Raw genomic sequence first — 72089 nt, forward strand, 5'->3', positions numbered from 1 at the left:
GTGAAAAGGAAAAACCAGACGCCGTCGGACCACGATTGCTTGGGCGGGAAGCATTTTGGGTTGAATTCACGGATACTTCTGGTCATCAAATTTATTTGTTTTGTTCCAAAATGAGCGCCGGAAAATCGTCAAGTTGTAGGGACTACCTGCGGACTACGTTCAGTGCGTCTTCAAGTTCAAACGGCCGCCTGATCGTTCGAACTGTCGTCTGTTCTTTCAAACATTTCTGCTTGTCGTCTGCTCTTATAGAGGACACCGGCCCGTAGACCAAACGTGGGCCTGGTACTCCCGATAAGAAGTAAGTGCAGGCCTCAAAAGACTAAGTTTGAAGGTTGGTAAGCAGGCTGGGACGTAAACAGTAGATACAAGATGTTGATCATTGTTACCAGTGGCCATCACCGACTTGTTATGCCTGATTCACTTGGTTAGATTCTGCTTGCGATTTTCAGTATCGACGTCGACATCTCAGCTACAGTTCACAGTTTTGCAGTCTGAGCGACGTCGTTACTGAAAATTGCGAGCGAAATCTCATAATGTGAATCAGGCTTTAACGTACATTCTGCGGCATCCACGCGGAATGAATCGCCCCATGTCAGATGATTCACGCGAAGTTTTGCGGTGTAACGAGCCTCGGTAATCTCGCTGACGCCGCTCAAGTAGTCAGACATCGTTAGGAGGGCGTAGAATCAACAATTCCAACACCAAAAAGAGCGCGGGGACTCACACCGACGCCTACAACATCGCATTTCAATGGTTTGTTTATGGGCGACGGCGAGCTTCTTGCCCACACCCCCATCGCGCATGCGCGGCGCCGGTGGCGTCCGCTAGGGGCGCTTCGGTTTGTTTGTAAACATGAGTTGGTGTATAGTCGAAGGGTCTCCCAACCCTCAAACACCTACCCCACCCACCCCCAAACCTCCCACCCCAAAGCCCCCACCACCCCAAGCACCCAATCCTATCATTATGAAGGAGATGACAGATCTAGGAGCCCGTCTATCAAAGATGGAGCACCTCATAGAGAGATTTCTAGAGGCCTAAACAAACAAAGACAAGAGGCGGTGATTACCACTGCTTTAACACAGGACCCAATCGATGAGATGAAGCAGATGATCGCTAATCAGCAAGAGACTATCGCTAAGCAACAAGCCATGATAGAACGCATGGAAAGAGAGCTAGCCTTGCTAAGGCAGGAAACGCGTGAGCAGAGGAAGCTTAGAAGGACCGAGACTAGAACCAAACCTTACTCTACTCCAGGGCCCTCGACTCAGGGTAACACGATGGTCCCACAACTGGGTACCCCTAACGTCACTCAGGACGTACAGCAAAACCAATACGCACCACAATCGTCACCCCAGTATAACAATGGGGGGGTCAGATAAAGGTAAAGAAATTATCGTCCGGCAATGGAATTGCAGGAGCTTCAAGGGTAAACGGGGAGCTCTAGCACAGGAAGTTGCCAAGCTAGAAACCAAACCACACGTGATTACTCTCCAGGAGATAGGTAAGGAGGAGCCTAAATTAACAGGGTATCAGACCCATTGGCATCAGCAGGGAGAGAAAAGGACTGCCACTCTGGTAGCTAACCACATAACATGCAGAGAGCACAGTATCGAAAACACTAACGTGGAACATGGTATAATAGTTATAATGCAATTAAATGCAAAGGTGCAAGGGAGCTGGACAAGAATGGCGAATAAAAAAATGGCGCCTGGTCCGGGTATCGAATCTGGGACCTCTCCATTACAAGTGGAGCGCTCTACCAACTGAGCTAACCAGGGGTAAGACGTCAGTAGAGCAAACGGGTTTTATCAGCCGCGACCAGTCGAACACCAACAAGGGTGAAGCTTGCAATTTAAGGTTATAATTATAATGCAATTAAATGCAAAGGTGCAAGCAAGCTGGACAAGAATGACGACACTCCACTTGTGATGGAGAAGTCCCGGGTTCGATACCCGGACCAGGCGGATTTTTTCTGTCGCTCACCAGTCACCTAGCTGTGTTTGGAGATTTATGTTTGTCCTTTGTCCCTCTTGTTCCCCTTCTCCAGGGATTACTTTCGTCATGGTATAATAGAAATCATCACAGATGCAAGAAAAGCCCCTAGTATCTTTATTGCGAACATTTAGAGTCCACCCAGCAACAAGAAGGAAGTATTTCACAGATACCTCGAAAAGGCGATTAAGCTCTCTGAACGTAGACTGCTGGTAGTGGGCGATTTTAATGCGCCGCACCCCGAATGGGAATACCTTCAGTCTACGGCCAAGGGCCGGAGGCTACATGAAGCTATTAATAGCTTAAAACTCACCAACATAACTGATCACAACTTCCCCACTCGGGTACGCAACAGCGTGCAAAAGGACACGACACCCAATCTAGTTTTAACTCTTGGCGTAGAAGGCAGGTGGACTAACACTCAGATATGCTTGGGCAGTGACCACAACATAGTCGAGGTGCGGCTAGAAGTAGCTCTGCGGCGACGGTGCCTGGGGAACAGAAGATCACCGATTGGGAACTATTCCGAGAGAATCGAAGATGAAACGACAACGTGAGGTACATGAGTCTACAAGAGTGTACGAGCCAATTTCAGTGGGATGAGAGAAGACACACAAAAGAGATTAAGATCACGGAGGAAATTCCTGAGATTGATTCAAGATTACTGAACCTGTGGGAAGCCAGAAGAAGTCTGGTGAACAGATGGAGGAGACAGAAACTGAACAAGAAACTAAAGAAGAAAATTGGCGAAGTGACTGCGAAGGCCTTGGAGCACGCCAACTCGATATCCTGGTCAAACTAGAACCAGAAGTACGAGGCCCTGCAAGGCACACTAGGCACCGCTAAGGCATGCCGTCTGCTCAGGAACTTACTAGACCCCACAAGCAATAAGCAACAAACAAGACACTCCATCAACAAGATCATTCATGATTTCAAAGGATCCAACGAGGAACTGATCGGGAGACTGAAGACTAGATACATCGGGAGCCAAACCAATGTAGAGTACTTAGGGTACTCAGTGGAGGCGAACGAAGAGCTGGACAAGGACCTCACTATGGAAGAAGTAAAGAGAGCAGCGCAAGACTTGAAACGGAACTCGACCCCAGGCAAAGACGGAGTTAAAACCGTCTGCTCAGAAACCTGGAAGAAGAGTCATACGAAACCCTCACACGCTACTTGAACGAAATCTGGTCGAGTGGGAGGATACCCCAAGACTGGAAACATGCAGAAATTACCCCGATCCCGAAGGCAGGGAAAAAGCTTGATTTAGACAACCTTCGGCCCATATCGCTTACCTCTTGTTTAGGCAAACTAATGGAGCACGTGGTACTAAACAGGCTTCAGCCCTACTTAGAGGAAACTAATTTCTACTTGAACACCATGTTTGGCTTCAGAAAACACCTGTGTGCCCAAGATGTATTTCTGCAGCTGAAGGAAGATGTGCTACAACCAGCGAAGAGGGGAAAAGATCAAACCATCCTAGCCCTTGACATCAAAGGGGCCTTGGATCATGTTGGGCATGACCTCATCCCCCGAAACCTAGCTCGAGCCAAATGTGGATCCAGAACTTACAACTACGTGAGAGACTTTCTGCGAGAAAGAACGGGCACAATCAGCCTGGGTGGAGTTAAGTCAGAAATCTTCGGTCTACCCAACGGGGGAACTCCACAGGGGGCCGTCCTCTCCCCCACGCTATTCAACATAGCGCCGTCTCGACTCCCTGAGGAGCTGGAAAAAGTACTTTCTCCTTAAAAGGCCAAACAGAAATGCCTCATATATTGCTCTAATCAGGGAGGAAATTCGCGCCTTTCGGCAAAGGAGAGAATTTCCTCCCCCAATTCAATATGGCGGTCGGCGGGTACGAGACAGTCGACGGGCAGTGGTGCACGTATCATGTGGCTTCGCGAAAGCAAGGCACAAGGCGCGTATTCCCATTTGACGACCCCAAACATCCGTCTCCAAGCGCCGGCACCGCAACCAGCGCGATGTAGATTTTATTGAGCATACCAACTGGATGCCGTAAGTGGCCGGTTACGACGACGAGACTCTGAGACATGCGGTGGACAAACCGATGCAACCACGCCTTTATCACGCATTTCCTCACCTTTGTCATTGAGATATCCACTCGTTCGTATGCATTCAGCAGCTTCTAGCGCACGGAGGGCGCTTATCAGTCAATAGGACGCGATAACAAGCGATCGAGACGACGACACTTTCTACGGTTGTTTCCATTTTGAATGAATGGATAAATACGGAGCACTGAACGCTGTGCAACGGGCGGTGACCAGCGCCATCTAGTTTAGGTGGTATCAAATAGTACAAACCCTTTGTGTTTTCTAGCGCGAACACCAGATGGCGCTTTCACAAGCATGATCATCATCATCATCACCACCACCACCACCACCACCACCACCACCACCACCACCACCACCACCACCATCATCATCATCATCATCATCAGCATCATCATCATCATCATCATCATCATCATCGATTTGAGGAAAAAGAAAAATAGGGTCTTACAGGGCAGCAGTCTTGCGGCGCGCTACACACACACACGCCACCATCCCACACATACACATACAATCACACATAGTCATGTACATACCAGGGTTGGGCAGAAATACTCAAAAATGTATTTGGAAATACAAATACTGGGATACATTAAATTAGTAGCTAAAATACTGATACTAAGATACATCTGTGAAAATGTATCGCGATACGTATCGGAAATATATTTTAAAGAGAGGCAAAAAGTATTTGGAAATACAAATACAGAAATACATTTAGGGAGGGCAGAAATACTAATACAGAAACACTGATAGTGCAATACATTTTCCAAATTTTTTGAGACGCGAACTGAGATGAAGCTTGAAGTATGAAGTGGATGTTTTCGATCCCGAAATTACTTTCCTATAGACTTGGCACTTTGCCTTGAAGGTAGTGGTTTCGGACGATAAGGAGTCTTGAATGGGCCCCAAAAAACGTTCCATCAAGTTCTGACCGCGGTCCCTTCCATGACATCCTGTCTGTCTGACGAGGGAATACTGTCAACCTTGATCACATGATGTCACGGTGGAATGAACTAGTATTCTTTATCTGTAGGTGTGGCCTTGAACATGAAACTTTACCACGGTGCTGTATGAAAGGACAATACGTACTTTCGTTTTAGGTTACCTAGTTGAAGATCGTGCATGCAGTATCATTTGGAATTTTTGAGAATAGTGGACCACCTGAAGCATCTTGGAATACATGTCTTATCTTCTGTTACGGTTGAAAAAACGATACGATAGCATCCCAGTTCTGAAGGTCCTTACTACCGACCCTCCGCCACCGACGCACGCATTGCAGTCCTCGAGTTTTTCCTAGCATTATCCAAACAGAGACCTCGTGGATTGCGAGCTGATAATGCCGGCACAGGTGCGAGCTGTCCGAGAATCAGCGGTCTCGAGACGAGTCGCGGGAGTACATAGTCTGGGATGGCACAGCGAGGCGCACTTCTGGCCTCCTACTGGGTTTCAGATCACCAGAGCAGCGGGTCACGTTCACGTCGGCTGATGACGTACCATTGAGCCGTGGAATGTTACGGGCGCAGCCGCAGATGCATTCGAATATTGTTGAACTTCACAGCGTGAGTCTTCCTACTATTTCAAGTCAACCACCGCCAGGCTCGTGCTGCAACGGAATGTGACTCAGCTTTGCCGGCTGGGTGTACCCTGTACGCTAAGGCGAGAGAGACGGTTAGCAGCGGGCATTGGATGCCAGCAAACAATGACTCAAGAAATCCCTATAAGAACTTGCGGCAGAAGATGCTCTGACTCCACTCCTGGCACGCCACCTGGTTCGAGTCCCCGACTACGCAACACTTCTCAGAAGAGAGAAGAGGACACTTAGAAAAATAGTTTGCAGTACCAAAAGGTACCTTGGTCAGCATAGTAACAATGCCCCAGCATCTCCTTGACTCTGGTGCCCCTCAGAAGTAAAAAAGAAAAAAAGAAAAATCCGTTTGCACTTGTTTCTTTTTTTTTTCGGGGGGGTGGGGGGTGGGGGGGTATTTCTAAAAACATGTAGGGAAATACTTTTCATCTTGATTGTATCGCGATGCAAAGAAACATTCCCAATGTATTTCGGTACAGGAATACAGATACTGGTGAAAAAAATGTATCGCGATACAGAAATACATATACGAAATGTATTTCTGAAATACTATCGCGATACATTTGTATCGCGATACTGCCCAACCCTGGTACATACACTCACATACAAACACAGGCAGGTATTACAACAACAAACACTACTCGCACGACTCACACACTGACAACCCCTTCCGACCATTCGGAGTATATATTGTCAACATATTTGTAACCGCCATAACCTGTCATCAATAAATAATGTTACAAGCATGTTGCTTCGGACACACCAACATTATATTCAAGTAAAATATTTTGAGCGCCTTAAGGCATCTATCCCTTACTAAAAAGTGAAGATAAATGTAGTAATTATTTGCTGTATTCGAAAAAAAACTACCTCTCCAAACGGTACCATCCCTCATATTCGGCTTCCCCGCACAGTAGCTCACAGGTGCGCGTCCGCCGTAAACGAAAGCCCCTCTCAACACCGCCATTTCCGGATGCTGCCGTGGCGAGAAGACGACGAAGTGTTAGTAAGTGAAGCCAGCTTTTTGCTTGTCCTCAGTAAAATTAATTCTACGGACCCGGGTTCGTCCCGGGTACCGAAACAGGCGCAACGTGGCTCTTCGTGAGCGAAGCAAGATGAGCTCGAAGGAGAGCAGTTCGACGGCACTTGGTGACCGGGTTTCTCAACGGGCAGCGGAAAGCTTCCAAGAGTATAGGATCATTCTTCCTTGTCTACCTTCAGGTATGCTTGTCACTAATTCTTTATTTCTTCATGCTGATATGACCGGACGACCGTACAAAGCAACAGACTTCAAGGATGTGCTTTTTTCGATCATTGATCGGAAACAATAGGCTTGGGCTCATACCAAATGAGCCATGTTTTGATGGCAGTCTTTGCAAATGGAGCAGCCAAACTCAAGATCAAGGCATGTGAGGAGCTTCTCGTGAAACAGAAAAGATGCCTTATAATCGACCCCTGCAAGGAAGAGATAAAGCTGAAGCTTCTATGGCTTCCAATTCCTCTGCCAGACAGCGAAATCAAGAAAGTACTTGAGCCGTTTGGCACGGTCAAGGACATCAAAAGAGAGAGGTGGCGGTTTTCAGAGCTTGAAGAAACCGAAACGCTGACACGTGTGGTGACACTGGTCCTAAAAGAACACCTCACAGTGGACAAGGTACCGCAGACTCTGACCATCTTTGGGATGAACACGCTGGTGGTCATCCCTGGAATACCTCCCCTTTGTCTACGATGTAAATCCATCTGTCATATTCGCAGACAGTGTCGCACCCCACAATGCCATAACTGCTGGCGTTATGGGCACGAGAGCGAGGAATGCGTAGTTACGTATGCGTCGAAGCTTTTAGGAAAGTCATCGCGGGAAGCTGACGACAACGAACACATCATGGACGTAGAGGAGATGTGCAACAACGATGATTGCTCCACTCAAGACCCTCCTGACACGCACCGGGAGGTTATTATGTCCGATGCTGAGGTTTCAGAACATCTATCTGGAGAACAGACTCCTAACGTCGATAAGGAAGCATGCCCGGTGCAGGGGTTACAAGCAAGCCTCGACGACTACGTCCCATCTAAAAAGAGCAAGGACGCCAAAAAAAAAAAAAACGATACAGCCACCAAAAACACCAGAGACTGAGACGAAAGTGGACCGGGTATGCAAAAAACCCAAACTGACGGCAACTGAACGACATACTCTTGCCGAGTCTGGAACACCCGTTGTTGATTTGTCAGTAACACAAGAGCCACAGACATGTTGGACCTACAAGAACAAAGAGGAAAGCCTAAATTTAAAGACTGAGCGAGAACAAGTCTAGCCCGGCCGGAAACTAACCCTAAACTCGACTAGAGTAATTGGTGGCACGGCTCAGGCAACCCCATTTAGTATTTCTACCCTCAATGTCCGGGGAATCAACTCAACCAAAAACAGTACCAACTTTTTCGCCTTCTAGAGACCTATGACTGTGACATAGTAACCCTGCAAGAAACTAAAGTTTCAGAGAAAAATTCCTTGTTTTCGGCTGATAGGGTATGGATGAATTGCTAGCATATATTCCATTGTCCTGCAATTCATTATTCGGCCGGGTGTGCTATTTTGTTTAAAAAAGACCTCCAGTACAGAATGTGCAGCGTACTTGAAAGCGCAGATGCCGGTAGACATTTGGTCACTAACGTGCTTATTTACAGCCTTTCTTGGCGCATCATTGTAGTGTATGCCTACAATGATGTGAAACAGAGAATTATTTTTTAGTCAAGTGCGAATACATGCTGACACTAGGTTTAACGTAATTCTACTAGGTGATTTTAACTGTGTCTTGAATGATAGAGACAGAACACCTACTAGGAAAATTAAAGACCACAGTACAGATATCCTAAAAGCTTCTATTTGCGATTGTGACATGTTTTATTCATCGACAATAGATAGCTCCCTTAAATACTCGCACTTCCAAGGGTCATCCCACACACGCTTAGATCGAATCTATGTTTCAGGATCAGTAAGCAATTCGCTACGCAACTACAATGTGATTCCAGTCTTCTTCTCAGATCACTGCATGGTTATGGTAAACGTAGGCTCCAAAAAGAAACAAGTAAAGCATAAGTCGCAGTCATGGTCACTCTGGAAGATGAATGAAAGGTTGCTTGATAATGGGGACTTCAAAGAAAGGGTAAAGAAAATGATAGATGAACTCGCACTGACGAAAGATGGGTGGTGCCAGAAAGGGGAGTCATTTAAACTTGAAATAAGGAAAACGACCCTCGAATTTCCTCAGTCACAGGATTTTACGAGAAAGCTGAAGAAAGACGCCTGAATAGCGACATGCTATACCTACTGCAACTTGAGTGTCTCCATCCTGGGCAATACAAAAAAGAGATTAAAAACATAAAAAAACAACTTCAAGATCATGACACGACACGTTATGAAGGTGCTGCTGCAAGAACACCAACTCTGCAAGTAATTGAAGCAAAACAACCAATGGAAAAAATATTTACACGCGGAAAGGGAGTGCGCCAAAAAGAAATTAGTCTTCCTCCTACTCGAAAATGAGACGCTCCTGACTGATGAAAGGGATATCGAAGACGCTTTTGTATCTCACTACGAATACCCTTTTTTCACAAAAGTCCAGTCCTACACACCCAAGGCAAGATGAAATAATATCTGCAGTACCCACCCTGCATAGCGATGTGACCATGAGCCTAAATGGGGTCCTGACGGTTGAAGAAATTGAAACTAACATCGTTGAGATGAAAAGTCGAAAAAGTCCCGGTCCAGATGGTCTGCCGGCAAGTTTCTTTAAGAAATGGAAAAAACAACTTGCACCGGTACTTCTTCGTGTATTCAACGAATCATATGAAAAAGGTGTCTTACCGCGATCGTTCCGGAAAGCACACACAATAATTAGTCCGAAGTCGAAAGATCCAGACAATCTACAGCAGATTGGTGGCTACAGACCAATTAGCCTACTAAATTGTGACTAAAATATTCGCCCGCCTGCTCGCTGCTCTATTGCAAAGTGTGATATCCTCGGTTGTAGGAGACCACCAAACTTGCTCGATAAAAGGAAGAAATATCCAGACAAACCTTCATATTGTACGGTCTATATTAGAAATATGCGAAAGAACTTGTGAAACAGCTGCAATATCACAAATTGATCTTTCAAAAGCTTTAGACATGGTGGAGCATCCTTTCCTTTTTGCTCTTCTGAAACATATAAAAGTAGGCGAAACAATTGAGAAAGGCGTGGGACTTTGTTACAATGATATTACGACGAAGTTGGTTATGAACGGATCTCTCTCAAAGACCATTCAGGTTCAACGGTCAGTGTGTCAGGGTTGCCCCCCCCCTCCCCCCCCCTCCCCCCCCCCCCCCTCAGCATTACTCTTCGACTTGTATTTGGAACCACTCTGCAGAAACATCATAAACAACAACACGGTTCAAGGTTTTCGTCTCCGCGGTTGCGAGGTGAAAATTCTCGCATATGCAGACGATCTGGTGCTGGTGTGTTCCGATAAACCTAGCATAGTAAATGGAATGTCATGTGTTTCAGACTTCTGTGCCTCGTCCGGTGCTGCCATTAACAATGACAAAAGTTGTGGCTCCTGGTGTGGGGAGTGGGGGACAATGCCATCTAAATTTGTAGACATTACATGGTCAACAAGCAAACCTCAACTTTTAGGGGTACCTTTAAGTGTTATGGACAACCCAAAGTCTATGTGGGACAGCGTCAGAATGAGTGTTAAATCGGCTGCGCGTATGTGGAACTAGAGGTACCGTTCGATCTTTGATCGAGCTGCCGTTTGGAACATCTTTTTCTTGTCGAAACTGACGTACCTCCTCCAGGTCCTACACTGTTCAAGGACGAGGGTGAATTTGTTCAATAGGATATTTGCCACATTTATTTGGAGGTCTTCCTATGAACCGATGAGAAGATCTAATTTATTTCGTTCTATCGAAGATGGTGGTCTTGGCCTAGGTCATATTTTTGTGAGGCAATTAATTGCCAGGTGGAAGGTCTTCCAGAAACCACAACACCCATTCCTTGAAATTTGTAAGAAATTATTTTTGACAAACTGCATTGAACCTAAGAACCGATTGCAGGTCTCGCACAATATCGGAAAGTTGCGGGTTTTTTTTATAAGGAAGTAGCGGACACCTTAGATTTCCTAAAGGATAGATTTGATCAGGCCTTTCTAGAGTCATGCTCCAAAATAAGTCTAGTAAAGCAGCTATTAAGCACGTTGTTTCTTGAACCGATATATCGATTAAGCCCGTTCGACCCTCCACAAAACTGTAATATGGACCTAATGAAAATAATTAAGAGAATGCCGATTCCGCCAAAACACAAAACATTCTTTCGCTTCCATTCGCGAACTGTGCTGGTGAAGGAGTGGCTTGAGTTCAGAGGCATTGAGGAAGCATGGTCCCTGGATTGCAGACTTTACAGGACTATCGAGACATTTACACATGCTTTTGTAATATGTGTAGACGCGTTTTTCTTTTGGGATGGTTTCAAAAGGACACTGAGGAAAGATTTCGAGGTGGAAGCGAAACTTCTTCGCTATTTACATTTTTCAGAGCAACTAGATAGTGTGCTAGACACGTTTGTTGTTGTAGGGCTTTACAGTCTATGGGAACCAGAAAGGTTGACACGGAAGGAGGGGTTGCAAAGCCTTCGTGGGTTAATTTCAAGAACATAGCTATACCAGTGGGTCAACGGATGGTTAAAGTTTGTGAAGATAGGAATGGAAAGAAGTTGTATGTAATCTTAGCCGTTCCCCGGACATCATATAAAGCAATCTCTCTAGCTTGCAGCGCAAGCTATGCAGAATGGATACCTATGCCAACAGCGTAATCTGGTTGGTGAAAAGTGTACGGATGACTCAAATGCTATGCGGTCTTCAGTGACAGTATGTAAATAGTTTGTATCATATTCCAAGTGAGTGAACCATTTGTACATAGTATAGTGTTCTGTAGATAACTGTAAATAAATGTCTGTTTACAAAAAAAGACTAGGTTTGAAGGTTGGTAAGGAGGCTGGGACGTAAACAGTAGATATAAGATGTTGATCATTGTTACCAGTGGCCATCACCGACTTGTTATGCCTGATTCACTTGGATAGATTCTGCTTGCGATTTTCAGTATCGACGTCGACATCTCAGCTACGGTTCACGCTTTTGCAGTCCGAGCGACGTCGTTACTGAAAATGGCGAGCGAAATCTCATCATGTGAATCAGGCTTTAGCGTACATTCTACGGCGTCCACGCGGAATGAATCGCAGCATGTCAGATGATTCATGCGAAGTTTTGCGGTGTAACGAGCCTCGGTAATCTCGCTGACGCCGCTCAAGTAGTCAGACATCGTTAGAAGGACGTAGAATCTACAATTCCAACACCGAAAAGAGCGCGGGGACTCACACCGACGCCTACAACATCTCATTTCAATGGTTTGTTTATGGGCGACGGCGAGCTTCTTGCCCACACCCCCATCGCGCATGTGCGGCGCCGGTGGCGTCCGCTAGGGGCGCTCCGGTTTGTTTGTAAACATGAGTTGGTGTATAGTCGAAGGGTCTCCCAACCCTCAAACACCTACACCACCCACCCCAAACCTCCCACCCCAAAACCCCCACCACCCCAAGTGCCCAATCCTATCATTATGAAGGAGATGGCAGATCTAGGAGCCCGTCTATCAAAGATGGAGCACCTTATAGGGAGATTTCTAGAAGGCCTAAACAAACAAAGACAAGAGGCGGTGATTACCACTGCTCCAACACAGGACCCAATCGATGAGATGAAGCAGATGATCGCTAAGCAGCAAGAGACTATCGCTAAGCAACAAGCCATGATAGAACGGATGGAGAGAGAGCTAGCCTTGCTAAGGCAGGAAACGCGTGAGCAGAGGAAGCTTAGAAGGACCGAGACTAGAACCAAACCTTACTCTACTCCAGGGCCCTCGACTCAGGGTAACACGATGGTCCCACAACTGGGTACCCCTAACGTCACTCAGGACGTACAACAAAACCAATACACACCACAATCGTCACCCCAGTATAACAATGGGGGGTCTGATAAAGGTAAATAAATTATCGTCTGGCAATGGACTTGCAGGAGCTTCAAGGGTAAACGGGGAGCTCTAGCACAGGAAGTTGCCAAGCTAGAAACCAAACCACACGTGATTACTCTTCAGGAGATAGGTAAGGAGGAGCCTAAATTAACAGGGTATCAGACCCATTGGCATCAGCAGGGAGAGAAAAGGACTGCCACTATGGTTGCTAACCTCATAACATGCAGAGAGCACAGTATCGAAAACACCAACGTAGAACATGGTATAATAGAAATCATCACAGATGCAAGAAAAGCCCCTAGTATCTAGTCCACCCAGCAACAAGAAGGAAGTATTTCACAGATACCTCGAAAAGGCGATTAAGCTCTCTGAACGTAGACTGCTGGTAATGGGCGATTTTAATGCGCCGCACCCCGAATGGGGATACCTTCATTCTACGGCCAAGGGCCGAAGGCTACATGAAGCTATTAATAGCTTAAAACTCACCAACATAACTGATCACAACTTCCCCACTCGGGTAGGCAACAGCGTGCAAAAGGACACGACACCCAATCTAGCTTTGACTCTTGGCGTAGAAGGCAGGTGGACTAACACTCAGATATGCTTGGGCAGTGACCACAACATAGTCGAGGTGCGGCTAAAAGTAGCTCTGCCGTGACGGTGCCTGGGAAACAGAAGATCACCGATTGGGAACTATTCCGAGAGAATCGAAGATGAAACGACAACGTGAGGGACATGAGTCTACAAGAGTAGACGAGCCCACTTCAGTGGGAAGAGAGAAGACACACAAAAGAGATTAAGATCACGGAGGAAATTCTTGAGATCGATTCAAGATTAGTGAACCTGTGGGAAGCCAGAAGAAGTCTGGTGAAAAGATGGAAGAGACAGAAACTAAACAAGAAACTAAAGGAGAAAATTGGCGAAGTGACTGCGAAGGCCTTGGAGCACGCCAACTCGATATCCTGGTCAAACTGGAACCAGAAGTGCGAGGCCCTGAAAGGCTTACTAGGCACCGCTAAGGCATGCCGTCTGCTCAGGAACTTACTAGACCCCACAAGCAATAAGCAACAAACAAGACACTCCATCAACAAGATCATTCATGATTTCAAAGGATCCAACGAGGAACTGATCGGGAGACTAAAGACTAGATACATCGGGGCCAAGCCAATGTAGAGTACTTAGGGCACTCAGGGGAGGCGAACGAAGAGCTGGACAAGGACCTCACTATGGAAGAAGTAAAGAGAGCAGCGCAAGACTTGAAACGCAACTCGACCCCAGGCAAAGACGGAGTTCAAAACCGTCTGCTCAGAAACCTGGAAGATGAGTCATACGAAACCCTCACACGCTTCTTGAACGAAATCTGGTCGAGTGGGAGGATACCCCAAGACTGGAAACATGCAGAAATTACCCTGATTCCGAAGCCAGGGAAAAAGCTTGATTTAGACAACCTTCGGCCCATATCGCTTACCTCTTGTCTAGGCAAACTAATGGAGCACGTGATACTAAACAGGCTTCAGCCGTACTTAGAGGAAACTAATTTCTACTCGAACACCATGTTTGGCTTCAGAAATCACCTGTCTTCTCAAGATGTATTTCTGCAGCTGAAGGAAGATGTGCTACAACCAGCCAAGAGGGGAAAAGATCAAACCATCCTAGCCCTTGACATCAAAGGGGCCTTGGATCATGTTGGGCATGACCTCATCCTCCGAAACCTAGCTCGACCCACATGTGGATCCAGAACTTACAACTACGTCAGAGACTTTCTGCGAGAAAGAACAGGCACAATCAGCCCGGATGGAGTTAAGTCAGAGATCTTCGGTCTACCCAACCGGGGAGCTCCACAGGGGGCCGTTCTCTCCCCCACGCTATTGAACATAGCGCCGTCTCGACTCCCTCAGGAGCTGTAAAAAGTACCACACATCAAGCATAGCTTGTATGCTGATGATCTTACTATCTGGAGATCTCAGGGTCCAAAAGCAACAAGCAGGACTTTTTACAAGAAGCGCTTGAAATCACCCAAAGATATCTAGCAGCAGGGGGACTCTACTACTCGCCAGAGAAATCGGAACTCATCTCGGTACGCAGCGGGAAAAGGCGGCGCTGCTCACCCATAGCTCTAGAATTTGCGGACGGCACTCCAGTACCAACAGCGGAAAGAGTGAGAATCCTAGGAATGCAAATCCAGAAGGACGGAAACTCCGACTGCACCATACGGCAATTAGGAGAATCGATTAATCAAATAACACGTATGATAAACAGAGTCTCGAACAGAAAACGCGGACTCAAAGAAGAGGACCTCACCCGCATCGTACAAGTCTTGCTGCTTAGTAGAATCATGTATGCGACTCCCTACCTAAACTTAACTCTAGCGAACCGGAAAAATATTGACACCATGATCAGGAAAGCTTACAAAGCAGCGCTGGGTCTACCGATATACAGACCCACCGATACACTGCTAGAACTAGGAATCCATAACACATACACCGAACTGGAAAGCGCACACATTGCCACTCAAAATGAAAGGCTAGCGGACACAGAGACAGGAAGGGCAGTACTAACGTCTCTAAAGTTCCCTATACCAAACAGTATGGAGAGCACGACAAGCTAGCCTTCGCTCCAATACCACGGAACATGCATCCTGAACTGCATGCGGGGAGAAGAGCCGCTAGGGTTAGAAGCCTAAGGAAGAAACTAAATAACGAGAGAGCTGTACTCTATACGGACGCAGCGACATATCCAGAACGAAGAGCTGCAGTTGTTGCAGTGGTCAACCATAGCTTAGAGGTTGTCACGACAGCCTCAGTTAGGGTGGACAGCTCGGCAGCAGCAGAGGAGATAGCAATAGCAACAGCAGTAGCATCGGCGAAAGGAGAGGTGACAATAATAACGGACTCGCAGGACGCCCTACGAGGACTTAGAACAGGCTATGTGTCAAAGACAACTAAGAGCATACTTGAAATCCACTTGACAACTAAGGATATCCGCATAACGCATTGTGTGAACACCCGGCCACTGTAGTCTACACTCTAAGAAAAAAATGGAGTAGTACTTTCTCCTTAAAAGGCCAAACAGAATTGCCCCATATATTGCTCTGCTCAGGGAGGAAATCCGCGCCTTTCGGCAAAGGAGAGAATTTCCACCCCCAACCCAACATGGCGGTCGGCGGGTACGAGACGAGGCGACGGGCAGTGGTGCACGGCTCATGCGGCTTCGCGAAAGCAAGGCACAAGGCGCGTATTGCTATTTGACGACCCCAAACATCCGTCTCCAAGCGCCGGCACCGCAACCAGCGCGATGCTGACTTTATTGAGCATACCAACTGGATGCCGTAAGTGGCCGGTTACGACGACGAGACTCTGAGACATGCGGTGGACAAACCAAATACGATATAGCTTCGCCAATACTGGAAACTCATCCGGAAACCTATGGGAGCGGCGGCGAACGTGACAGTGGCGCCTCTAGCGGACTCAGAGTCTACGGAAGCAGACGTCGGAGTGAAAAAGTATAGGCTCCGCGACGTCCTCGAGCTTTGCGAGCCACGTTTCTTCATCCCAACAGCTGAAACAATTCATTACGCTCAACCCGTTTGCAAAGAGGAATCCACTGATTGTAACTGCAACAACAAACAAATAACAACGCGCGCATAAACGAAGATAGAGCAGTTTATTTAGAGGTCTCAAACGGCACTCAGGGGGATCACACGCGTTTGAAGCGCATCTGGGAAGCGGAAGAAAGGCGTTTAGCCGCTCGAACTACGTCGTAAGAAGTTACTGTTTATCCGTTACAAACTGCGCTGTCACAATTTCTTATCTGAATAGGTGATTATTAAAACGTGCGCAAACAATATGTTAAAATTACCAGAGCAAGCGCACCAGCCTCTGGAGCATTACAAAAACAAAAAGTAACGAGAAAAATGACCGTGCAAACACTTACCGAACTTTGCAGAAAAGATAGGGTCCCCACCCCTGACGAAAATAAAAAGAAATGGAGAACAGTCGCGAACAACGGCCGGCGATTGCAACGAAGAAGTTAGCAGACGATACAAAAATACAAATCACCCAGCGAAGACCTCCTTCAACGACGACGATCGCACGGGGCGTCGGTTGAAAATTAGCAGGTGGTGCTCGCCCTCGGTGTTCAGTCCTCCACAACAAACAAAGCGGAAGCAACACGACGAAACTATTAAAAAAAAAAAAGAGCTTCACTTTTTTTTTTTCAGCTGCACGTTACACGTTTGTTTATTTGCTTTCGCGGTGTTGGTAGGAACTAAGAACAAAAGAGCTGCAATCTTCTACGTGCTAGCAGTGTGTGACCTTTTTTGCTTTCGCTTTTCTTTTACCACTGACTTTGGCAGGTTGTTCGTTTGCTCGCTTGGCGCAGCAGTTCAGAAGTACATTTTAGTACTTGTTGGCGTACATCTCAGACAGTCCTTGCACACCGTGCCTTTGTTTTGAGCGTCGATCTGCGGCCTCAAGTGCGTTTTCAGCTGAACTTTTGTTCGGTGAAATATTCGTCTGTTGAGGCGTCAGTGGCGATTTTGAAGGCAGACTTTGATAGCTGTTCCAGTTTAATTTGAAGAAACTTAATTACTCACGTTTGTTCGGTCTTCGGGAAGCGGAAGATGGATTTCCCACCACATCAGAAAAACTTGTTTTCGCAGTGGAAATGGTGGGCACATGGCATGCCTGCCATCTCCAAGTATGCGCTGGTGTATGCCCGAAGGCTGCCGGTTGATCAACCAACGATGACTCATAGCAGACGTGACCGCGTACTCAAATAAAATCCAAATAGAAATGTATAGCGAGCTCACACCTCCTCATATATTTATTGAGTATCAAAAGGTACATATGAAGATTTCGGATCAGAAACTCAATCGAAGGCGAACATTGGAGCTTATCATAGGCGACAGTGGAAAAACAACAACAACAACAACAAAGTTGCAGACGGCTTTCCAAATGTCCGGGCATAGCGTAGCAGACGAACCGGTGGTAGTAAGCGACGAAGCGAAGGAAAGAATTAAAAACTAAGCCAAACAAGGCAAAGCAAAGTACGCGATGGTTCGAACGTCAAGTAAGCACAAGGAGGAAAAAAAAAAAGCAAACGAAAAACATAAACGCAGGAGGAAGAAAGACAACGGCGGCGTAGCGTCGCCTCAAACATAAAAAGAAAGTAGACTTTGAAAAATGGAAGGAGGCGCACGACGTCCATCGGGTGTTTTTTTTTTTTGTAACTCCGTTTTTATTAGTTTCAGTAATAGCGTCAGATTTGCATGTGCACAATCGTCTTTTTGCAGAGCATACTGACATCGCAGTAAGGTACGTGGTTCGAAATTGCCTTTTGCTTCTTCATCCGGAGACGATCGGGATTAGCCAGCTCGCCTATTCGACGAATCGGTGTTAAGCAATGCATTCATGAGAAATTGAAATTGCAACAACAAAAAGAACTGATCGATATGCACTGTAAAGTTGTAGCAATATTCTAAAACATTTTTTTTACATTGCCCTTTTTAAAGAAACAGAGCGAAGGTACATTCATGTCTTGCCTGGCAGAAATAAGTTCTGAGTCTTCTGACGGAATGTTTTCTTCGGGGGTGCCCGAAAATCGCACCTTACAAGCTGTAACATCTTCCCCTCGCGAAGAAAATGTCCTTGACTTAGTAGGTGGAACCTATTTTTAACATTCAAAGCAGCGAATACCCGTGACAGTTTTTTTTCATTGCTCACCTCGCACGGAGATAGGCAAAACCAATGCGTTGTGGAGAATTCGACTGCCGGCGGAGACTCCGAGCTCGCCAGGGGCGCTGCAATCACTTTTCGCCCGAGATCCGCGGGAGTTGCCAGTATTGGCTTACATGGTATTTGGACAAACCGATGCAACCACACCTTTGTCACGCATTTCCTCACCTTTGTCATTGAGATATCCACTCGTTCGTGTGCATTCAGCAGCTTTTAAGGCACGGAGGACGCTTATCAGTCAATAGGACGCGATAACAAGCGATTGAGACGACGACACTTTCTACGATTGTTTCCATTTTGAATGAATGGATAAATACGGAGCACTGAACGCTGTGCAACGGGCGGGGACCGGCGCCATCTAGTTTAGGTGGTATCAAATAGTACAAACCCTTTGTGTTTTCTAGCGCGACCACCAGATGACGCTTTCACGAGCATCATCATCATCATCATCATCATCATCATCGATTTGAGGAAAAGGAAAGATTGGGCCTTACAGGGCAGCAGTCTTGCGCCGCGCTGCACACACACGCCACCATCCCACACATACAGATACAATCACACATAGTCATGTACATACCAGGGTTGGGCAGAAATACTCAAAATGTATTTGGAAATACAAATACTGGGATACATTAAAATAGTAGCTAAAATACTGGTACTAAGATACATCTGTGAAAATGTATCGCGATACGTATCGGAAATACATTTTAAAAAGAGGCAAAAAGTATTTGGAAATACAAATACAGAAATACATTTAGGCCGGGCAGAAATACAAATACAGAAATACTGATAGTGCAATACATTTTCCAAATTTTTTGAGACGCCAACTGAGATGAAGCTTGAAGTTTGAAGTGGATGTTTTCGATCCCGAATTTACTTTCCTATAGACTTGGCACTTTGCCTTGAAGGTAGTGGTTTCGGACGAAAAGGAGTCTTGAATGGGCCCCATAAAGCGTTCCATCAAGGGCTGACCGCGGTCCCTTCCATGACATCCTGTCTGTCTGACGAGGGAATACTGTCAACCTTGATCACTTGATGTCACGGTGGAACGAACTAGTATTCTTTATCTGTAGGTGTGGCCTTGAACATGAAACTTTACCACGCTGCTGTATGAAAGGACAATACGTACTTTCGTTTTAAGTTACCTAGTTGAAGATCGTGCATGCAATGTCATTTGGAATTTTTGAGAATAGTGGACCACCTGAAGCATCTTGGAATACATGTCTTATCTTCTGTAACGGTTGAAAAAACGATACGGTAGCATCCCCGTTCTGAAGGTCCTTACTAGCGACCCTCCGCCGCCGACGCACGGATTGCAGTCCTCGAGTTTTTCCTAGCGTTATCCAAACAGAGACCTCGTGGATTGCGAGCTGATATTGCCGGCACAGGTGCGAGCTGTCCGAGAATCAGCGGTCTTGAGACGAGTCGCGGGAGTACATAGTCTGGGACGGCACAGCGAGACGCACTTCTGGCCTCCTTCTGGGTTTCAGATCACCAGAGCAGCGGGCCACGTTCACATCGGCTGATGACGTACCCTTGAGCCGTGCAATGTTACGGGCGCAGCCGCAGATGCATTCGAATATTGTTGAACTTCACAGCGTGAGTCTTCCTACTATTTCAAGTCAATCACCGCCAGGCTCGTGCTGCAACGGAATGTGACTCAGCTTTGCCGGCTGGGTGTACTCTGTACGCTAAGGCGAGAGAGACGGTTAGCAGCGGGCATTCGATGCCAGCAAACAATGACTCGAAAAATCCCTATAAGGACCTGCGGCAGAAGATGCTCTGACTCCACTCCTGGCACGCCACCTGGTTTGAGTCCCCGACTACGCAACACTTCTCAGAAGAGAGAAGAGGACACATAGAAAAATAGTTTGCAGTATCAAAAGGTACCTTGGTCAGCATAGTAACAATGCCCCAGCATCTCCTTGACTCTGGTGCCCCTCAGAAGTAAAAAAAAAGAAAAAAAGAAAAATCCGTTTGCACTTGTTTCTTTTTTTTTTTTTTCGGGGGGGGGGGGGGGGGGGGGGAGTATTTCTAAAAACATGTAGCGAAATACTTTTCATCTTGATTGTATCGCGATACAAAGAAACATTCCAAATGTGTTTCGGTACAGGAATACAGATACTGGTGAAAAAATGTATCGCGATACAGAAATACAGGTACGAAATGTATTTCTGAAATACTATCGCGATACATTTGTATCGCGATACTGCCCAACCCTGGTACATACACTCACATACAAACACAGGCAGGTATTACAACAACAAACACTACTCGCACGACCCTCACACTGACAACCCCTTCCGACCATTCGGTGTATCTATTGTCAACATATTTGTAACCGCCATAACCTGTCATCAATAAATAATGTTACAAGCATGTTGCTTCGGACACACCAACATTATATTCAAGTAAAATATTTTGAGCGCTTTAAGGCATCTATCCCTTACTAAAAAGTGAAGCTAAATGTAGTAATTATTTCCTGTATTCGAAAAAAACTACCTCTGCAAACGGTACCATCCCTCAGATTCGGCTTCCCCGCACAGTAGCTCACAGGTGCGCGTCAGCCGTAAACAAAAGCCCCTCTCAACACCGCCATTTCCGGATGCTGCCGTGGCGAGAAGGCGACAAAGTGTTAGTAAGTGAAGCCGGCTTTTTGCTTTGCCTCAGTCAAAATCAATTCTAGGGACCCGGGTCGACGGCACTTGGTGACCGGGGTTCTCAACGGGCAGCGGAAAGCTCCCAAGAGTAGAGGATCATTCTTCCTAGTCTACCTTCAGGTATGCTTGTCACTAATTCTTTATTTCTTCATGCTGATATGATCGGACGACCGTACAAAGCAACAGACTTCAAGGATGTGCTTTTTTCGATCATTGATCGGAAAGACCTAATAGGCGTGGGCCCATACCAAATGAGCCATGTTTCGATGGCAGTCTTTGCAAATGGAGCAGCCAAACTCAAGATCAAGGCATGTGAGGAGCTTCTCGTGAAACAGAAAAGATGCCTTATAATCGACCCCTGAAAGGAAGAGATAAAGCTGAAGCTTCTATGGCTTCCAATTCCTCTGCCAGACAGCGAAATCAAAAAAGTCCTTGAGCCGTTTGGCACGGTCAAGGACATCAAAAGAGAGAGGTGGTGGTTTTCAGAGCTTGAAGGAACCGAAACGCTGACACGTGTGGTGACACTGGTCCTAAAAGAACACCTCACGGTGGACAAGGTACCGCATACTCTGACCATCTTTGGGGTGAACACGCTGGTGGTCATCCCTGGAAGACCTCCAGGGATGACCAGAGGAGATGTGCAACAACGATGATTGCTCCACTCAAGACCCTCCTGACACGCACCGGGAGGTTATTATGTCCGATGCTGAGGTTTCAGAGCATCTATCTGGAGAACAGACTCCTAACGTCGATAAGGAAGCATGCCCGGTGCAGGGGTTACAAGCAAGCCTCGACGACGACGTCCCACCTAAAAAGAGCAAGGACGCCAGAAAACAACCGATACAGCCACCAAAAACACCAGAGACTGAGACGAAAGTGGACCGGGTATGCAAAAAAACCCAAACTGACGGCAACTGAACGACATGCTCTTGCCGAGTCTGGAACACCCGTTGTTGATTTGTCAGTAACACAAGAGCCACAGACAAGGTTGGACCTACAAGAACAAAGAGGAAAGCATAAATTTAAAGACTGAGCGAAAACAAGTCTAGCCCGGCCGGAAACTAACCCTAAACACGACTAGAGTAATTGGTGGCGCCGCTCAGGCAACCCCATTTAGTATTTCTACCCTCAATGTCCGGGGAATCAACTCAACCAAAAAACAGTACGAACTTTTTCGCTTTCTAGAGACCTATGACTGTGACATAGTAACCCTGCAAGAAACTAAAGTTTCAGAGAAAAATTCCTTGTTTTCGGCTGATAGGGTATGGATGAATTGCTATGATATATTCCACTGTCCAGCAATTGATTATTCGGCCGGGTGTGCTATTTTGTTTAAAAAAGTCCTCCAGTACAAAACGTGCAGCGTACTTGAAAGCGCAGATGCCGGTAGACATTTGGTCGCTAACGTGCTTATTTACAACCTTCCTTGGCGCATCATTGTAGTGTATGCCTACAATGATGTGAAGCAGAGAAATATTATTTAGTCAAGTGCGAATACATGCTGACACTAGGTTTAACGTAATTCTTCTAGGTGATTTTAACTGTGTCTTGAATGTTAGAGACAGAACACCTACTAGGAAAGTTAAAGACCACTGTACAGATATCCTAAAAGCTACTATTTGCGAATGTGACATGTTTGATTCATCGACAATAAATAGCTCTCTTAAATACACGCACTTCCAAGGGTCATCCCACGCACGCTTAGATCGAATCTATGTTTCAGGATCAGTAAGCAATTCGCTAAGCAACTACAAAGTGATTCCAGTTTTCTTCTCAGATCACTGCATGGTTATGGTAAACGTAGGCTCCAAAAAGAAACAAGTAAAGCATAAGTCACAGTCATGGTCACTCTGGAAGATGAATGAAAGGTTGCTTGATAATGGGGACTTCAAAGAAAGGGTAAAGAAAATGATAGATGAACTCGCACTGACGAAAGATGAGTGGTGCCAGAAAGGGGAGTCATTTAAACTTGAAATAAGGAAAACGACCCTCGAAATTTCTTCAGTCACAGGATTTTACGAGAAAGCTGAAGAAAGACGCCTGAATAACGACATGCTATACCTACTGCAACTTGAGTGTCTCCATCCTGGGCAATACAAAAAAGAGATTAAAAACATTAAAAAAAGAACTTCAAGATCATGAGACGAGACGTTATGAAGGTGCTGCTTCAAGAACACCAACTCTGTAAGTAATTGAAGCAGAACAACCAACGAAAAAATATTTACACGCGGAAAGGGAGTGCGCCAAAAAGAAATTAGTCTCCCTCCTACTCAAAAATGTGACTCTCCTGACTGATAAAAGGGATATCGAAGACGCTTTTGTATCTCACTACGAATACCTGTTTTCACTAAAGTCCAGTCCTACACACCCAAGGCAAGATGAAATAATATCTGCAGTACCCACCCTGCATAGTGATGTGACCATGAGCCTAAATGGTGCCCTGACGGTTGAAGAAATAGAAACTAACATCGTTGAGATGAAAAGTCGAAAGTCTCCCGGTCCAGATGGTCTGCCGGCAAGTTTCTTTAAGAAATGGAAAAAAACAACTTGCACTAGTACTTCTTCGTGTATTCAACGAATCATATGAAAAAGGTGTCTTACCGCCATCGTTCCGGAAAGCACACACAACACTTATTCCGAAGTCGAAAGATCCAGGCAAGCTACAGCAGATTGGTGGCTACAGACCAATTAGCCTACTAAATTGTGACTATAAAATATTCGCCCGCCTTCTCGCTCCTCGATTGCAAAGTGTGATATCCTCGGTTGTAGGAGACCACCAAACTTGCTACATGAAAGGAAGAAATATCCAGACAAACCTTCATATTGTACGGTCTATATTCGAAATATGCGAAAGAACTTGTGAAACAGCTGCAATATTACAAATTGATCTTTGAAAAGCTTTTGACAGGGTGGAACATGCTTTCCTTTTTGCTCTTCTGAAACATATAACACTAGGCGAACCAATTGAGAAAGGCGTGGGACTTTGTTACAATGATATTGCGACTAATTTGGTTATGAACGGATCTCTCTCAAAGACCATTCAGGTTCAACGCTCAGTGCGTCAGGATTGCCCCCCCCCTCCCCCCCCCCCCCCCTCAGCATTACTCTTCGACTTGTATTTGGAGCCACTCTGCAGAAACATCATAAACAACAACACGGTTCAAGGTTTTCGTCTCCACGGTTGCGAGGTGAAAATTCTCGCATATGCAGACGATCTGGTGCTGGTGTGTTCCGATAAACCTAGCATAGTAAACTGAATGTCATGTGTTTCAGACTTCTGTGCCACGTCTGGTACTGCCATTAACAATGACAAAAGTTGTGGCTCCTGGTGTGGGGAGTGGGTGACAATGCCATCTAAATTTATAGACATTACATGGTCAACAAGCAAACCGCAACTTTTAGGGGTACCTTTAAGTGCTATGGACAACCCAAAGTCTATGTGGGACAGCGTCAGAATGAGTGTTAAACCGGCTGCGCGTATGTGGAACATCAGGTACCTTTCGATCTTTGGTCGAGCTGCCGTTTGCAACATCTTTTTCTTGTTGAAACTGACGTACCTCCTCCAGGTCCTACACTGTTCAAGGACGAGGGTCAATATGTTCAATAGGATATTTGCCACATTTATTTGGAGGTCTTCCTATGAACCGATGAGAAGATCTAATTTATTTCGTTCTATCGAAGATGGTGGTCTTTGCCTAGGTCATATTTTTGTGAGGCAATTAATTGCTAGGTGGAAGTTCTTCCAGAAACCACAACACCCATTCCTTGAAATTTGTAAGAAATTATTTGTGAGAAACTGCATTGAACCTAAGAACCGATTGCAGGTCTCGCACGACATCGGAAAGTTTCGGTTTTTTTTTATAAGGAAGTAGCAGACACCTTAGATTTCCTAAAAGATAGATTTGATGAAGCCTTTCTAGAGTCATGCTCCAAAATAAGTCCAGTTGTTTCTTGAACCGATATATCGATTAAACCCGTTCGACCCTCCACAAAACTGTAATATGGACCCAATGAAAAGAATTAAGAGAATGCCGATTCCGCGAAAATGCAAAACATTCTTTCGCTTCCATTCGCGAACTGTGCCGGTGAAGGAGTGGCTTGAGTCCAGAGGCATTGAGGAAGCATGGTCCCTGGATTGCAGACTTTACAAGACTACCGAGACATTTACACATGCTTTTGTAATTTGTGTAGTCGCGTTTTTCTTTTGGGATGTTTTCAAAAGGACATTCAGGAAAGATTTCGAGGTGGAAGAGAAAATTCTTAGCTATGTACATTTTTCAGAGCAACTAGATAGTGTGCTAGACACGCTTGTTGTTCTAGGGCTTTGCAGTCTATGGAAAACCAGAAAGGTTGACACGGAAGGAGGGGTTGCAAAGCCTTCGTGGGTTAATTTCAAGAACATAGCTATACCAGTGGGTCAACGGATGGTTAAAGTTTGTGAAGATAGGAATGGAAAGAAGTTGTAAGTAATCTTAGCCGTTCCCCGGACATCATATAAAGCAAGCTCTCTAGCTTGCAGGGCAAGCTATGCAGAATGGATACCTATGCCGACAGCGTAATCTGGTTGGTGAAAAGTGTACGGATGACTCAAATGCTATGCGGTCTTCAGTGACAGTATGTAAATAGTTTGTATCATATTCCAAGTGAGTGAACCATTTGTACATAGTATAGTGTTCTGTAGATAACTGTAAATAAGTGTCTGATTACGAAAAAAAAAAATGCTGTCGTGGCGCAGTGGTAAGATATCTGGCTCGTACGCGGCGGTCGCGTGTTCGATTCCCCATCGGGGCTTCGAATTTCTTTTTTTTCTCGAACATATTTGTTTTTAGAGGCATTTGGCGGTATTTACGATATTTCTTTTTTAGAATTCACAACTGAAAAAAAAAATAATAAAAATGTCCGAATGGATTTGTTACGAGAAACGGTTTTCTTTAAGCCGAGATAACTGTCTGTGGCGATGTAGACGAAATGAAGAGTACGCACGCACGTAGCTTTGATCGGCTGTTTTCGTGTGGGAGGTCGAATACGATGCCCGTGCCTTGTAAGGTCGCTGGGCGTTGCGGTGAAAATGTTGTTTTGGGCATGTTGCAAGTTGCTCACGGGGAGCTTGCAGATGCTTCAGCGTACGTGTTTCGTGACCCTTCACCACCCAGCCGCGCACGCTTCCCGTGTTCCTGTTTCTTGTGCAAATAAAGATTGATTGATTGAGGAATTGATTGACGGGCCCCGCGTCCCTTCGCGTGATGCACGGCAGTTTTACAAAGTAGTCAAAAATCACCCGCGGCTCAAGTCGTAATTTTTATGTGGCCCAATGATGACAAAAAGCAAATAATCGAAATATATTGTTACACAATTGAAATATATATATATATATATATCTGTGTGTCGAACCGAAAAAAATACGGGTTCTGTTACGGTTCAGGTTCAGGTAAATTTATTTTGTTCCGGTTCAGTTCCGGTTCGATTAATTCGATCCGCGAACCGGTTCGCGAACCGGTTCGGGGCGCTGAACCGGTTCGCGAACCGGTTCGAAAATTATAAATGACAAATTGCAACATCAAAATAAATTACAAATAAAACATCTGAAATCAGCACATACGAAACGGGATACATCGTAGTGTAAGGCTCAGTGATTTCTACCAGGAATGGTTTCTTTATGTGCACTCAAAGGTTACCTCACCGACGTTTACGCATTCGGACTTCATCTAATTGGGTCCGACGCAGTAGCTGTAAAATCCGCGACCTCCTTTCAAACCCAATTACAAGTAGAACTCGCTAACTATCCCGCCACCTCGGCGTGTAAGCAATTGAAGGAACAGTGGGGAGAAAATACAGCTTTCTTTATTTGAACTAGCCTTCGGTAACTCAAATTAGATCCTTAAAGAAGTTTTCATTAAACAAGATACGGAATATGAAAAACACTTAACCGAACTCAACGCCAGAAGGACGTAATAGGATAAATATTAAAATAGAAGAGTTCGCTGTCTCACAAATATGTTAGCTTGTAAGTGCCTATACGAAACCGGATGCATTATTATCAAACTCCACAGCCTTTTCTTTTCTCATTCCGATGGAAGCAAGCTTCAAGAACTCGCGCGTTCTAGAAACGTGTTATGAAATGAGCACACAGCAGCATTTAGGATTTACGAGATTGTAGGAAAATAAAATCCCGTGACGCGATTTTTTTTTTTTTTGCACAGCCTTTCAATTCTTTTTTTTCCGAGCAAGCCGCGACCAGCGCAATACTGGTTCCTATGTCAAGATTCATGGATGCAGCGTTTATATTCCTAAGACTGAGTGGAGAAGAAAAATATGTAAGCGAGGTGTGTGTCAGTTGACGGCACTTAAAAAAACAAATGGCATTGATAGCACATTCATTGTCAACAGCGCGTGGCCGAACCGTTTTGACATGAGCCGGTAACCGTTATTTTTTTTTTCCGGTTCAGTTCCGGTTCGGGTTCATCGCGATAACAATATAACGGTTCGGGTTCGGGTTCAGTTCCGGAAGAAATACCGGTTCGGTTCCGGTTCGACACCCTGATATATATATATATATATAAAACTGAGAAGAAAAAACCCTTAGTGGAAACAGCAACAACGGACGATTTAATCTTCGACGTTTCGGCCGGAGTCCGGCCTTCGTCAGGAAGCTTCCTGACGAAGGCCGGACTCCGGCCGAAACGTCGAAGATTAAATCGTCCGTTGTTGCTGTTTCCACTAAGGGTTTTTTTCTTCTTAGTTTTATACCCACGCCTTCGGCCTCCCGCCACCATGCCCGTTATATATATATATATATATATAGCGACTGGTTTTGTTTCCGGACAAGAGATTTTTATTTTTAAAGTGAGCTGTGTGGGTATAGAATAAGATGTTTCAGAAAAAAAAAACAATTTAATTCTTAAAACAAATCCGTGCATCAACGGTCATTTACATGTGTGAAGCACCACTACCATGCAGAAATATCAGCCATCACTGACAGGAAAAGTCTGGTGTCAAGTGGGCAAGCCAACAAAAACATTTATTATACCATCGGCATTTACGTCCCGTACACATGCGCTCAACTTGTGCGCCATACAATAAAAGCTAGACTTAAACGATGCATAACTCTATCGATGCTCTATATATTTAGAATGCTAAAAGCTGTTGACACGCGACATTAGCAGATCTCATAATTAGACAGATTTTTCTGAACAACTTGTGCTTACACCCGACTTCAGCAGATGTTTACATAGAACAGTAGTTCGAGCACTGATTAGCAGACATTTCCGCAGAACTTGTGCAAATTTCTTTCTCTTCAAATGGCTTTAACATTTGTCTGTCCGTTCTGTTCGTTCAACATACTTAAATTAATAAAGCAGAGTGAATCATGTGTATATTGAAAGTGATTCACTTTAGAGACATGAGGTAGGGCTCGTACTTTGCTGGAAAGCTGTCATTGGCCGCAGAGCTGCATCAGACTCATTTTAGGGCAGCCTTGGTTCCGGCCGTCGAAGTTTTCGCTCAACAAATTAGTCTAGTGCTTCTCACATTTTGTGATATCCTGCTACACATCAACATGAAATTTTCCAACGAAGGGTCAAAGCCTGAGGAGGAACCCAAACGCTGCCGAAATACATGCTGCTGGGGACGAAACCTGAGGAGAAAGAAGCAACATGAAGCAATTAATGCATAAAAAAAGTGTCGGCGAGCAAAGCAAAGGACCATAAGGGTTTCCTCCACTACATTTCTGTTGCCGACCAGCCGGCACTGGAAAAGTATATTCAGATATAAACGGCGGCACCATTGACGAGAAAGAAAACTCAGAATTTGATGACTGCATCAAAGAAGACCCATACTTTTTAGGAATAAATTAAATTATCTTGTACCTATATCGCAGTAAGGTCACTTATGTTATGTGCAACTACCAGTGGTGCCAGTAACAATGGTGAGGGTTCCCATTGTTCATTTGTAGTCATAAATCTTAATGATTCACCCACTACCATATTTACAGTGTACGGCACAAATTGTAGAAAGGTAGCGAAGCTATACAAAGGAAAGACTAGCAACCGTGAGCATATGTAACTATTTTTTCGATTTTGATTCTCACTTTTCTCGGAACGCAATTTTTTAATTTCACCACTATCGCACGTAGCCCCTCAGTTATTGTCCCTCCCCTCCAGCGAAGCCAATTTATTTTGTAAGTTAGCCATCAGCGCCGACAGCGTGGTTGTGACCATGCCTGTCGGTTTGGTTGCACTTAACCCCAAAAGATGTTCGAGGAGGGTGTGAAACCCTTTGGCTATAGGCTGATAGCAGATGTCTACCACCCAGTGCAAGCAGAATGCAACCAGACTTGCTTGCACTGGGTGATCGACCTTCAGAAGTTGGTGCTCGAGCTGGACCATGCATTCTCCGACGTTGTCGAGCTCGCCATCCCAGATGACACAGGGGTATGTGGAGAACCATGGTGCCGGAAAGCACGCGTGAAAAATAGGAAACATCTTTTTGTTCAGTTCACTTGGCAGTCAATTAATTATTCTTACAATTAGTTGTACATAACTTCATAACATTTGAGAATACATTATCAAGCTGTGGCCAATGAAGTTGAATTTGAGTGATTTTCCATAACTACACAATACTGAAAGAGTACACGTGAGGACGGAGAGAACAACATATCTTTCGTAAGAATATTTGATCAATATCTTTTGATTTATATGTGCCTTAAAGGGATGCTGAACTGAAATTTTGATTTTACAAGATAGGGTTGCACAAGTGTGCAAACGGACGGCACAAACCGCAAAATTATCACTCATATTGCCATATCTTAAAGGGCCCATGAAACAGAGGCCAGATTCACGAAACGATCTTACGCCAAAAATGTGCGTAAGACAAAACTTAAGAACAAATCCGTATTCACGAAACGAAATTTTCGTAAGTTTTGCGCAGGTTACGAAGAAATCCTACGACAGCTCCGAAGCTGTCTTACGCACTTACGATCAAATCAGCATGGCCGACAGCGTCGCTCAGTTGGTCGCGACAACCAACGGACGTTTATTTTTCTACGTGCGCTTCTCACGCGTCCCGACTTCAAGCAGCGAGAAACAAGTAAAAAGTACTTGAAACAGACCACGACGAACGAACAAGAACGCTGGATCCACAGACACCCGGGAAAAACTCCAAGGGCCACGAGTACGGACTCCGACCGATCGGCAGATAGGCCTAGCAGGCACTCCGACTCGGCGCAGCGATGATCTGACGGTCCTTGGCGAAGACCGTCTGCCCACGACCGGCTGGCGTGCTGAATGGAATATGCCCGCGCGACCCTTGTGAACCCTTCCCGTATATAGTTTGATCGCTGACCTCAATTCTAGATTAAGAGGTCAATCTCTTCCTCTTGTCATCTCCTTGTTTTCCGAGGCAACGGTGACGAACGCTGTTGTCGAAAAGGGGCTCTCATCGATTCTATCTCTGTTTTGTGTGATATCAAGCTCGAATAAACGCCGTATGGATTACCTTCGCAACATGGTATGTACACTTTGTTATTAGTATTCCATTTTATTCTGACACGACTGCACCTCACAGTCGATCGCTGTAACAGTTCGTGGGTCGCAATGCCGGTCCAACCTTTCTTCGCCGGGTGTCACGTCAGCATCGAGTTGCAATTGTAAAGGATCGGTCCCGAAGCGCTTATCAATTCGCGGTCCAACAGCGCAAATGCAGCACTTCGATCAAGCGCGCGCGTCCGTTCCGTAGTGTGAACAGGCATTTACGTGGCTCTTGCTTACACTGTCATAGTTCAAACGTATCTTTTTTAATGTCGGCTCGCTCCTGCATCTCCGAGGCCGCAAAAAACGCCGCGGCAATTTGTTCCCATCTACGTCGCTCTGCAAACGACTGCGGGCCGTCTTTTACCAACGATGACAGTTGTGTTGATTTGGTAGCGATCGAGTTCGCAGCAGTCAATGGGGATGGTTACGCATCCCGGCCTCGGCATTCCGGCGAGTTTAAATCGTGTTAGCGTCGACATATCACTGCACGGATACGAACCCCAGACCAGCGGTGGCAGAAAGGCCGCCTGTGTTTGTTATGAAAAATCCACGTGCTCCGAACGGCTCCGAACAAATGCCGAGCTCTCCGATTGGTTGTTCGTGCTGCGGAAGACGCCGTCGCCATAGCAACAGCACCGGTAAGTTTTAGTTTTTCCGTACAACAACGTCGCTTTCCTCCTCTCACTTAAGAACGCGTTCGTGAATACCGATTTCTCCTCTTCTTACGATGCTCTTAACTTACGAACTTCTTAGCTAAGTTGTCGTAAACTAAGAAGCTCTTCGTGAATCTGGCCTCTGATCTTGGGTCGGGATAAATAAGTTTAGATTCTGATTTTACTAACAGCACATCGTTCAGTGGACTAAAAGAAGAAAGGTAGAAAGTCAAAAGCCTGACTTTCAGTGCGAAAATTTGAAAACACAGCGGACTATTTCGTACCTCCTCCCCTTCGTAAGCTCTCTGCCTTTTCACTGTGATACATCCGCTGTCCCAAAAGCGCGTCATCGGGTCCAAACGCACGTCACAAGAAACCGGACCCCACTTTTTCCCTTCACCCCTAAGCTGACATTGTGCTGGAAGCTACGCGCTTGCCGGACCAATCAGCCACCTCCCTTTCATGACCTGACCTCATTCTCTGCGCGTGGGTATGCACGAAGGAGTGTGATCACTTGGCCAAAGTGTGGCTGGCCCAACGAGCACGTTGCTTCCACAGCACTGTCAGCTTCGGGATGAACGGGGTGGGGAAAGCAACTTTTGTCTGAACTGTGAGCGACGGGCTAATCTTCTAGGGGGACAATGGCTCTGTCCGGGTACACAAACCAGATTCCCAGCAAGAAGGGCCTCCCCTCTTTTCGTCTTCTTGAACTGTTGAACTTGAACTTGAACAGGAAAAAGTTAGAAAAGCGTTTCATGACCCTGTAGCGACACTCACGGCCGGCTCATGTCCTACAAACGTTGAGGACGAGGTAAAGATGCCTCTGCAGCGGCGCGAGATTAAAAGATCAGTTCGAATCCAAACGCTGTCCGAGCTGGTTCGTCCCAGCTCCCAACAGATTTGGTGACCCGGAATCGAACTCGCTCCTTCAAGGTCTGCTGCTTCATGGCTCATACCAGCGCGTCCAACGCTCCTGACGGCGACGCCCTCCAGTCAACCATGGCAGCGGTCCAGAATTTTCGGCTACCACCATTTTGGCCAAAAAATCCGACCGTGTGGCTGATGCAAGTCGAGGCCCAGTTCCGTCTCCGGCACATCACCAATCAGGAGACGCGATACCTGCACAGCGTGTCCTCCTTACCAGCTGACGTCGCCGAAGAGCTAGCCGACATTCTCGCCGCTCCGGATCCGGTCAACCCCTTCGACCAACTGAAGGCCGCCATCCTTGACCGCAAGACCGAGTCGGAGCGCAGCAGACTTCAACAACTCCTCAACACCGAGGAGCTCGGTAACAGACGCCCATCCCAGCTTCTCCAGCGCATGCGTCAGCTAATGGAAGCCCAGAACCCGGACCCCAACATCCCCCTCCTGCGTGAGTTGTTTTTGCAACGACTTCCATCGACCATGCTCCCGGTTCTAGCGGCTGCGTAAGACATGTCGCTAGACAGGCTCGCTGAGCTTGCCGACCATGTCGCCGACTACTCGCGAACCCCTGGCATGAGGGCTGTCACTAACCGAGCACCCATAACAACTTCGGAAGATTCCAGTCTTCTCGTCTTGAGGACCATGTCGACACCATAAGTCGTCAGCTTGCCACCCTCACGCCCTTGTCACGACGTCGTCAACAACGGTCACACTCCCGCCGAAGCCTGCGCTCCCACTCATCCTCAGTAGAGCGCTCCACCTTCTCAAGCAGCAGTCAAGTTGATTCGGGCTCGGGCATGTGTTGGTACCACCATAACTTTCGTCAACGATGCCCGCAAGTGCAGCCAACCCTGCTCTTCGGTGGGAAACTACGAAGACCGGACACTGACGGCGGCAAGTGATACCAGTCGACAGGAAAGCCGCCTCTTTCATGTAGTTGACAAGGTGGCTGGCCATCGCTTCCTTGTCGACACAGGAGCCGAGGTCAGCGTTCTACCGGCCTCTCTTTCAGACCGACAACGCAAACAGAAGACCTCTCCGCTCCAGGCCATCAACAACTCGCGCATCGCAACCTACGGTCAGCGGTCCCTCACAATCAACCTTGGACTGCGCCGCACATTCCGGTGGCTGTTCATCGTCGCCGACATCAAGCAGGCTATCCTGGGAGCGGACTTTCTCAACTTCTACAAACTGGCCGTCGACATTCATTCACGACGCCTCATCGACCTGACGACACACCTCTCCGTGAATGGCGTGCTCTCTACGACCACGGCAACAGGACTTAGAGCGTTTTCAGCATCAACGGCATATGAGAAAATTCTCGCGAATTTTCCGAACCTTACGAGGCCACACACAAGGGAGTCACCGGTGAAGCACACCATTACTCACCACATTGTCACCTCTGGGCCCCCTGTTTTCGCTCGTCCTCGACGGCTGTCTGGAGAACGCCTGGCCATTGCTCGTCGTGAGTTTGAGAATATGCTCGAACTTGGCATTGTTCGTCCATCATCGAGCAACTGGGCCTCCCCACTGCACATGGTCCCCAAGAGAGACCCAGGCGACTGGAGACCATGTGGCGATTACCGCGCTCTCAATGCCAGCACCCAGCCTGAGCGCTACCGGCTACACCACATACAGGACTTCACAACGAATCTGGCTGGTTGCCAGATATTCTCTAAAATCGGCTTGGTGAAGGCATACCACCAGATTCCGGTTGAGCCTGCCTACATACCAAAGACCGCCATCACCACACCATTTGGCCTCTTTGAGTATGTGAGGATGCCGTTCGGTTTGCGGAATGCCGCCCAGACATTTCAACGTACCATCAACGAGGTCACCCGAGGTCTAGACTTCGTCTTTGCTTACTTCGACGATCTCTTGGTCGCCAGCACGTCAGAGGCCGAGCATGAGGAGCACCTGCGCGCTCTTTTCACCCGCCTCGATGACTACGGGTTGGTCATCAACCAGAACAAATTCACCTTCGGCGTGACGACCATCGAATTTCTGGGGCATCAGGTAACACCTCAAGGCATCAAACCCTTAGATGCAAAATTTACGGCCATTCGAGACTTTCCGCAGCCAACATCTCTCAAGAAACTGCGTGAATTCCTAGGCCTCCTAAATTTCCATCGTCGCTTCCTACCGAGTTGCGCTCAAACGATCAAGCCGTTGACCGACCTGCTTGCCACCAAGAAAGAGCCCTCTGTGGCGCTTGAGTGGAACGAATATGCAGCCTCTGCTTTCTCTTCAGCGAAAAAGGCGCTCGCTGATGCTGCAATGCTTATTCACCCCGTTCCAGAGGCAGAACTACGACTCGTCACCGACGCGTCATGCGTAGCTGTCGGTGCGGTCCTTCAACAGAACGTCAATGGCTGGCAGCCTCTCGGATTTTTCTCGCGTAAACTGAAGAACCGAGAACAAAAGTATAGCACTTTTGCACGCGAACTTCTGGCAGTGTACTTGTCAATCAAGCACTTTCGCCACTTCCTCGAGGGCCGGAACTTCCACGTTCTTACAGACCACAAGCCCTTGACGTTCGCATTCCAACGCAACCACAGCGACCACACAGCGCGTGAGATCCGGCACCTGTGCTTCATATCAGAGTTCACCGTTGATCTCCGCCATGTCAGCGGCCATGAAAACACTGCTGCTGACGCACTCTCACGCGTCGGTGCTCTTTCCTCGGCCCATCCACTAGACTGGGAAGAGCTGGCAACCGCTCAAGGAAACGATCCTGAGCTCCAGCGCTTGCGCGCCTCTCCCGGATCACTGAAGTTTGCAGACGTGCCCCTCCCCTTTTCCCCGGTAATGGTAACCTGCGAAACATCAACTGGTGTGTCCCGCCCATTCATACCGCCAGCGTTTCGTATCGCTCTTTTTCACCATCTACACAACAAGAGCCACCCCGGAATCCGCGCTTCACAGAAACTTACAACTGCTCGTTTCTTCTGGACAAATATGAACGCAGAAGTACATCGCTGGGCACGAACGTGCGTTCAATGCCAACGCGTCAAAATCACACGACACACAATCACCCCCCTCTCACCCTTTCGTCCACCGGACTCCAGGTTTGCCCACACCCACATCGACTTAGTGGGACCCTTTCCATCATCACAGGGAGCCCGCTATTTGCTAACATGCGTGGACAGAATCACGAGATGGCCCGAGGCATTCCCTGTCCCTGATATCACAGCGAAAACAGTCGCTACAGCCTTCGTCGACGGCTGGGTGTCCCGTTTCGGCTGCCCTGCTGTGGTCACTACTGACAGGGGACGGCAATTTCAGTCCGCTCTGTTTGCCGCCTTCACCACCGTCCTGGGCATCAGACACATGCACACCACCTCTTACCATCCGTCAGCTAACGGCGTGGTGGAACGGCTGCACCGCCAGTTGAAGGCAGCTCTTGCCACATACGAGCCGCGAGAACGTTGGGCCGACCACCTTCCTCTCGTTCTGCTGGGCCTTCGCTCGGCGCTTAAGGCAGATCTTGGCTGTTCTGCAGCCGAGTTGGTCTACGGCACGCCACCGCGCCTACCCGGCGAGTTTTCCATCCACCCTCATCTGAGTCAAGAGAAGACCCCAGTGGCTACATTGGCGACCTTCTACAAACCTTTCGTCTTCTCCGTCCCGTTTTACCAGCTCAACGGAGCCATCGACACGTCTTCGTTCGCCAAGACTTCGAGACGTGCTCGCACGTTTGCTTGCGACGCGATCAGGTCCGTCGACCTCTGGTACCGGCCTACGACGGACCGTTCCGATTGCTTGATCGACAAGCAAAGACATTGACACTCGACATCCACGACCGTCGTGACGTGGTCACAGCCGACCGCGTCAAGCCGGCATATCTAGCAAGCCTCTCTACCTCAGCTGCTGCTGCAACCCCTGCTGCACCGTCTCCCCCTTTACTGCGCACAACCAGCCCCATGCACATCACATGGGCCTCCCCGGGGCTTCCGGCTCTACAGGGGGGAGCCTTGTAGCGACACTCACGGCCGGCTCATGTCCTACACACGATGACGACGAGGTAAAGATGCCTCTGCAGTGCGCGAGATTAAAAGATCAGTTCGAATCCAAACGCTGTCCGAGCTTGTTCGTTTCGTCCCAGCTCCCAACAACCCCTTTAAACTGGTGGCCGTATTTCTGAAAAAAAAAAAAAGGGACGCGATTAAGTAAGAATTACACGTCGCGTTTCATGCAGAAGATTTGAGGAGGAAGGGAAACAGCCTAGTTTTTTTCCCTCTTCGCGTCCTCGCGGAGTCAAAGCGAACACAGGAGGAAACGAGAATTGTGTCGTCACGGACCTTTTCGGCCTTATTCAAGCATGCTCTTCTTGTTAAAAGATACTGTCATCCGTTGGGAGATATCTCTTTATACGAGTGATGCTTTAGGATTGGTAGCATCTCGCCTAGCACTTCTGCATTGTTTTCTCAATTATCCAACATTCGCTTCAGTATGCCTTCAAGGAGATACTGAACTGAAATATGAATTTCACGAAAAGAGGCATAGGAGCGCTCGACGGGACGTTACAAATTGCAAACTAGCAGAAAATAGTAAGGGTGCAGGCGAGTTGGTGAAGATTGATCATGACTTAACTTGACACTGGGGTGAACGGGGAACAAAGAGTAGAAGGAACGAGAAAACTGACAGGACGACGTCTCAAACCAATGTGTTCAAAGGTACTAACAATGTAGGACCATAAGGAAGTAAGAAAAGGGGACTAAGCCTGCTTCGGGAAAGATTAATCAGAAAATAGTAAGGTCCGTACTATTTTCTCATTAGTCTTCCCTGAAGCAGACTTAGTAGTCCCATTTTCTTATGGCCCTACATTGTCACTACCTTCGAACACATTGGATTGACACGTCGTACTGTTGGTTTCCTCGTTCCTTCCAATCTGTGTTTTCCGTTCACCCCCGTCTCAGGTTAAGTCAACATGACCCAAAACATCACTCGTATAGCAATATCTCAAATAGGTGGCCATATTTTTGGAAAAGAAGGGCATGATTCAGGCGAAGCTCATAGTGGGACGTCGAGAACAGCTAGCGCACACAAGGCAGCCCGGGAATTGATCCTGACAAGATTCTGACGTCACAATTTTCACGTCACGGAGAGATTTAAGAAATGCCCACCGGATGTAATGCACATAGTTTGTTTTCTCAGTGTCATTCTTCCTCTCTGCACGAGTCGACTAGTTCCAAGGTCTTGAAGGTGGCACTCTCCACCTTGTTTGCTGCCACATTAGCACCGTGTCCATTTGGCACTGTGCCATTGCAGTGATAGTTTCCATTGGTGGCTCACCACCAAGCCTCTGGAACTCCTGAAAGATCTGAAAAAAAAAAAACAATAGCAAGGAATGGGATGACACCTGAAAGGCACCCTCACTCCAGAACTAATGCTTACCTCTTCCGCTCTCTCTAGAGCAGGATATCGCTGCAGGATGTCCCGGACAGAGGGACACTCGTTGGCGATCCACTAGCGCCGTGCAGTGAATGTCCGGGACATTCCGTCTTGTATTTTGGCCAGATTAATGGAGCCATTTCCCACCTCTTGCTGCATCGACCTGATGTGCCCGTCAATACTGTGTGCGTCCTCTGTTGTTGGCACCAACCTTTCTGGCTGGTACAGTAAGAGTCGAAAAATATATTATTGGGTGATTTCATTTGAATTCGATCAAACTTGTCGGGGGGGGGGGGGGGTCTCTAGATTTAATCGTAAAAAATATATATGATACCCGAATCCTTGTGATGAAAGAAACTGCCTTTGAAAAAAATTAGAATTGTATAGTTTGAGAGAAAAAAATTCTGAGGCGCTGCAGGGTAGAACACGTCAAATTCCCAATTTGATTTTATCTCGACTTTAGCCGCCATTTACATGTTTGCATGTTTGAGATTTTTTAGAAAATTAATTTAAAATAACAGAAGACAGAAATTTACCTCTAAAAATAGCCAAGTCTGCGCAAATATTGCGTAATAAATGTAATAATTCTGCAAGAATTCGATATTTTGTAAATGGCGGCTAAAGTCGAGATAAAATCAAATTGGGAATTTGTCGTTTTCTACCCTGCAGCGCCTCAGAATTTTTTTCTCTCAAACTATACAATTCTAATTTTTTTCAAAGGCAGTTTCTTTCATCACAAGGATTCGGGTATCATATATATTTTTTACGATTAAATCTAAAGACCCCCCCCGACAAGTTTGGTCGAATTCAAATGAAATCACCCTATTGATAGAGAGTATGTCTTCTGATATACTCATAAGTAGAGTTCCGTGTTTTCGGCAAATACTGATAAAGCCGGATAAATAACTCCAGAAGCCGTGGCTTTCTCGTAATCGGCAAAAAAAAAAAAATCCCGAATTGGCGCCGTCCCTGAATAGGAAAAACATTCATTTCAGGGGGAAAAACCTTTATCCCAGCATTTTATTTGATTAGTAACCTCCCACCCAATCTGTACTAACTATATTGAGGTAGATATTAAGGCTTTTTGACAAAATAGGTCTTTATAATCACTGATTTCTTTCCGGCATTGAAATTAGACACAGAAAAACAGCAACTCAAGGGGGAAAAATAAACACCGATAAATAGCCCCCGAATTCGAAGAAGAATTAATACCAAAAACACTGAACCCTACCCATAAAGCGCCGTTCACACATACGCAACCGAGTAAGACCGAGAGAGACCAGACCGGTTTTTAAGCCTCTTGCGACGTCTAGGACCAGCTCTGCTGCAGCGCATCCGGTCCTAAGACGTCGTAATAGGCTTAAAAACCGGTCTGGTCTCTCTCGGTTTTACTCGGTTGCATATATGTGAACGGGCCTTTAGGCAGTCATACTAGAAGTTGCTTCTGAAAATAAAACTATGCAACAGCTTCATACCACTCATTCTGGCTGGTGTTTACAGCGAGCGTTTTGTCTCTTTGAATTAGTTCCGATCCAGATATTGTGCTGGAGTTGCGGATGAGAGGTGTGCCAAGTTGGTATTGCAAAACAAACCAGAATTGATGAGCGGACCTTGTATTAAAACTCTAGTGCTGAGAAGGAAATTACCTTGGCACACAGATATGGAAGCCGAATAGAAAGTGACTTCTTGCCGTAGTTTGATATTAGTGCGCTAAAAACCTTTGGGAGGGGAGGTGAGGGGGTGGAGAGGAAGGAGAGAGAGGGAGCTCTCAAGATTTTGGCATCCGTGCGCCAAAGCCCCTGGAGGGAAGGGTGAAGGGGACAGAGACGTGAGGGGGACAGATTTGGGGAAAATTCCTCTGTTGAAAAGCTGTGAATGCTTCTGGGATGATTAAATTCAATATCATCAATGTGAAATAGTTTTCTGCAACGACGCATGTTATAGCTCAGGGGTGGCCAGGCTCACCCGACCTGAGAGCCGCAAACAAAACCGCGAAACTTCCAAGAGCCGCAAGGGGGGGGGGGGGGGGGAGGGGGGTCAAACTTTTGTCCAGAGCAATAAACGAAACTCAAACTACTTCCAGTCTATCCGAGTCAAAAGCAGTCAAACTGCATGTAAGATAGCTGTAGCACAAGACTAACAAACCGCAACCTGTTTTTCGATTTAAAACGCGTTCCATTTTCCCCATTGGGGAAGTGCTCGTGTGACCGCGGGGGAGGCGGGAAAGTGTGTGTGTGTGTGGGGGGGGGGGGGTGTTCGGGGAGGGAGCCGCGAGCCGCACTATAACACGCAAAGAGCCGCAGTTTGGCCACCCCTGTTATAGCTGTTGCTGTCCATCATCTTACACAATAGCAAAAATGTGCCATAATGTTTTCAAGGTCCTGAACACCTGCTGACTAGCACATTTGATTCGTGTTCATATTTTTACACAGTAAAGATTGTGACCATAGAAGTCTACATACTTCACCTGCCACGAGTAATTTTGTTCCTGGTTATTTTGTTTTTCAAATTGCGCTTTACATTGATATTTATGTTTATGCTGCTCTGTTCTTGTTATACTTGTCGATTTTGAACCCCACTCCTACTTGAACCTTCAGTGGCTTGTGTTGTATAAAGATAAAGGAGATCAAAAATTGTAAAACAGTTCACACACCTGACGGCAGATTCGCTTTGCCGATTCTGTTCCATTCGCTGCACCTGGATTCGACGATGGACGCTTGCCGAACTTCTGTATTTTCAAGGCGACCTCCCCTTCGTTGGCAAACTTGGAACGTTCAAACTTGCATTTGAACTTGAGCGCATGGCGCCAGGAATCCTGTTAGTTCGACACATAAGAAAAGAAGTTTGGAAGTCTTGAGACAGAATTATATTTATAAAGGCATCACTTTCCTAAAAAAACGCGAACAGCGCACACTAAACAGGGATTAAGTAGAAGTGCGAACAGGACAAGTACTGACTCTCAACTAAAGTTTAATCACATGCAAACAAAAAAAAACAAAACAAAATAGTAACATTGCCCACGCCACACAATGGTCAATCACCACGTGTCCGAAAACGCATCCTCTTTGTTACCTAACCCCACCGACGTTTGGCTTACGCAGTTGCATAGCCTCCTTTTATACTGACAAAGACGACGGAGCCATAGAGTGCCCGGTCGCAGATTTGAAGCGCGAGAATCTGGTATCGCAGAACATTTCTCGGGAGTCTGGTAGTCAGCGCACAGTTTTTGCAGCGGCGAGGACCCGAAACATGGTTTTCAAACCCAACGAGAAAAGAAGCAGTAGCCCGAGGAACGCGATAAGCACTAGAGGACATTCCATCGCTCGAGACAACTGTGTTTCAGCATCTCGCCGCTGCGGGGCGCCCTTTCATGACTCTTGTCTGCCGCTCTACCTTTTCACTTTCGGCGGGCGGGTCATGTGACGATCTGCCAAGCTTTGTCAGTATAGAGGCTGCTAAGGCAGTTGATACCTGCTTCTGTAATTGCATGAGCCTCTAAAATTTCTCTGGTCATCCTGTCTCTACCCTTGCAAATAATCTGTCTTACTCAAAATAGGTTGACACTTAAAAGCTGGCACCCCGGGCAGCAATATTTTGTAAGCAGTGGAAACACTTAAAAGCATATGCTTGGGGGCTTTGCTCGATGCAAATTTGTTTGCTATGTGCGGCCTTACGATTCCCGATATAAACACAACAAAATATTGTTAATCAGCAACATACATGACCAGATCCAATTGTGTCTTCCAAGATGCTGTGGCGCAAGACGAGCTGCTGGGCGGCCTGTTCATAGAGTTTGCCAAGATAGCTGCAAAACAATGTGAGACGTCCCTGCATTTTATTGCATGTGCTATGGCTTCAACACTGGCTGTGCATGTGCGTTGTTAAGAGTAAACCCGTGATGTAAAATGGTAGGAGAAATACAAATTTTACCAGACGTTTGAATCTGTTCAATTTAGAAGAAACTAGGGTTTAGCTTTAGATGACTATGGTCTTGTTAACTCCATAGTATAGTAGAAAAGGCAGAAATCAACGCGTAGAGCTTTTCTTTGTTATCCTCGGCATTTAGTCGATTCGTCTTTTTTCGTTGCAGTAAATCAATATAGAAAGCCACTTTAAGCCACGATGAAGGTAGGCTGATCCTTGAATGACGAGATGTTCTATATTTGGTAGATTCTTCGTTAACCGGAAGACAACTTTGTGCCTCGACCGACGAAGCTAGTGTCTGCGAGATTCGAAGCATTCCGTCACAAGTACCCGACAGTATATCCAGGGGGAATCGTAGGCTGATTGTCATGTGCAGATGCTTGCCTTATATGTAAATAAGTTTCACCCAGAAAAATAGGTATTGCAAAGGCGGTGTCAGGGATAAAACAAGCAATAAATATGTGGAGTGTGCACTTTTTTCACCATGCCGTCTCAAGTGTTTATGAAAGCCAAACAATTAAGATTATACACCGCAATTCATCCCCTACAGACAGAAGAAACTGTGGTAGTTTTTCAGTACATCGCGTGCATTATATGTAGTTTTTTCTTATACTCATGTTACAGAACGTTGAAAAGAACTGTGCTAGGCGACAAGTACAGTACGAAGTACCATACGTTGTATAACACTGCACTGAATTACAGAATTAACAATACTCACAGCGTGTATCTGAAGAGGTCGAAACACAACCATTCGACGATACGGTGCCGAAGCGTCACGGACAATTCCGACTTTGTCTTCACTTTCGATAGATTGTGAAGAATGTCTGTAGGGGTTGCAGGAAAGACATACTTCCGTGGGTCAAGCGAGGGCCTCAGTCCTTGATCGATCAGTGGCGCCTCCAGCCTGAAAATGTGAGGAAGCAATATAGATCAGACAACCTTGTAAAATCGCAAGCTCCACAGACTTCATACAACACTATGGCACTTTTGTATTAATAAATCGTAAATCTTACACTTCTGCTGCATTGGCCACAGGAGCAGGTGGTGGGGTTGGTACCACGGGTGCCAACTGTGAGGCTTTGATCTTAGATCCTGCGATGAGGGTGGTCTCCTCATCCCAGTCTAGGAATTCACCCAGTTCTGCATCAAGTACCTGCGAATGTTCCAGGTAACTTAAATCCCAAGCAAAAAGATGTTTGCAGTGCAAGAAGCTTGACCAAATAATGGGTATTACAATAAAAGCTCAAATAAATCTCAGATGTATATTTTGCTGGTTGTCATCTACAATATTCGTCTAAACCGAGTCTGTTTTAAAAATTAAAAAAAAGTAAATTTTTATGGCAAAATGGTCCTGCCGCTGTCGTCTGCTACTGATTCAAAATGTGTTTTATTTGTTAACGAAAGTATCAAAAGAAATTGTCCAAACTAACTTCGCTGTCATGTTTCTTTTGTTGTTATCCACTCGAGAGAAAAAATATAACAGTCAAAGCTAGAATATTTAAGTAAACAATTAAGAATGAAAATTCCACGGGAAGTTCCAGTTGTTCTCGTCAATATTGACCTTAGGAAGGTGAAAATTATAAATAGCATACATAGTCTTGTACAAAAGAATGTAATGATAGCTTTTTCAGAACTTTGCTTTAAAATGTGTCTTAAAAATAAAAAGTTCTTAACATATTTTATAAAACACACTTTGAAGCAAAATAAAAGAAAAAAGCTATCGTCACATTTTTGTGTATAAAACTAAGTATGCTATCTAAAATGTTCACCTTCCTAACGTTAGTATTAGAAAAGGAAAACTTAAACTCTTTGTGAAATTTTAATCGTTAATAATTTAATTAAATATTCTAGCTATGACTATTATATTTATCCTCTCGAATGGGAAACAACACAGGAAACCTGATAGCAAAGTCGATTTGGATCCTTTTCGTTGACATTTCTTTTAATAAATAAAAAAGTGTTTCAAGCAGTAGCAGACGACGGCAGTGCGACCGCAGCCTTAATGGGGAAGGTTGTATCGAAAATGTGACAATAAATGAGGATCATTCATAAAACCTGCAAACACGTTTTCTTTTTTTTCTTTTTTTTTGGTCCGTGGAGCAGCTTTTTGAAGGCCACTGACAGGACGGCCAACGTCAGGTTTGTTTACTTGGGTGGGCCTATCGGCATAAGATGGTTCTGCGTAGAAACACCATATGTGACAACTAAACGCTGAACGGCAAGTTTGGCTGTCAGATAAGACGTTTGAACAGCCTGTGGTCGTTTCCAGACATTTTTAAATGCTCGTCGAGCGGATTCAGAAGACATTTCGTTCGTGTAGAACATCGAGTGTGCTTGAAAGAAGCTATCAAGCCTGCCAAAGTTTCGGTTTGGGTTTGCGATCATACCCATAGCAATATTAGAAAAATATCTTCTACTTTTTGTGAAACAAATGATACAGAATTCTTGACTAATAACCCCAAAAAATTTAACCTGAGCAGGACTGTTTTTTTTTTACTAGTGCTCAAGTTCGCAAAAATATGGCACGAAAGTCCAGAACCATGGTCGAGTAAAAGTAAAAAAAAAAAAAAAAGAAACCAAGACGCATTTAGCGCGCATTTTGCGCAGAAGTTGGTCTGCTCTTCGCACCTTACTTTCGTTATTTATCAGAAGTGTTGACGTGCTTTCGTTTACCACTCGCCTCTACCAAAGACGACAGGCAATTTCCTGTCTCGTCAGCGCGCTTACTGCGAATCCTTTACGTTGCCAGCAGTGGCGTCACAAGAAGGTTCGGGGGTTAGGGTTGCGGACCGCCCCGGGTGCAGGGCTCAAGGGTTGTCGCGGCGGGGTCTTGCCCCGGGTGCCGCTGACCCTAGTGATGCCACTAATTGCCAGTTGATTTGCGTACCCCTTTTATGTATTTGCATTTTTCCGACAGCTCTTGGTAACGTTCCCATACGCAAAATACACGTTTGGTGCACTTCCAGGCCGTATAATTAGTTACCGTTTCTGACTTACCTGGGTGAGCACCCTCTCCGTGATCTTCAGTTCCGGGAACTGGAGCAGAAACACGTTCTTGACGCTCTCCAACGTGTAGTCTGGTGCGATGTTTAGAGATCGGCAGACACTCTCGAAATATCCAACGCACCTCATCATTGCACCGATAATTAAGAAAGCAGAAATTGAAATTGGAAACTGCGCGACCGTGCTGGTAAAGCAACAGAGGAAGCTGGCTTATGATGGCTAGAATGGTGGATAATAATAATAATAATTTTTATTTACACAGGTAAGTTTTCCCCATATAAACATACGGTAATTACTATAGTCACTAGTCAATTTTATGTGCATTTCATGTCCCTCAGTTTTTTCCCTTGTTTTCAATCAATCTTCTAACCACTCTTCCTGACGCTAGCTTCAAAACTGCACCCCCTCAAAAAAAAAATTATCATAAAAATGATTCTGATCGCCTGTTTTTCTTTTTTTTTGTGTTATGCTTAATGTAAAATACAGGGATTTTAATTTTAATATACATTTTAATAATCAAACAGCCAGCATGATCCAATCCATTCTGGAACCAGTGAACGCCCGATTCCCGCTCCCGCGACGTCGCGCATAACAATAGGAACAGCGGAACAGCCTGCATAGCTGCTGATCATCCTCTCCCACTTGTGACTTGGCACAGAGAGACATTTGGTGTTCTTAGAGCTCTCTCTCTCTCTCTCTGCTGTGGAGGGAAAAGTGCAAAGGCCTTAGCTGGCACGTGGAAAGCCTGTCATATCTATTTCTTTTTTCTTGATACTGAGCTCATCGTAATGCCAGTCGTGCACTGCCCAAGATGCGCATTCAAAGGGACGTCCAACAAGCGTGTAGTGAACCACATGAGGGTGCATAGTTGTGAACCGGACTTCCGAGTGATTTCTGGGATAGATAACTGTGCAGCATTGTTTCGCCGTTACTGTGCTTACAAGAAACATGTCTACCGCATGCACAGAACAATAGCTGGAATAACTCCGAATTCAGATGGACGCACTACAGAAACCGTTGAACAAGATGCTGAGCTTCCCTCCATGTCGCCTCCATTCGAAGAAGTGAATGATGACAATGAGGGGACCCCTCGAGTGCTGATGTCATCAGCGAGATCAGGGAGCAGCTTTGGCTGTCTTATCTGAAGATCACAGAGAAGTTGAGGCTGGTCTTCAGTACAGCAGATGAGATATTCACCGTGATGAGACCCCTCATTCAGCAAATCCTTGACGGTCACATACAGCTAACAATGAAGCTCCTTGGACAAGAAAATGTGGCGTCATCCGCCATAGAGAAACTAGGATCACTTCTCAGCGCTGCAGACATAGTTGAGAAACGTTTCTCAGGATTGGGCAGCATATATCTCAGAAACAAGTATGTCGCCGACCATCTTCCACATACTAAGTAACCGAGGTGTCGCTCCAGATAGGCGAATGCAACGACTCTGCTTGTTACATTCCTGTTAAAAACCTTCTGACGTGTTTTACGCCATCAGAAAATATGCTCGAGTGTTTTATGCAGCCTCTGCCAAGATCGCTGGAAGTGCTTTCCGACTTCGCCGATGGCGATTTTCTAGGTCAATATCATCAACTCGCCCGGGAGGCCAGTCACAACACCATATTCCTGCTTTTATACACAGACGAGGTGGAAATTACCAACCCCCTTGATAGCGCTGCTGGGCTACACAAGATTCTGGCAGTGTACTTTTCCATTTTGAACCTTCACCCTCGACACCGGTCCAAACTCAACGCCATTCTCCGCTTGCTTCTTGTGGAGTACCCGGTTGTGTTGCGACATGGCCTAGAAAAGGTACTTGCACCACTGGTGCAAGACTTGAACTCAATTCACGAACATGCCGTTGATACGAGAAACCTGCATTTGGACGTTGTAACAGTGGCCTTTGTTGGCGACAACCTGTCCATGCACGGCTTAGCGGGACTACAGTGCAGCTTCAGCAAAGGCCGGATCTCCCGTTACTGCCTTGCCCGACGCAATCAACTGAGACAGCTGCACGCCGCAGATGACTGCGTCGAAAGAACAAGCAGAGTACACAAAAGCCACCTCGAAGCATTTGCACTCGACCCAGTGTTGAATGGGCCCCTTTATGGCATCTCCAGCATCTCTCATCTGCAAGGGCTGACCAACTTTGAGGTCATTGAACAGCTGCCACCCGATGCAATGCACGACATATCGGAGGGGGGGGGGGGGGGGATCGGATGTGTACTTTGACACGTCCTGGCTGGTTTAGTCCAGGATAGAGTGCTGCGCAAGCAGGACATGGACAGGATAACAGCTTTTAAGTATGGGTTTCATGATAGAAGATCTGCACCTGTCACAGTCAGGAACACATTCCTCAGCGGCAAGGCAAGCCTGCGAGGAGCGGCGAGCCAAAGGTGGCGCCTCTTTCGTCGGCTTCCGCAGTTATATGGAGATTCTGTACCTGAAGGCAACCCCCACTGGAGGTTGTACCTGGCGTATCGCCAAGTCGTCGACATCATCCTGGCGGAAAGGATCTCTAGGGACTGCGTACCCTACCTTCAAGTAAACGTCCAAGAGTTCTTGGAGCTGTACACGACACAATACCCAACTGCAATAGTGACATCAAAACTGCACTATTTGCTTCACTACCCAAAGTTCATACTGAAGTATGGCCCACCTCGCCGCTTCTGGGGAATGAGGTTCGAGGCAAAGCACTCCTATTTCAAGAATGTCGCTTCCAAAGTGAAGAACTGTCGTAACATTTGCCTTACGCTTGCAACACGACACCAGCTTTTCCAAGCCTACGAGCTGTCGGGGAACATGTTGCATGCTCCCCTTGAGACAACCGGAGCAAAGCCAATGAAGGTAGCAGAGGTTTCTGAAGAGCAGCAGGCTGCTTGCTGCAGTGACACCAGAGATGGTGCTGCCCTCTGTTACCACTGCAAGTTTGAACAGCTGCCACTATGGCCCAGCTGATGTGTTTGTTCATGAACTCAAGGACGACATTCCACAGTTCCTGCAAATTGAAAAACTCCTTGATGTCAGTAGTTCGCTGATGCTCCTGTGTCAGCGCCTAGCAACTGTGCAGTGCAGCGAGCACAGGTGCTCTTACATTGTGAGGGAGTGCAACGAAAGTGTGGCATTGATACCAGGACACGAGTTTGACTTCTACCCCCTCGACCTTTACCGCCGTGACGACTTTTCTGAGGTCGTGCCTCATTGTGCTATTTTGGTTTAGTTCTTGGAAGGAACTGGTTTCCGCACGTTTGTGTTATGGTTTTCAAGTTTGTGTTGCTGTGGCTAGACATGTTTTTTTCCTGGTGCCATGTCTTTGTTTTTTGAGCCTCGGTTCTGTACTTTTCTAGGACGGTTCTGGGTGCCTTCCATGTCGGTTTGACCTTTTTTTGTCTTGTGTGCTTATATATCCAGTTAGATTCACAGGACTTTCACAACTATTGTGGCGAATTCTTCTTTATGTTTCCACCAAGAAGGAACTTGTTATTTCATGTCGCATCAGTTGGGTCCATGTGGATATTGTGTTTTAATGTGTCCATTTACACTAAACATTTGACTATATAATACTTTCCACTCGTGTCATGTGTTCTTTTCTGCTGCAAATCTTAGCGCTCACTACATTCATCTCCAGCAGCTCACCGGAATCCTAGATGTATATATATACTTAGTACGTAATTACTGACATAAAGATTTTGCAATCTTTATTTTTCTGACTCATATTTTATCTACCACATTTACTCAAATAAATGCTGCCACATTATTTATGAACAATGCTCCCATTTTACTGTAGAGTATACGTTCAGCCAGTCATCAAAAAGTCATGCAAATGAAAGAACAAATAACACCCCACTCAACTATGTATATGCTATTTGCACTACAGTACTTAGCATGACATCTCGTAAGAACAGAATTTGCCGCAAGCAAAAAAAAAAATTCACACAGCATGAGGTTGGTCTGGCTCTGAAATGTGGCGACACTGGTTCACGCTGTAGGCGAGAAATATTGCCAGTGCGGTATGACTGTTAACATGGGGTCTTTAATGTGCATTACACAGATTGCATTTGAGCATACAAATATTTTCTGGGCCTTGATATTCGCTAGTTTCTCCGCAGTTGGCGATAATGGTCTATATGCATATGTGGTGAAGCAGATAGGAAGACAAGCAAAATCAAAGCATCATTTACACTACACGATAAACACCAACCAGGCCAGGCGACGATGCAAAACTCGATGCTTTGAAGCTTGTCATGTCCAATTCAGGGATTCTACTCTCGTGCAGTTAGTATTCCTCTGGTTTCTGCTTCATTAGCCTCGGACTATAATATTTTTGCACCGTCGATCACACAAACACCTTGTAGAACCACATTCAATCGCTGCCTCAGCACACACCCCCATGGTGACACAAACAAATATAAATGCCTGCGTACTGAATATTGCCACGCGCGTCGCCAAGCGAGTGCCTGCGTGGCCGAAGGGTTACCGCGCTTGACTGTCGTGCAGAATGTCCTCTCATTTATTCTTTCAACTTGGCGATCTCGTAAGTTCGAGAACATTCTCGTCTGATCGAGTTCCGAATGTCCTATGCGCCAAAATTTCTACACCGAATGTTCCAGAAACTCACGAGGGTACATAAGGGACTCCGCATGGCGAGCAGAGTCAGTCTCGTTCCAGCATTTGATCCTGCTGTTTCGACATCGACGCCTGCGACGTTGACTTCTACGTATTTTGTTTTAAGCACAAGTTCGCCTCATTAAAAGTTTAGTTTCTTCAGTTATTCTTTGCTTCATCATTTGTCATTCGTGACACTTTGTTAGAGGTGCGGGGTAGTGCATCCTATGCCCATAAAGCGGACCCCTTCGAAAAACATCCCGGCCAAGTGAGGTGCTCAGCCCCGGAAGGCTACCCTTCGCCGAAGACGCCGAAGCCTGAGCAAGCTGTTGCATCCAGGGACTGCCCCCAGAGTATGGTTAACTGTCAGAACCATCAAAGAAAGCCCAATCGACCATGAACAGCCAGCCCTCGCAAACTCCGGTGACCCCTTTTGTCGTTTTCCTGTCTGTCGCTCCACGTACACTGACACCCTTCAATGGCAACGTCCATGAAGACGTGGAAGATTGGCTTCATCACTACGAATGCGTGACATGGCGCAACGGACGGACAGCTGAACAGTGCCTGCAAAACCTCCACTTTGCCTTAAAGGGAACTGCGAGGCGCTGGTTTGAGAACCATGCGGCTTACCTTATGTCGTGGGATAACTGCAAGGCCGAACTCAAAAGAACATTCCGCTGACTGGAATTGAACCCAGACCTTCCGCGCGACATTCAAACACGGTAACCATTCGGCCACGCACGCGCTCGCTCGTCTACGCATGTGGCAATATGAAGTGCTGTAAAAACACTAACACGTATACGGAACCCCCCCCCCCCCCCCCCCCCCCCCCCCCCCCAAGTGAACCATTTGAAGCTTAACTGCAGTAGCACATGTTCACCCTTGTAGCCGTCACGTCCAGCTTCAGAACATGGTTGTAGGGTGCGTTTGATGTTGTGGGACGAATAAGGGTGGCGCAACCGAATCCGAGCAGAGGTAAAATGTTCATTTTCATCTTGAGCCGCCATGCTCATAGTGCTGTTTATATTGTCGTTGTTTGGTGACTGTACCCTAACGGAGCTCTCCAACCTAGAGACTGCCTGCAAGTCTGAGAGTTGTGAGGGATGGAGAAATCGCGCGTAGTGCAGCTCTTCTTGCTCCCTTTGACATTATGAGGTATATTGCGCTGCGAAGTTACACTTAACACATAAACACGCAATCTATGATACGATATGGAAGACAGATAAGAAGACGACGTACTTGTGAAAGTGCAGTCTTCCATATCGTTTCATAGATTGCGTGTTTATGTGTTAAGTGTAACTTCGCAGTGCAATATACCTCAGAATGTCAAACCAACTAGCCCAAATTCAAGCATTGTTAGTCCCGATGACAGCATTGTCTTGGGCTTGTGATGATTCTAACGGCAAGACGTGGCAGAGAGTTTGTCTGCGCGTTGGAGGATTCTTCCATTAAGGAGAACCACGAAAAGATTACCTGGTTGATCCTGCGAGTAGTCATATGCTTGTCTGAAAGATTAAATCATGCATGTGTAAGTACATGCCGAAACAAGGTAAAACCGCAAATTTTGGTGGTAATTTCGACCGGAAGCTTTCACATTGCAGAATCGTTGTTGTCATCGATGACAGTCCTGTCACATTCAAGGAATGTGACAGGACTGTCGGACATCGGACAAGAGAGAGAATGTCGAACAAGTGATCGTCTGTTGATATCGCTACCGTGTTTTCTCCGCACAGACGATGAAGAAGACGATATCGAGACTCTTTGCACTTATCTAGTTCCTCTACGACGCGGTGCGCTTCTTGTCGTCGGCGTACAACGAAATAGTAGCTACTGTGTGAAATTTAGCTTATCGAGAGGCTCCCCATGCTGTTTGATACCTTTATGCACAAGGCGCAAAATCCGAAAGATCAGTGGTGCAGTCGAAGCTACTGCCGGACGTCGTCACATTTTGTATCGTCAAGGTTTCTATGTGGTGCCTTGAACTAGTAAACACCGTGGGCTCGGGGAATGCCCCGTTGCGCTAAGCCCGTGTTTTGGTTAATATTTAGGTGTGATGTCTGGGAAAGTGCACAAAGGCAAAAATTCTCAGTGTTGTGTCGCTTGTTGCTCACTATACCAGTTTCGCAGCATACTTACATGCACTTCACTTCACCTTGTATGAATTGCTACAAAATAGGCTTTTGGGAAAACACCTGTTGGTGTGTTTCCGTTTCTCACGGAAGCCGTCGGATACAGCAATGACATGTGTTGTGCAGACGCCGTGACAATGTTTGTGCAGCACGTGTCCGATGTGGCAGATCCTGCGGCCCCTTGTATGTCACGTGGGTGCACATGTTTGGGATGCCGAAGGTATGGTGTTGTCCGTCTTTGCCAAAGTTTCGGTTCGCGATAATGGTGAAAGCGAAATTGTATGAAAAATATTTTTCATGAAACATACGGTTTAAGCATGACTTGGCACTTAGTTGTACAAGTACTTTTCACCCTGAACACATACTGAAGCAAGGAATTAGAGGAATCCTAACCAACAAAGAGCGACTTAAACATTTACCAGCATTCCAAACACCTCACATCACTCCTGAGGCCCTTGCTTCAGATGTCCTTCACGACGGTTAGGCATCCAGGGCGTTGTCAATCCACCTTAACCTTTTGAAGGATGTACTAAAGCATGAAGCTGTCGACTGTAGCTTTCGTCATGTATGACTCCTTGTCTGCCGCTCCGTGTTCCTCTCAATGTACCTTAGTTACTCTTATGTCAGGCATAGGTTCTGGAACGTACAAAAAGCACAGTGATGGAATGGTGGAAACCAGAGCATTTTCTGGTGCAAAACTATTTATTATCTACAACCAAACGAATTGAAGCAACTTCAGCAGCACTTTTCATCCCGGTGATCTCCTCAACTCGGAACTGAAATACTTCCATGTAAGAAAGCACTTATGGCGAATTCCACTAGTCGTTTTGGAGCGCGCGGGGATCGACCTTTCTGGAGCGAGCCTGTTTCACGAGCGATCGGGATCGAGACGGACGTGTTCCAATGATCGTTTTGGATTAGCTCCCGCCCGGATCTCAATCTGGATCCAAGAAAAGTCGCTCCGACGATTTCGGCGGATTCAACCGGAAGTTAGCCGGGCCAACCCTCAGCGCACACACGTGACTTCCTTTCTTGCGGGCATCTCGCCTGATCTCGCCCATCTTGCCTTAGAAGAATTCGTAATGGCCGCTTGCTTACCCCTTGGCTCGACAGCCGGTTCGTTTTCCAGGAAGGAGTAGAGAAGGTTTTGGCCGTGCTACGGGCATTCCGGCAATCTTTGCTAGAAGCTCCTGAGCCATTCCTGCCGCTCGTGCGTCAAACATGTTAGCGCCGCGATTGCGAAAACGTCTTCAAAACGACTGCGGCGGCTGCGGAAAGGGGATTCCCGGGCAGTTAAATGACGGAAAGGCATCCGCCGACCCGGAGCAGTGGTCATGTTCCACAGGGGATCCGTAGGCGGCGCGACCCCGTTCGGATCGTGTGCTCCATTCCGGATCTGGCCAACTGATCCCCGCGTGCTCCAAAACGCCCAGTGGAATTCGCCATTAGTTTGGGTCCCAGTCTGCTCATTTCGAGACTTGCCGATAACTGAACAGTCGTCATTGCTATACCAAGCCTGAATGCGGATAGATTGGCACCCGAGTCAGTTACCGCACAACGGCTAAGTATCAGAAGGTCGAAACCTGCTGCAAGAGCATTGAGACATCAAAACCATCCATTGCCACGTTGTGGTTCAGTAAGGTACAGTCCCCCGCAATATGAAAGACCCACTGGGGGCGCGTGGCCGAGGCAGTGGCTGGCGGGGGCACTGCGAGCGCTCCGGGCAATTCAATTCTGCTTCGAGGGGAGGACGCTCACTCGGGACTCGGCACAAACTGATAAGCGCGTTGCGCTTTAACTGAGCCTCGAGTGAGCGTCCTCCCCTCGAAGCAGAATGGAACTGCCCGGAGCGCTCGCAACGCCCCCCGCCAGCCACCGCCTCGGCCACGCTCTCCCAGTGGGTCTTTCATATTGCGGGGGACTGTACATAGACCCCAATTCCCATTCTATCTGTGCCGATTGTTCCAGATATTTTTAACAGCTGCATTTCCTTTAGAAGCAGACACCCTTTATAATAAAGCTTTGTGATCTGATTGTGCTAAAATAAAATCAAAGGATTTGCATATTACTCAGACAGGCCGACGTCACAGCTACAGCAGGTGTGAAGTGGATATGGGTGTCGAAGTCTTCTTTGCAAATGAAACTGCAAATGCCTCTTGCAATGCAGCCTCCGGGAGGGCCCTGACACGTAAACAAGATTTTTTTTTTTTTTATTTACGACGACAGGCAGTGGTTCCAGTGCGACGGCGGTTTTATTAAGTTTAGGGTATAGATTTGTGAGGAATATGACCAACCGCTATCGCATAAAGAATTTAAACGCGTCATACATGAACACAACATTTTATTTTTTTTTCTCGTGCAGAAGACAAGCAGCCTTCGGCACAGGCTCGAAAAGTCTCTTTGAATTTCATGCGATTTACTGGACATTCAAGATGACGTGGCACTCCTCAGCGCCTCGGTAACACGCTCGTAGCGTCCATGGCAGGGTACAAGCAAAAAGCAAGAGTTACGGCCGGTATAAGCTTCGCCCAACGCAAAACTTACGCCGGGGAACGTCCCGATCGGCCGATGGGTCCACACCACAGGTAATCAAACTAAACGACTGCAGTTACTAAAATTGTAGCACATTGCTATAAAAAGAGCTGCCAGAGGAAATTACGTAATTACGCGCACAAAAAAGAAAGCACTTGCCTTTTTTGTGAGCAGTTTTCTCTCAGCGACGTCAGTACCAAAAAAAAAAAAAAAAAGAACCTCGTACAACGTCGTTTCAAGCAGCGATCCGTGCCTGACCGGCTCGTAGGGAAGGCCTACGCACCTTCGTCACTTATCTGCGACAGCTAGTTGTGTTTTTCCAGTGGGCCATGACAGGAAAAACGCCGGACAAGCAAAGCAATGCACCTAAGCAACACAACGCAACACCGTAAATATGTCGAACGGCGGTCCACTTCTGTCCACTGGATTTGGATTCGACGACCGGCCAGGCGTTGATTATTTATTATTGCTGCAAAGTTTTGCAGATTAGTTCGAAACAGGGTTCGAAATGCATCTATTTCTTGGCCAAAGTAAAAAAGTTGAGCAATTAGCTTAGCCGTCACCTTATGGCCGCCCCGTCTACGAGCGGAACGCGATGGAGAGAATTTCATACCTCTGAAATGACCGATAGAGGGCGCACCACGTAAAATCGAGGAAAAGGAGAGACTGGCTCGTTAGAAGGAGGAACTTGGAAATTCCCTCCTTCTTCGCCACCTTTTTTCTTTGAGTGTAGAGGGGAATGAGCACGCACATCGTGCCGCCCGAGCAGGAGTCAACCGGGCTCCCTCCACAGACGAACAGGTGTCGGAACCGACACCCATTTCCAACAGGTATAGAGTAATACTACAACACCTTAAGGGAAGGAAATTTCCGCTTCCTCATGCATCTCTATCTAGAGAAGAGACAGTAAGCTGGAGACAACTCCAAACCAACACGTATCGCAATCCTGCCATCCTAGCTAGGTTAGACCCAACAAACTTGAGCTGTAAGTGCTCATATTGCGGAGGATTTGCCACCCTTTACCATATAGTGTGGGAGTGCCGAAACAACCCCTTCTTACCCCTCACGGGTGACCTGGGAGACTGAGTTGCTCAGCTCCAACCCTCAAGACCAGCGCTGATTGGACGGGCCAAGAGCGCAGCCATGGAGTCCTGGACTTGGGACCCCGACCAGCTACTCCATAACTTGACCAGTTGCCTTAATAAAGCTTATTCTCTCTTAATGCGAAATAATATTCTCATTGAGCAAGCCGACGTCATCAGTTTTGCAACCATGCTAAACGGCGCCTTAATGAAACTACGCGTAAAGCTAGCCAGCGACACCTCTTCGGTCCCATTGGCTGGCGAGCGTCGACGAGGCTCCCATTGGCCGCTGCGCATCAGTTTGTGCGGTGCCATCCTGACTGTGTTATCACACTGTTGTGTTATCACTGATCACCGCGTTCGCTCGCCTCTTATCGGTTGTACGGTGCGTGGCAATATATACGGCGCATGGAATAAACGAAGGGGTTCGTTCTGCTGGGAACTACGTTGCTGTCTGATCCTTCCTCGCGCCGCAGGGCACCCGACAGTTTGAACGATCGCTCACCCGACGGCGCTGCGTGTCCGTAAGGCAGCGGCTCCACCGTTTCACGCTCAAGGTCAGCGCGTTGTACGCTGCAGATGAAAGAAGGGAGCGAAGAGCGGCGTGTGTGCTTTCGCATTCACAACTCATAAGAAGTGCTTAGGTGTACCTCGAGCCTTTTTGGTTGGAGTCCCTATTTTTCGCTTAATGTCTATTCCTAACCAGGCAAAGGACTGCCGAACGTTTACCTTCAAGACAAAAACGATTACACAAAGTTTTCACAATTATATCCTTGTGGCCAGGTAAACTAACTCTTTTTCTGACAACGTAAGAGATGGAGTGCTGACACCCTTATTGTCAGTCCTAGCGATATGTTTGGCCCAATAATTTATCTTGTCATGTGATTACCATGCGTGCTTAGAATGATTCAACTTTGTAGACTTGTTAAACATTTAGAAAGTGGAGACACATAAGGGACGATACAGACAGGACAATCTTTCAACTTCAAGATTTATTTTCGGCTTCAAGCTCAAAGCCCGCCCGCTCCGTGAGAGTACGGGAAAGGGAAATCTTGGGGGGAAGGAGAGGAAACTGAGGAAGTGAGGAGGTTGTCAAACGAGGAAGGGAGAGGAGGGAAGGGGGACTGGACGTGCGGGATAATCGAAATAAAGGCCGCTTCTGTTGGTGACCTTGTCGCCTTGCTTAGTCTGTCAGCGTTCGGCTTCCATTGTAGGCCTCAGAACGATAATCTCCTTTATTGAGAGCGAAATGAAAGGGGTGCTGATGTTTAGCGGGCTTGTCGCCATCCGATAGGCCTCAATTATTTCTCTCCCGACTCGCCCGTAGAGGCCTCCCATGGCTCTTGTGCCGCCGAAATTAGGAGCGCAACCGGGACATTTTCTCTCGTCAGTGACAATCGGGTGCTGAGAATCCGAAGCAGCTCTTTTGGCGTCCATTTGATGTTTTCGGAGTCGGTCGTTGAGGCATCGCCCCGTTAGCCCGATGTACCTGGCCCCGCAGGGCAGGGGGATTGCGTACACTTTCTCCGTCAGGCAGGCGGTGAACTTGCTTGCGTGTTTTTGGTGCAGCTGGGTTGTGAGGGTCCCTCTCTGTTGACGGCCCTACACATGTCGCCGAGTCTCGATTTGCACGTAAAAAGCACTTTCGTGTCGTATTTTGAGGCGCGAGCTTTTAGGCGGTGAGATGTTGTGTGGATGTATGGAATACCATGCCGGTCTTCTGGTGACGGGCGAAGTCTCGGCGGTTGGCCTGGCCCGGGGGTTTGTAGCCAATCTTTGCGAGGTAGCCAAAATCAGATCTGCAGGGTAGCCTGCTCTCTGAAGCCGTGCGCACTGTTGGCTTAGGTTGGGAAGTTCTTGAACAAGATCAATGAGTGATCACAAATATATTTCTTTTGGAGCGTTCAGTACAAACCCAATAAAAGTAAAAAAAAAAAAAACATGGTCTTAATAAACTTTATGATATTATTAAAAACAATGTCCCCTTAAATAACACAATATTTCCCTACCACACTCCAGAAGAAATTGAAAATACTTTAAACTACTTTTATTATCAATTTGAAACTTGGAGAAGAAATATGAAAGAAATGTTAAAGTTTACGGTAAAGCAACTCCCTTGTGGACCGAGGAATTGCAAAATATTAGGCTTAGAAAGAACACATATAGAAGAAGATATCAAAGATGTTACAACTCAGAAATGAGACCTTTATATTAAAGTCAGTATCAATATTATAGGAACCAATGTAAAGAAATGATTATAACTGCAAAAATATCTTCTTGGCATGATTTTTGTTTTCAAGCAACAAAAATTTCACTCTTTGGTATACCCTATAAATTAGCATTCAATAAAATTCGAACGCCCATAGTAATTCCGCTAATAAATCAAACAGATAACTCAATAACTGAATCACATATAGACTCGGTCAAATATATCATAGACATGCTATATAAACCAGATGATACTTTAACTGATTCAAAATTTTTAACTAACAAAATAAAAAAAAATAAAACCTTATTATAGTTTCAATGATCCACAATTCACATATGAAGAAATAGCAACAATAATAACCTCATTATGCATTAAGACAGCTCCAGGTATAGATAAAATAACCGTACCAATGATTAAACAGTTATGGGAACATCATTTGCAGTTTATACATTCAATATTTAACTCATGTCTCCAAGTAGGATACTTCCCAAAAGATTGGAAACTAAGTAAAGAACAAACAAAATCGCCCCACGAATGAAACTAGTTCTTATAGTCCTATATGTTAAAATTCATTTCTCGGAAAAGTTTTAGAAAGATTACTTTATAGAAGACTATACTACTTCTTAACAAAGTCTCAACTAATACATCCAAATAAATTTGGATTTACTCATAATAAATCATCAACTCTAGCATTATATAACTTAAAACAACGACTTCAAAATGTAAAAGAAAACAGTAGGACTTCTTTGATTATATCCCTAGACTTTCAGGTGCTTTCGGTTCGCTTTGTTACCCCATAGTGTTGCACTATTTCCAAATGAAACAATGCCCATCTAACTTATAAAACCTTCTTTCTTCTTTCTTTAAAATCAGGTATGTAAGCTATATAACACAAGACAACCTTGAAATAATAAAAAAAAGAAGAAATACCTCTAGGATGCCCCCAGGGATCTCATTTAAGCCCATTATTATGGAACATTCTAATTAAGGATCTTTTAAATATTAACTTCCCTACACACGTGCTCATTCAGGCATTTGCAGATGACGTAATGATTGTAATAGATGGCTCATCCCGCAGAGAAATAGAGAACCGTGCAGAAAATACACTTAACGTTATATATGCATGGGCACAAGAAAGAAAACTTAAATTCAACTATGATAAATATTTTTGTATGCCAATAATAACTGTATGAAATACCAGAAACGTAAACCAAAGATTCAATTTAATCAACGTAAACTAAAAGTGAGACATGAACTGAAACTTTTAGGTATCAGATTCACATTTATCTTTTCTACCTCATGTCGAAAATCTAAAAACTAAAGTTTTACAGCACACAACGAATTTAGCACGATTTTCAGCTACCAAATGGGGAAAGAATAACACTTAAATTCTGTAAAATATATTTACAATCTATTGAAAGATACATATTATATGGAGCACCAATATGGTGAAAATCAGAACATAATTCTCACTTGAAGAGAAAAATAATTTCGGTCCAAAGAATACCATTGTCAAAAATATGTAATGCATATCATACAGTTCCGAATATTAGTTTACCAATATTATGCAACATTATTCCAATAAATATTACTTTAAATATAGAACTGTTTATGTTCAAATTATTTCCAGTGAGAATACCCGCTGAATTTAATGACTGGACGGTTTCACCGAGGGAAATAACTGATCCCGTAAATGTATGGAACAATCACCCTAGCACTAAATAGGTAATACCACTTTATAGCTATGATACCAAATCGTTTAGAACGTCAATAGATGCGATTGGTCTATTTACAGATGGATCCGTATGTCTTAACTTGGTTGGAGCAGCCTTTGTATTAATGAAAAAAAAATGGTATAATAAAAATAGGAAAATACTGTATGCCCAGACACGCTACCATATTTGATGCAGACGTCCTGGCACTCATGATGGGAATTGAGCACTTGTTGACGGCGGATGAGCGAAATGATTGTGATGTCTTCACAGATAGCTTATCGACCCTTCAGACACTTTCCAATTCAATGAACACAGACCCTCAAATATCTAAATTAAAACAAAATATCAACCTTCTAAATAAAAAATGTAAAATTACCCTATAATTTTTAGAAGGACACTGTGGAGTACTGGGGAATGAGTTAGCGGACAAATTTGCATCGGACGCCCGTCGCCAGGGAACATATATGCCAATAGGAAAATCAAAGAAATATATTAAAAACGAACTAATAGAAAGAGCAAAAGATATTTGGAATGATAGCTAGAGAACAGATCGACAAAGTAAAGAATGATTTCAATGGATAGCAACAATTTCAGCAATACCCTCCTCATTGCCTTCCACTTATTTGCTTACTCAACTTTTAACTGGACACCTGAAGATTCCCATTTTATTCTCGGAGATTTAATATTAAAAATCACAGTCAATGTTTTTCTGGTATGATATGTCAATCAATTGACCACTACTTTACAACCTGTCTAAATACAAATGATTATAGAAACAAACTTGGAATACCGTTTAATAAGAATTTAGGAAAAGAAAAGGTAATTCAACATACACATAAAATAGACATTCTAAAAGAAATGATTAAATTAATGAATGATAAAATTAAATAAGGAGTGATAAACCAGAAAAATGAGTGTGGATATGGGTATATATATATTCTGGTATTTGTGTTAAAGAAATAAATAACAGAGTTGGTAGAAGGGCTCTCAAATCTCATATTGTATTAAAATACAACTTTCTTTTATTAATTAAATAAAAAAAATCAAACGAAACGACTCCAATGCAGACAACAAAATGGGTAAAAGTTATAAACACACAGAACGGGACAACACACTTTTTTAAAGGTGTCAAACAACAGATGAAACCTCTACGGTGAAACAAGACACTACGCTACAACAAAAACCGGACATCCCAACCTCATCTGAATGACAATACCCATAAAACTGCAATCAACAAAAATGGGCTCAGTGCATGCGAAAAGGAAGACCTTCAATTTATGTGACAGGAAGACACGGACTAACTAGTTCCGGGGTCTTAGGCTTCCTATTAGTTTCGTCAAAGCATGCCACAGAAGACCCAATTGACATCTAGGAGGGAGCAGACTTGATCGGTATCCCTGGGCTTCTGCTTAGAAATTATAAAAGGCAAAAAACAGAAGAAAGGTGTAACAAAACTGCCTTCTTTAATTTTGATAGGGAGCACATCTTTATGAGCATGGGACAAATACAAAAATGAGAATAGAAAGCCAGAAGCCGATATAAAATAATCACTAGAACTCAAAGGTTTTACTCTCTTGTTCAATAAATAACAAAACATCTAAATCATGTTAACTAGATATATAAAATGGTACTCCAAATGATTTAAGCTAACAAAGGAAAAGGGCAGAGGGAAAGGAAGAAAAGAAAGAATAAACAAAAATAAACATTACAAAAATGCAATATATGAGGGGAGAGAATTGGGAGGAGGGGACGAAGAGAAAAGAAGTAAAAGAGGAAAAAGGTGAAAAGGGGGAAGAGTAGGGGGAGGAAAAAAGGAGGGAAAATTCATATCCTATATAACAGACTAATTTAAAGAACTAATAAGTTAGTAATTGGTAATATGTGTTCAAGATGGCAAGGGTACAGATGCAGAATAAACAAAGGTTAAGAATGCAAATGACATTGTTAAAGGGCCATGAAACGAATTTTGGGTTGGGATGAATGATTTTAAATTGGGACTTTACTAATTGCATATCGTTTAGTTGGCCAAAAGAAAGAGGCTAGAAAGTCAAAAGCCAGCTTTTCGGTACGAACATTTGAAAATATAGCGGACTATTTTGTACCTTCTTGCCTTCGAAAGCTCTCCGCCTTTTCACTATGATACATCCGAGGTTCCAAAAGCGCGTCACCGGCGCCAAACGGACGTCAGCAAAGCCCCGCTCACGCATTGGGCACGAGAACTGCGTCACTCGGAAGTATGCGCTCGTCAACAATCAATCCGTCGACGAATATTTGAATTCGCGTTCGTGGCCAATGAGTGCCCTGACGGAACTTATTGTCACTGGGGAATGACAAGTTCTATGGTGAACATGAAAAGCACGGTGGAAGCTAGGAGTCATCGCACCGGTGCCGAAGGAATGTCACGACCACATGATTTCACAATTCGCATTTGAGTTGAGGATTAAAGCTAACGAGGAAGAAGTAAAAAAATCGTTTCATGACCCCTTTAAAATCACAGGAAACAGATCCACAAGATCATGGTTCATGAGGCAAAGAAATGAAACACCATCAAAATAAAATTTCTACTGAAACTTTCCTGTTAACACACTGTCAAGAAATGACATAACTCTAATCAGTTGAACTTATCTAACACCACTAAAGGCATTTTTATTGGATATATCATAGTCCCATTTAATCCGTTTAAAATTTGAAGCGAAAATCAGATCATAAAACATATTATAGCTCTAGTTTGCAATCCAAAACATAGATAGACATCATTGGCTCTTTTCTCACCTACACTCTTAAAAAAAAAGAGTCGCTATGACTCTCTTTGGGGGGTATTGGCGCGCCGCAGAATCGACTCCAGTTTGTAGAGTCGCGCGACTCTTTTTTTAAAGAGAGTCGCCATGACTCCTTTGCGCGCTACAGATTTGACTCCTCCACGACTCTAGTTTGTAGAGTCACTGACTCTTATTTAAAGAAGAGTCCCGTGACTCTCATCACACTAGAGTCATGGTAGTGTATGGGCGACTCCAGGTGACGTAGTCAACTGCGACTCTTTAACGACTCTTATCCAACAGAGAAAAAGAGTCACACGACTCCTTCCTGGTAATCCCCGTGACGCTGTAACAAGAGTTGTGAGGACCCTCCTTTTATGAAGAGTCCCCCGACTCCTATCGCAAAAGAGTCATGGGAGTGTATGAGCGACTCTCCGAAAGATAGTCAGTGCTGGCTCTCACTTTGTCTGGAGTATAACAGCCCTAGTCAAGTATCAGTTTGTTGAACAAAGGGAGGCGTTGTGATCGCTAGGAGACTTCTTGTCGCCTGCGAGGTTCAACTTGAATTACTCTAAAACAAGGGTAGTAACATCAACTGTGTGAAAATATAAAAGTTGAAATGGGAATTTCGATTCCACCTAAAAGAAGCGGTAACATCAATTGTCTGCAAGTGTAAACGTCGAAATGCAGAACTGATATCTTACAATTTCCTGTAATGAAACATGGAAAAATGAACGATGGTGGCCTTAACGATGCTGAACTGAATGCTGCTCTAAAATTTATCATGAAACACAACAGAAGCTTTCAGGACAGCATTGTTTTGTTACATTGGAATTTGCACACAACAAAAAGAAAGTAAAAGTTTTTTTTAATCGGCAGCTTAACTTTCTATTAGTTTGGTTATACTTATCATTTACAATAGGTTGTATATCTTTTTTGTCACATGTCTATACTATTGGCAAGAGCTGGTGTGAACGAGCATGTTCTGTTGCTTTATGCCTGCTTTGAGTGGGCAGGTGGGTGGCAATAAATTGCAGGAATCTTCGAATTTAACAATAAAGATAGCTGTTTTCTCTCAGCTCATATCACTGCCATTTGTGGAAATGAAACTTCATGAGTCCTACCATGCAGGCACTGCAAAACGAGCCACAAGTATTTAAAACAATTACTTTATTAGAAATTAATGTGATACATATTGGCTCAAAAGCCTGCTTCAGCGTATCACAGGGGTTTTATCACAAACACTAAACAAATAACATCTTAAGAAATAATACTAATACACAAAACTGGTATAACTATTAGACAAGAACGAAAATAAATTACAATGACAAGTTTTGTGAAGGCTTGCTTTGCCTGCTTGATGTTGAGGATTAAATTAGAATTAAAAAAAAATACAACAAGTTTCCTAAAAGCTTTGTTTGCCTACTGGCTGTTTTTTCAAAGCTTTGTTTTTCTTTTTGCAGTTTCTTCTTCTATGGTTTGAATCCTCATATCAACAGATGCACAAAAAAAAAATCTAACAGAAGTTTAGATACACAATTGAACACACAAACCTTTGTATTATAGCTGGAATATTCACCAAATACATATGGAAAACATTAAAAGAGTAACCAATATTGGTAATTCTTTTTCCCTGTTCTAGGAATGTGCTCCAAGTGCTGTCACAACTTTCACAGCTCTTACCGAAATCTTTGTATTTTTTTACCCATGAGGGTGCTCAAACACAAAAAGTGTGCTTCGTCGATTCCCCCCACATACTGACCTTTCTATGCTCAGTACATGGCTAATACCCGAGAGATTCCTGCTGAAAAGTCCAGGATGTCGATTGATAGGGCCTCGCAGACAACGCACATGCTGCCAGATGTCCATGGGTGCTTTCCAGTGAAAAGTAACGCCGGGTTTGCGAAAGTCTTTACCGGGTGGGTCCTGGGAAAAAAAAAGCCAATGATAAGAAATAAGTTCTGGAAGTCAGACGAAGTTGTAGGTGAGCAAAGTAAAATTGTCGAGGACATGTTAAGTGCCCGCAGTGTCATAGATGGAAAGTCCATGCAACAGGGTGAAGGCAAGTGAGGCAGACGCCCACTGCTGCCTTTCTATATTTCGCTTTCCCCAATTCTCACTTGATTGTGAAGCATTTTGTACGGTGGAACTAGTGCATCAGGGTGTCTGCCAAATTTCTGATTTCAAATTCCTCGACTTTTCTAAAATTTCCCTTGACTATTTTGATAAAAACTTCCTGACCACTCTTGGGTCAAAGGATCATAATTCGGAAACATTATTCAGCATAGTCGTGCCCATGTGCAACCATCAAGCTTTGTTTCGTATCGCCGTTCCACTCTCAGTGGTCATTTTCCCTGATGAAGCCAACTTTTTGACGATTTCCCTGAGAATTTCAGGTTGGTAGACACCCTGATGATGTATCAGGTTACAGATGGACACCATAAAAATGCAGACTATTGCATTCAAAATTATTTTAGCCATCAGGAGGAACTTAAAATATTCCCATGGAGAGAGATAGAGAGTGGAGGGGCGGGGGAGGCTGCTGCTGCTATTGTCTGCTTTTTCTTTTAAAAGAATATCAATTTAAGGCTCAAAGGGAACGTAAATAATAAATCAGTAAGTGCACTGAAAGCACTTGAAGCACAAGGGGCACGGTCCCTACTGAGGAAAGAGGGGAGGATACCAAGTCTAGCTGAACCTGTTCTGCAGCACCCTGCATAATCTAGTTGCTAGGCAAGACTGGGGCTTATCTACTGAGAGTGTCTAGTACAGTCAAAGAAAGCATTATAAAATTCTTTGCTGGGCAAGGTGCTTCGCGGCTGCAATGAAAGAAAAGAGTACATTAAGGCAGGGACAAGAAAGGAAGGGAAGACTTTTTTTCTGAATAAACTAGTTGGTAGTGAGCGCTTGTTTCTTCCTTTCTCGTCCCCGTCTTATTGTGCTCCCTTTTGAGTTGTAACGAAAGCAAGCCACGATGGAATTTAGAGAGGGCTTAAAGCTTGCTTTAACATCTGTGTGCATGTGAGGGAATGCTTCATGTACAAGGCCTACTACAAGGTAGTAATCATTACAATTTCCATCATCACTCATCAACAATAAAAAAAAAGAGTACATAATGCATCTCTGCACTACAAAGTCTCTTATAAATTTTCATGTGCTGTACCTATATAGGCATCTTTTGCATGCAGAAATGGCGGGACACTAAAACTAATAGTAATTTGTTTATCATCTTTGCTTAGATAAATGTTTCTGAAGTTTGGCAGGAAAGACCCGCCTTCCAACATGAGCCCGAATCTGGTCTTTGGTTTGTTTTGAAGTCATGGCCAAGTACTCCTAATAAAATATTGAAATAACCAGTTGAGAAGACAGCAGATGATACTTATCTCACTTGGTCTCCAGCTTTAAAAAAAAATATGTTTATACATTGGCATAGCGAAGACACCCTTTCAAACACATTTATCTTAAACAACCATAGTTACATGTGATTTTTTTTCAGCATGAGTAGTAACATCCACCACGCAAACGGCACGGCTTTCCTCTGCTCTTGTCCCTTCCCCCATCTTGTTTTCTTTTGCGAAGATCGGCATTGATAAGAATAGCGTAGGCCCTGACGACAGCAAACTGAGCTTGTTAGTGGTTGTCAGCACCAATTTAATTATAACAGCCTAACCCTCTTTTTTAAGAATGCAAACAAAAAAATGCTCTCCCACTGAAAAAAAAAAAAGGAGTGAAGTGGATTAGAGTATGACCATAGCACCTCTATACTCATAAAGCCTGCCAGTTCGACGACGGAGTCATAGAGTGCCTGCTCACAGATTTGGAACGTGAGGATTTGGTAGCACAGAGCATTAAAGAGCCATTCCTCGGGGAACCTGGACGTCAGCACACAGCTTTTGCAGTGGCGAGGTCCCAAAACATACTTTTTTCGTGTTTCGCGTCCGCTGCAGCGAGACTCTTCTCCGTTGTATGCCACTCCACCTTTTCCATTTCGGCGACCGCTCCTCGTGGCAATCTGCCAGGTTTCGTCAGTATAAAGGAGGCTATGATACGACATAAACTGGTGCTCTGTAGCGGGGCGCCATCCTGCTGTGTAATCTTTGGGCAGCCCCTTTGTCCACAGAACTCTGAGAATGTAGAGATTATCTATCCTACCTGTGACATTATCTGCAACTCACAAATTTCAGTGCTGCATTGGATTGTTTATAGCAAGGCATGCAAGTGAGTCATGTTTTTTTTTATCCGCAAAACTTTCAAAAGGCCGAATTGTTTACCTCGGCAAAAACTGCACGGTTCGGGGCACAGCCACGCAGGCGGCAAGGCGTTGACACCAAGAGGTCCCGTTCTCTTTCCCTCGCTGGCTCTTGTAGTACCCTTGTCTCCGTCGACTGAAAGGAAAGTTCCTTCAGTGTCGTGCATACTTGAGCCTCCACTGAAGCAAAAAGGATTCCATATGAACCTACTTGCCATTAAAGACCAAAGTTCACTTCTTCACTCTTTTTTTGTACCAACCTAATACAATGGTTTGTTAACAGGAACACCGCCGTTAACTAGAAAACTCATTCAAAATGCAAGTCCTACATAGTAAGGAATCATGTTCAAGGTCTAATTAAACAACAGGCATGGGCACTAAAGACACCCTCTTACATGGGTGGGCATTAGTGGACCCGATTTGGCTAACATTTGCGAGGCCTACCTTGACAACATAATAAATGACATTGTTTCTGGTCACATTATTTTTTTTAGATGCCTTGGCATTAGTTCTGACCTTGGACTGGTTTTGAGTGCACCAATATCATGTTTGCAACTTTGCCATGGGAACCACAAAGTTCTTTCAAAACTAAATAGCAAGCTTTAAAATAAAATAACAAAAAAAGTTGTACAGATGCACGAATATAATTACCATTGTCTATGCCCTACCTGCTGGCACCTGTTTCCAGAAAAATCAACAAATACCAAAGTAATGCACATAATATACATCGTGAAGAGGCCTGCCGAGAACCTGATGAAATGCCAAGAATGCATGAACTGTTAAGTTTTCCGTTCACTGCATGGTTCTCTAAAGGCCCGTTCACACTCTTGCGACCTCTTAAAACTGGGTTCCTTAAAACCTCTTACAACGGATGGATAGATGGATGAATCCGGCTGAGCCCTTTGGATCGGACGGTAGCTTATGCCACTTAGCCATTTTGTTTCACCATTTAAGCTTAGAATATTTATATGTGAAATCTATATTCACTCCGCACCGCAAAGGAAGTGGGGCTATGAAACCCTTTGCCATCAGTTAATAAGAAAATACCTAGTTTTCTCTCGCTTTCTGCCACCATTCACTTAATCTTGGCTTGGTAATCTCTACAGTCTTGAAATCCACTCTCCCTTCGCTGTCTCTAAAACCCAATGACTTTATTAAATTCATGTTGTCTTCAGTAGGCATAGGGTGAAGCCCTTTACAGTATATTATCAAGTGCTCAGCCGTCTCGTCCTCCTCTCCACAAGCAGTGCACACTGTATCCATTTCCTGGTACCTCGCTCTGTATGTTCTGGTTCGCAGAACACCCGTCCTCGCCTCAAACAACGAGCTTCCCATAGAGTCGTCATAAATGCTTTCTTTGGCAATAACTGTTTTGTTTAATCTATAGCTTTCCAGAGCCGTCTTTGTCTGCATTCCGTCTAGCCACCGATCTCTTTCTGTGGCCTTAACTTTCTTCTTAACTGAGACCTGCTCTTCCGTATCTCCACTATAGCCTAAAAACTTTCCTCTTAATTTCCTAGTGCGCTGTCTCCACCTTGTGTCTATACTACTCATGCATAAATAGCTGAAAACCTTTCGTGCCCATTGGTCCCTATCCATTTGCCTCGACCGATCCTCAAATTCTATCTTGCTCACCACTTCCCTGCTCTCAAAAGACGCCCAACCATGTCTCCTTGTACTCCCTGGTTTGGCGTTTTGTAATGTGCCCCCAAAGCCAGTCTACCTACTCCGCGCTGTTTTATTTCTAGTCTTGCATCCACTTCGGATTTCATGCATAGCACTGCGTTTCCAAAAGTCAAGCCAGGCACCATGACCCCTTTTCCCGATCTCTCTCACCACCTCATACCTGTTGTAATTCCAAAGTTCTCTATTTTTCATTACAGCTGCATTTCTGTTGCCCTTACCTATTATATACTTTTCATGCTCACTGAGATATTCTGCACCATCACATGTCCATACTCCTAGATACTTGTATTTACTAGCTCTCTTAACTGTAATAGTCTGTATTTTCAGCCTCTCAACTTCATCACAGTTAAAAATCATGACTGCTGATTTTTCACTACTGAATTCTAAACCTAATTCCTCTTCTTCCTTACCACAGATGCTCATTAATTCCTGCAACTCTGTCCTGTTGTTAGCCATTAGTACAATATCATCCGCATAGATCAATCCCGGTAAGGGTTGCTGAATTTTTTGGCCTAGATTGCTGTACGAAACGTCGAATCCAAGCCCACTCTTTCTCTAGTTTATCCTCCAATCCTGTCAGATACAACATAAACAGCAAAGGCGATAACGGGCACCCCTGCCTAAGGCCTCGTCATATCTCTGTTTTCCCTGTCGCCTTTCCTTCCCATGTTATAATCACCTTATTATCTTTGTAAATGTTCCTTAATAGGGCTGTTAGTCCTTAATCTAGGTTTAAGCTCTCCAGTATGTCCCACAGGTTCCTTTGGTTCACATTGTCATAGGCACCCTTGATATCCAGAAATGCCAGCCAGAGCTGTCTGTTTTGTTTTTGAACTATTTCTATACACTGTGTTAGAGAAAATATATTGTCCTCCAACCTTCTTTGTTTCCGAAACCCGTTCTGTAACTCGCCCAGTATGCCCTCGCAATCTACCCATTCCTCCAGTCTGTGCTTTATAATCTGCATTACCAACCTGTAAATAACTGGTGTCACGGTTATGGGGCGATAATTCCTAATATCAGAAATATCTCCCTTTCCCTTATATATCATACTCATCCTACTAAACCTCCATTCATCTGGAATATTTCCTTCTGTTATCATAGCGCTCACTACATCCCTTAGTTTTGCCTTAGATTTAGGACCCAAATTCTTCACCAGCTTGATTGGGATCCCATCTGTGCCTGTCGACGTGCCACTAGGGACTCTTCGTTCTGCCTTTTCCCATTCTGTTTGTCCGAAATCTGCGATATCACAAGCTGGACTGCTACTTCCTTCGGTTCTCCTATCTTCCACAAGTACCCGTTCCCGATATTTCTCCTCTATCACTGCTCCTATATATTGTAACGCATCATCTCCCTCTAATTGATCTCCCTGATGCGAGAGTATGAACCTCTGTCTAGCTTGCGTCGTTTCACCGAGTGAGTTCAAGTGCTCCCAAAACTTCTTAGCTGCGTTTCTATCTTTCTTGCTTACATTACTCATCCATTCCTCACCCTTTCTCTGAATTTTCGCATTGATCAAACTGGATGCCTCTCGGCGACAAGTTATAAAAGTGTCCCATTTTCTCTTTACTTCCGTTTCTGAATCCCCACTGCGCTTAGAATACCTAAGTTCTCTATAGGCTTCTTGACGTTTTTGTATCGCTTGCTTCACTTCTTTGTCCCACCAGCTTTTTGGTCTATGTCCTTGCTTCCCCTTTCGTTTACTCTGAACTTTGTCTAGTTCCAGAGCAAAAAGCCTGGTTAGGCTCTCGTAGGTCCAATCTGTATACCGTTGCCCCGAAACTGCTTCCTCTATTCTTTCAGTAACTATTTCCAACTCTTTGTCGCTGCAGAAAGTTTGCTTTGAATTATGTTGTCTAGTTTCAGCATTTATTTCTCTGGCAAAATTCAGCTTAAGGCCAACATGAGCCCGAATCTAGCCTTTGGTTTGTTTTAAGTCATGGCCAAGTACTCCTAATAAAATATTGAAATAACCAGTTGAGAAGACAGCGATGATACTTGTGTCACTTGGTCTCCAGCTTTAAAGAAAAATATGTTTACAGATTGGCATAGCGAAGACACCCTTTCAAACAGATTTATCTCAAACAACCATAGTTACATGTGATTTATCTTTAGCATGAGTAGTTACATCGACCACGTAAACGGCTCAACTTTCCTCCGGTTTTGTCCCTTCCCCTATCTTTTCTTTTGCGAAGATTGGAATTGATAAGAATAGCGTAGGCCCTGACGACAGCAAACAGAGCTTGTTAGTGGTTGTCCACACCAATTTAATCACAACAGTCTAACCCTCTTTTTTAAGAATGCAAACAAAAAGATGCCCTCCCCCTGAAAAAAAAAAAAGGAGTAAAGTGGATTAGAGTATGATTATAGCACCTCTATACTCACAAAGCCTGCCAGTTCGACGACGGAGTCATAGAGTGCCTGGTCAGATTTTGGAGCGTGAGGATTTGGTAGCACAGAGCATTAAAGAGCCATTCCTCGCGGAACCTGGACGTCAGCACACAGCTTTTGCAGTGGCGAGGACCCAAAACATACTTTTTTCGTGTTTCGCGTCCGCTACGGCGAGACTCTTCTCCGTTGTATGCCACTTCACCTTTTCCATTTCGGCGACCGCTTCTCGTGACAATCTGCCAGGTTTTGTCAGTATAAAGGAGGCTATGGTACGACATATACTGGTGCTCTGTAGCGGGGCACCATCCTGCTGTGTAATCTTTGGGCAGCCCCTTTGTCTACAGAACTCCGAGAATGTAGAGGTTATCTATCCTACCTGTGACATTATCTGCAACTCAAAAATTTCAGTGCTGCAATGGATTGTTTACAGCAAGGCATGCAAGTGAGTCATGTTTTTTTTATCCGCAAAAACGCAAAACTTTCAAATGGCCCAATTGTTTACCTCGGCAAAAACTGCACGGTTCGGGGCACAGCCACGCAGGCGGCAAGGCGTTGACACCAAGAGGTCCCGTTCTCTTTCCCTCGCTGGCTCTTGTGGTACCCTTGTCTCCGTTGACTGAAAGGAAAGTCCCTTCAGTGTCGTGCATACTTGAGCCTCCACTGAAGCAAAAATGATTCCATATGAACCTACTTGCCATTAAAGAGTAAAGTTCACTTCACTCTTATTTTCTACCTACCTAATACAATGGTTTGTTAACAGGAACACCACCGTTAATTAGAAAACTCATTCGTAATGCAAGTCCTACATAGTAAGGAACCATGTTCAAGGTCTAATTAAACAACAAGCATGGGCACTAAAGACACCCTCCTACATGGGTGGGTACTAGTGGACCTGATTTGGCTAATATTTGCGAGGCCTAGCTTGACAACATAATAAATGACATTGTTTCTGGTCACATTATTTTTTTTAGATGATTAGTTCTGACCTTGGACTGGTTTTGAGCATACCAATATAATGTTTGCAACTTCGCCATGGGAACCACGAAGTTCTTTCAAAACTAAATAGCAAGCTTCAAAATAAAATAACAAAAAAAGTTGTACAGATGCACGAATATAATTAGGATTGTCTATGCCCGTACCTGCTGGCACCCGTTTCCAGAAAAATCAACAAATACCAAAGTAATGCACATATTATACATCGTGAAGAGGCCTGCCGACAACCTGATGAAATGCCAAGAATGCATGAACTGTTAAGTTTTCCGTTCACTGCATGGTTCTCTAAAGGCCCGTTCACACTCTTGCGACCTCTTAAAATTGGGTTCCTTAAAACTTCTTACAACGAGAGGACACACTGGCACCATCTATTGGGTAGCAGTGTAAACTCGGCGGTCCGGCATATTTACTATTTCTCTTGCGCATTATCCTTTCTTTCTTGGCTCGAAAAACTTTTGTCAACGTTATAAACAAGCCTTTCCTACAGGTATTACACATGTTTGACCTTGGAAATTCCGCGAAACCTTCGCTCTTGTAAAATGCAGTTCCAGGGTCAACGCATAGATGGTGCCAGAATGCCCCCAGTATGTACCCTCGTCCTAAGAACTTTTAAGAAGTTTTAACAGATCTCGTCTCTCTCGGTCGTACTCAGTTGCAAGAGTGTGAACCTTAAGACTCAAGTTTTTGCCAACTGTGTTCATTTTCTTTAATCTTGGAAAGTGCTTCCAAGATAGCAGTGCCCATGTATCCTCCCGAAGTTGCTGGTGCATGCTTGGGACACCCTCGGAAGCTTCTGCCGTTGACATTGGAAACCTGTGGACGCACACATACTGCGGTTCCATCCTCCAGCCAAGGCTACCCGCTTGCGCTTGCACAGCTTTTGCAGTTAGTTCATGCTGAGGCGAGACGAGGTATAGTGGCATTTGCACATTCAAGATATCAAAACCCACCACATGTCGCTCCAAGCGGCATGATGATGATACCCAAGAGCTATTTCGCGTATGGTCTATAAAACCTATATAATGCACAATGCTGAACCTTCCAATTTCTACATAGTTTAGAACCGGGAAGGCGGACATGCAGCAAGGCTCGCACCTGCAGTTGCATCCACTTTGACAGGTGTAATGGGCTTCCCTCCCACGGCGCCATACTTTGTCACGCCTGGAAGGTTGGCCTGTCACACTCCTATCGACCAGGTCCTCGCCCTTGTAGAGGCACC

The 72089-nt window shown here is 45.1% G+C and overlaps 2 pseudogenes; one reads left to right on the top strand and one right to left on the bottom strand.

The window, feature by feature from the left end:
- Positions 1-29233: 29233 nt before the first annotated feature.
- LOC8035633 lies at positions 29234-44652 on the bottom strand (annotated as a pseudogene).
- Positions 44653-46023: 1371 nt separating this feature from the next.
- Positions 46024-47478, top strand: LOC115317088 (annotated as a pseudogene).
- Positions 47479-72089: the final 24611 nt, after the last annotated feature.

The sequence above is a fragment of the Ixodes scapularis genome, unplaced genomic scaffold (genome assembly GCF_016920785.2).
Source record: "Ixodes scapularis isolate PalLabHiFi unplaced genomic scaffold, ASM1692078v2 PGA_scaffold9__187_contigs__length_104089568, whole genome shotgun sequence".
Lineage (NCBI taxonomy): Eukaryota > Metazoa > Arthropoda > Arachnida > Ixodida > Ixodidae > Ixodes > Ixodes scapularis.